The sequence below is a fragment of the Falco rusticolus genome, chromosome 4 (assembly GCF_015220075.1).
Source record: "Falco rusticolus isolate bFalRus1 chromosome 4, bFalRus1.pri, whole genome shotgun sequence".
In the NCBI taxonomy this organism is placed as follows: Eukaryota; Metazoa; Chordata; class Aves; order Falconiformes; family Falconidae; genus Falco; species Falco rusticolus.
In genome coordinates this window covers 64,271,544-64,343,632 of record NC_051190.1, presented here as the reverse complement: position 1 = coordinate 64,343,632, position 72,089 = coordinate 64,271,544, and the positions used below count along the sequence as shown (strand labels likewise).

Here is a 72,089-nt window from a genome sequence, read left to right as displayed (position 1 = left end):
TACACCCACATAGTAATCAATTTTGATACTTTTCTAGTGACATTAGATTGCTTATGCCTATTTCTTTATCTGATTAGTGTGTTTCCATACAGTACTTAATTTCAGTTTTCCTCCATTTAGATTGCCAGTAAAATGAAGTCTTTTAACTCCGTCAGAGGGCTGGGAAGGAGATGGAAATAGCTTGTGTCACTTAGCTATTTTGTGTATTTGTATAAAGCAGCTGAAAAAGGTCAGAAGAAAACACAAAAACACGCATAAGTGAAAAAATCATTAATTTACATCTTCTCGATGTTCAATTCTTCATCACTGCTTGCATTCCTTTGATGTTTTTCTCAGCATGTCTGATCCTCCATTTTCCATTTGCTCCAGCAGAACTAATTGTTTTCTGTGGGTATGGTGTCTGGGTAAAAAAACCTTGGAACTGACTAACAGTTATCCCTTAGAACGTAGAATATGCCACACAGATTGCCACAGTAAAAGAAACTGAGGAAAGGTGCTATAAAAATAGTAGCAAAAGAGAATGCAATTTACAGGTTCAACAAGGCGATTTGCCATAGAAAATTCCTATATTCAGAGTTGTTCAGTTATTATTCTTTTTTAGTTCTCTAATATTTACTTCTTCCTTACCCAAATATGGCTTTAATGACTGCAACATCTACAAATGTTGTCAACTCCTAACATAGCTACAAGTGCTGGGGAAAGCATGCTACTGCGGTATTTTTCCCATTGTTTAGTGACTACTTTCATTTGCAGCAGCAGTGATATGACCGTAGAGATGCTGAGACTAATACAAATGCTAAATCAGGAAAATAATCATTATTCCTAAGGTTCATTACAGCATCTTAGTCAGCACTTTAATTTCTGGATACAAAGCAGTTTAGTGCAACTGGAAAGATACAGAATGCCTTTTCATTTTTCCTCTGTCTCATAAATCAAAGACACTATAAAATTACAGCAGTAATAAAAATACTAATAATGCACTGTGAATCTCTTTAACCAATTATCCCATTTCCTGCCTGGCTATTAAGCTGCACTCAGAATTCTCAGAGAAAACGCATTTGCATTGTACAGTAAAAGGCAAGTTTAAATGCATTACATGACAGCTAGCGTATTAATGTCACTTGTGATCAGCAATACGAATTGCCTATCTGAGAAATTCACGGACAGTCAAGACAATGAGCTGAATTATTCAATGGGGAAGACTTTTGTGTCCTGTAGGACTCAGTTAAGATATGTAAGTGTAGGTTAGAACAGTGACCCATTCTATAACATTGGAGTACTTTGTGACTGCTATTAATAGGGGGTCAAAAACCTACAGTCTAGGATCCCAGTCCCTTTGAGTGTTTAGAAGATGAATTCTGTGTTCAGAAATGAGTCTGTGCTTTTGTTCATTTGTTGTTGTTTAAAAAAAAAAAAAACAAAACAAAAAAAACCCAAACAAACAACCTCCTAGTGAAGATCTATAAAGTGTATTGACATCCAGGGTGGATCTTTTTTAAGGGCTATTTTCACTTGTGTAATATTATGATCATGAATGTGGAGCAGTGCAAACTTGTTAGATTTATTTTTTATATAGGTCTTTTTCTAAAGATTTGACCAATTGTCTGTGTGCATAACCAGCTATATTGCATGGCTATGTTTTAGTTTCACAATTTCTATGCTTAGATGTTTGAAACTTTTCCACCAAATACCAGTACTATGGATAAATATTCTATAGTTAACCTTTTTAAAAAAACACCTTAAAAGAGGTAATGAGTGATGTGCAGGAAATACTTTTTCACATGTAGAAATCCCTCTTTGTGGGAAGGAATGTAATATCAGATAACATGATTGTATACATCAGAAGTCAGGGTCTTGTATACATCAGAAGTCAGGGTCTTAATAGCTGTTTATGAATGCTATTTTGCAACTTCTCAAACAGAAGACTTTTCAAGTCTTCCATGTAATTCCCTCTATAATAAAAACCTGGCTCTACTGAGGTCAAAAGACTTTGAAAATTGATTCCAAGGAATTTGTATGATGTTCCATGTAAATGCTGCTAAATATTATTGCTCAATCAACAACAATGCTGAAAGGCAGTGACCTCATGACTTAGTAATTGGCTTTCCCACTAGTTTGAAGCCAGAGGACTCATGCCCACCCCTCTTTAAAAGACTAGACGTGGGCAACAGATACACTTCGTACCTTCTCTGTGAACTTATTGTGTCCTTGAGACACTAAACATGCACAGACACATGCACATACATACTTTTTTTTCCTGCTCAAAGTAGTAAGAGAATGCTGGGCTTGGTGTGAGAGCATGTGCAGACATAAAAAAGACAGAACATAGTAGGGCATGTTGGAGGTGTTCTGCATAGACAGAGGCAGACTTGCCATACTGATTCTCTGCAGTGTGCTTGTGAGATCAGAGCCTGAAGAAGCTCAGGAGCTAAGTCATCTGACAACATGGTTCATTCATGGAAAACTACCTAAGGAATCCTCACACTCGGTGTATTTGCTGGAGTTCCCTATTCTTTTTCAGAAAAATAATTAACTCTATACAAACATTTAGTTACATTTACTGCAGTTAAGAATCAAAGCTACTTTGATTTTAGGCTAAAATTCTGTCAGTACCAGATAGACATAGGAAGCATAATAACTGAATGACGTCATGTTGTAAAGGAATTGATGCATCATGCTGTCAGCATGACTGAAAAAATCCATTTCCGTTATTATGCATTTTAATACCCTACCAACAAAGATCAACATCTAAAATAAATTTTTATCAGGGTATAAATTTAGATTTTATTTTTGCCCAGCTTTTAATTTCTCCTTATGTAAAAACTATCTTTGAAGTCATTGTGTGTTCTGTTCTACTGAAAGCTTAATTTCTGGCCTCTAAGTAAAGTTTTCCACCTAGTCTGCATTGCATGTCTTTCTGAGAGTGTGCTCTGGTTGCCTTTTTAATGTGTGTAACTAATTCTCTGAAGGGTTCTATGTTTTTGTGTGCATACAGAGAATGTTTGTTTGTCCATGTGTCTGCAAGAAAGGGAAAGACCCAGAGAACAAACAGGATCTGCAGTGCTTTGTGTTTCTGCAACAAAGAACACAGAGTCCTGGATAAAGAAAGAGCCAAATCTCAAAATACGTATAAGCCCAACTTATTCCAGGACAGCTCATGACAGACATACCTGTGAGACTGAGATCACAGTTTTACTCTTGTAATTACAGTAAGAAGGATCAAAAAGACTCTGTTTTGGGAAGTCAGCCCAAATGCATGGACCAAAGGACATGGTGTTCCTAACTACTTCTCCAAATATTTTTCTGTTCTTTTATTATTAAGTGGGTGAAACTGTTTTCATCGGTGCCTGTTCCAAAAATGTATTGTTGGCATTGGAGAATGTGGAACCAAATCTCAACAAGTAATTTGAGAATGCTTCTTTTTGAGAAAACATAGCATAGATTTCCTTTTTCCTTCCAAATATTTTCAGGCTTATGGTAGGTGCTTGACTGGCTGTTTTCAGTAAAGTCATGATTTTTTCTACCAGTACAGGAGATATTCAAGACCTCTGCACCATAAAGTACTCTTCCTAAAACTCTATAACAATGTGAGGATGGTGTAACCTTAATTTATTAGTTTTTCATACCTCACAATGCTATCATTCTATCTGTAACCAGTCTAAATGTTATGTTTCTAATACAGTTCATGAAAGTTTCACCTGTTCTTCTGCAGAGCTGGCCCTGTACTGTTAATTGTAACTGTAGCTACTATATAAAATTTCATAGACCCTGGTGGATTTAGCCTAGTTATTAATTTGCATAGTTTTATGAAACATTTATTGGATTTGTCTCATTTAATGTCTTAGCATATTACTGACAGAGATAGCCTAATTTGAAAATAACAACAAGGGACTTGGAAGCTTTTTGAGGGATTATAAAACTATTTCCCAGTGGACTATTATAGGAATATAGCTTTTCAATGTAGTTGTGGTGTGACATTTTAGAAGTATATGCTATATTGTTAATATCTGAAAGTTATCCACATCTCTTTCTTCTACATGAAGACATTACATGTACACTGTTTCCTCTGTGCTCCCAATTTTGATAATTGTTCGGGGGAAGGGGGGAAGGCACACTGGTCTTTTATTAACAGCCTAAATCAGTGTGAAACACTTCCTTTAACTCCCGTGGAAACACACTCTTCTTCCCTACTTCTATATTGCTACATAGAAAGTCAAACATTATGTACAGTGCATAGCTCAAAACCTAAGATATTCTGCAATGTAAAATTTTCCCCTTGTAATGAATGTCTGTGATGTTTCTACACTATAAATATATCTTAATTAATTTTATAACATTTGGTATTGCATTGCCCAACAGGGAAAAAATGCTAAAATCTGCAAATTCACTATTATATATTTGAAATTAATTTTGTACAACTGAAAATAAAAATAAAAAGAGCTGCACTGTTTGTTCCTCAGCAAGCTGGAAATATAAATTTAACAAACTGAAATATTTCTTAGAGTTTCCTTGTTGCACAATGAAATGGTTTTGATAACCCAAGAGTATCACTTCTATTGTTGCATCTGACATATATAAAATTACCTCCTTTCCCCAACTGTTGTGAAAGAGTATTAAGCACCTGGAGTTCCTGGTGGACACAAAGTTAAATATAAGCCAGCAAAGCACTCTTGCAGCAAAGGCCAGCAGCTTCCTGGGCTGCATTATGCAGAGCATCAAGTGAAGTGATCCTTCCCTGGCACAAGAGAGACATGGACATACTGGAATGAGTTCAGTGAGGGGCCACAAAGGTCTTGAAAGTCTTGGAGCATGTCTCAGATGAGGAGAGGCTGGGAGAGCTGGGACCATTCAGCCTGAAGAGCAGGAGCAGACCATATTTCTGCCTATAAATGCTTACTGGGTAAGGGTAGGGCAGGCTGTCAGACTCACCGCAGAAATGTATAGAGACAGCATAAGACACAATAGGCACAAGCTGGAACAACAGAAATTCTGACTGGATATTTAAAAATTTTGTTTCACCAAGACTATGTTCAAAAGGGTTGCCCACAGAGGTTGTTGAGTCTTCATTCTTAGAGATATCCAAAACTGAACACAAGGCTCTGAGCAACCTGCACCTGCTCTGAGCAGAACTGTACCTGGACCTTTGCCCTGGGAGGTGGTTAGACCAGATGACCAGCAGATGTCCTTCCCAAACTAAATTACTCCAAAACCCTGTGATTTTAATATCTTACAATAGAAGTTAAGAAAGGAAAATTCCAGTTTTGAGCTAAGATTGAACCTATGAGTAAAGGAACAGCACCACGTCACATACTTGGCTTGCATGACAGAAGTTCCTTTTGTCTTAGCCATTTCTCAAACATTCTAATCTTGAGCTTAAAAGGCAAAACCAAGAAAGAAAGCAAATCCACCTCTAACTGGAAAGTCTCAGCAGGACAAAGCCAAGAAATAAACAAAATTACAGCATGTAAACGTTGGAGTTGCTCCTACAACTTCAGTTCCTTTCCTCCTTAACTCCTATGTGCATTCATCACTTGTATTGTTCAAAAGTGGCTCAGATTGGGAAACACAAGTCCCTTTACATGGTGCTCATCACTCAGCCAGAGGCTTTTGTAACCCTGCCATCAGGTTCAGCTGTGTACTTTTTCCACAGAATCCCTTACTTTTTCAGTCAGACATCATTCATCACATCGGTCAGTCTTTGTATTTTTTACTTTTATCATTATTAAGAATATTGTGCCACAGTTGCCATCACTTAATCTTGCTCAGAAAGAATAAAATCCCCCAAAAGAACAAGAAATGTTGCATTAAATTGTACCTGTTGCATATCATTGCATGCACTGTAATGTATTTAATTAATTTTATGCTGTAATGAAGGTATTTTATAGCTCAGCTTTTATCCTTTTGAATCCTTTCACCTTAGACATGAGTACACAGCATGAATGTGTATGTAAATGTGTATGTAGCAGGCATACATACACAAACTTATACTGGAAATAAGTATTGTGACCTCAAATAACTGTTGATACAGGGTTTCTGCGTTCGTGTTTCGTACTATTCTCCAGCAGACATCAGCTTCCTCTAAAGTCTTTTAGATCCAGCTGTTGAAAGGGCTGCCTTTCAGATTAGTTATTACACGAGTAATGACAGATTCTGAAGCCTCCTTTGCAGTAAAAAGATAATATTTCCAACATTACTACTGAAGTATTATAATGTAATCAGGAGAGCTGTTGTGGTTAAATTCTGAAGTTCTCAGAAAAGTATGCAAATCTTATAATTTTCACAGCATGTTCCATTGCACATCCAATTACTTATAGCTCCCTTAATATGAATCTGTTGTTTGTTTCACACAGGTTTTGTTTACACCAGTGATACCCTTTCATCTTTTCAATGAGGCAGTTAATATGAACCAACCAAAACGTACCCAAGTTACAAGCTGGAATGTCCTTTCCATACCCTCCAAAATGCTGTTATTTGCAGAGCAAATGTTTTATTTTAGAATTTGCTGTTTGAGGATTTGATCATGTTCAGTTCCCCGTGAATATTAGGTTGTGACAATATACAGAGTGGATCATTTTCTCAGTCTCTGTAATTCTAGCAGCCGTGCATGTTAGGAACTCATTTGGCATAAAACATCTATAAATTCATCCAGCTTTAAGACTACATTTGAAAGTCACAGGGAGGATTTAGGAACCAAATGATTCTTCAGGAGCCAAGGACAAACAGAAAATAAGTGAATCAGGATTTGCAGTTCTTGGGTGTTATACACAGCACATAATATCTTGACAATCGTATAGTGACACATTGCTACTCTAAATACTCAGCTCTTTTTAGTGTGAAAGGGGCATTGTGATAAATTGCAGTAGATGTCTAGGACTTTATAAATATGAAGAGTATATCATTACTCAGATTCAGATAATCCAGTTGAAGATGGCTGCACTAGTATAATTCTTTTGGAAGGAAAAAAATAATAAATGAAACTTTACTACACTGGAAGCCAGTGAGGATTTTTTTACAGGTTCCAACTCACTTGCATGCTTAATCTTAGTTAATTAAATAAATATTATCCAGAATTTAACAAGGAATATATTGGAAATTAACCCATCATGTAGGTGAGCTCTGTGTCCACTGAAACAGGATTAAGGTCTTAAAAGAAAAAACCTGAATCAACAGAATTTAAATCAGAATGTAGCGTACTATAAGAGGATTTTAAAATTACCAGATTTCACAGAGTACTTCAGGAAATCAAGTTTAAAACAAAAGAAAACAAAAAATCTCCTATCTCCAATTAAGATAAAAAGGCAGATTTTTGTTTGTGCTTTTTTTGTTTCATTTTGGTTATCTGCTAAAGGACTCAAAGATTATGTCTGATAAAACTGCCCTAAATAATTTATTCTGGAATGGTCCCAAGTGTTCTCCCTGGTATGCCAGATCAAGTCCATTAAGAAGTGAAGTGTGACCACCTCCAAATGCATTCTGCTTTACTGATGCGAAAACATTTTATGAAGAGGTAGCTGAATATAAAATAGGCTTTTCTTCTCTTTGATGAGATCTCAAGTAAAAGCTATATACAAAATCATCTGAGTGTGTGGGATTTTTTCATAAGCTGTTTCACTCAGATAAGTTTCATTTCTATAGTGAAGGCAGAAGGAAATCAGTAAGTAACATATTCTGGCTTACTATAGTACAGCATTTTCATTTTTTTGATGCTGAACATTAATAGTATAGAGTAGCAGACTGCACAGCCACGGAAGCCCCATCTTCCTTTTAAACTCTCAAAACAGGAGTTAATTAGCAGGTCAGACTCCAGAGAGTTTTCAAATAGATCTCCTGCTCCAATGTAATCCCAAATGCTGGACTTGCTTGTTTCATTTTTCTGTTGAGCTTTGGGATCTGAGCCAGCAGGAACAAATTTCCACTGGTCATTACCAGCCATGATTTCATTGCCATTGCAGGACTACAGTCATTTTCATCTGAGATGAATTTCCAATGTAAACCAGTCCAATATTCCATGAACTTATTGCTACATTCAAACATGAGTTTACTTGCTTTCCTTATTACCATGTTCTCCGTAAGAGCAAGGGTTGGGTTTTTTTCAGTTTTTATTATTGACTTTTAAATTCAGTATATCATCTGTTAGATGTTACAAGAATCTATAATTAACTTAATTAAAGAAGCTCTGGTTTTGTATTTGTTTCAAATTCATAACAAATTACTCCACATTTTTATTATTTTAAATAAAACTTTAATATCAGCCTTAAAATGTCATTTATTTCTAAGTTTGAATAATATTAATGTGTAAAAATAGTGATCAGTGCCAGCCATATTCAAAATTTGCTACTTTGTCACTATATTTGTTTTCCAACGTACTCTTCAACAGTTTCAGTGTTTGGATCACAATGGGTGGACTCAACTAAGACATAGTAGCTCAACTTTAATAAAGATGATCTCATGGTCTAAGGAAATAGCAGTCAGAAAAGTCTTGAAGGGCTTCATGTTACACACAAGAACCTGTTTCTGCAGTAAATGGTTCTTGTTCTGTAAGAAACCACAAATGCAGAACTGATAGGAACTTTGCATTATCTCAGAGCTCTTTAAAGTGTACCTATGGTGGTGTAGGCATATTCAGTTTCCATTGGGAAGGCTGCAACTGCAAATTCTCATTTACTTCCATTTTCCATACCCAGATCTGTTATAATTTTGTCATGTAGTCATGCTCAGTTGATATATCTGCAGCTATATATAATGAATTTCTTGCTTTCATGCAATAACCCCATAGACATTTTCAATAGTTAAATAAGTTTCTTTTTATTCCCTCCAAAAAATGTCTGGGCTTGATGATATTTTCAGTTATCACTGGGCTCTGATTTGGGGCTGTAGTAGCTGTTACCAGAAACCTACTGACAAAATGGATCTACGAAGTCTAAAACGTGTTGTGTAAAGCGTCTCAGTTTTGGCATGTTTTTGCCAGAACTGAGGAGGGGGATCCAGCTGAGAGCCTTAACAAGTGCTGGTTGCTCTTTACCAGCAGTGACATTTTCCAGAATGGCAACATTAACATACATCTAAAGATATAGGGGAAGTTTCACTTCTTGTCTCTAAAATTTTGGGGGTTGGTCTGTGAAGTCATTTTCTGAAATCTGCGAACTTTTATTTTCTTTATTTTTTCACCCACCCCTGCCACCACCCCTCCTCCCCACCCTCCCACCCCATCCCCCCAGCTAGTTCAGATATGTAAGCTGAAAACTTCCTATAAATAAACTATTGACCAATGCATAGATTGTTAATGATGGGGCAAAAAAATAAAAAATGCTGGGCTGAGGAACACACTGAAACAAATGGGTCAGAAATAAAGCAGAAATGAGTTAAGACATGTGTCTAATTACTCCAGAAAAGCAAAAAGTACACTTGACAATCTTTTTTATTCAAATAAAAGAGTAACTAAAAGCTATAAAATTTTCTATCTTCTCTTTCCTATCTTCTTCTATCTTTCATAAACCATGTTCCAGCATATGTATCTTAACACCTAGTACAGGGTATTTAAAACAAATGATGAAGTGACACAGTTAATACCCCTTAACATGAAATGCAATTGCAACTGCTGCAGAGTGTGAAATTTCCATTGAAACTCTGTTGAGATCATTGTTTTCTTGGAGAGAATGCAATTTCAGTATGTCAACAATATATTATGTCATTGAAAATAGATTAGGTTTTAAGACTTTCATTGTACTGATCATGTTGTCAGATAAAGTGATAATGTTTAAATGCAAGACTACTTTTAATGTACATTAGAAAATAAGTTTAAAGGAAAATAAATAATAAATACTCCATAGTCTGCTATTAACTAAATACTGAAGATATTTTTAAGGCTGTCAATGGGCTATTAACTCAGGCAATTCTTCTAAGAGCAGTTAGTTAAATGTAGCCTGTCCATAAGTATAAGTAAATAATCTGTTGTTATAATAAAGATTTTATATTTCCCTCTTACTCCATTACAATCCATTTTGATTTTTTCCCTATCTTGTTTTTCAACGAGGTAGTCTGTTTTATTGTGAATTTGAAACACATTGAACAGGGTATTTGAAAGATATAGGGGGGGGTTGATGACTTTTGTTTTCCACTTTTATTTGGGTTTAACATACTGCTGACCAGATTCAAAGTTCAGAAAGTGGAATGGTATGATTTCCACTAATTTCAGGGACCTCAGGGATATGCAGGCTGGCTTAAAGCCTCCTGGCACAGAAGCTGGGGCTGTATTCTGATGTTTGGCACAGTTAAAACATACACTATTTTCAGCTGAGCAAAGATCTTCTCTAATTCTATTACTTTGCAGAACTGTGTACTTTTCAGTCCTGTGTTTATTGCAGAATGGGCATGGGGTGTTCTGAAAAGTGACTACAAGTACCAGTTTGTGAAGTTCATACTTCTGTTTACTTTTAACATGTTTAGGAATTTACTCATGTCTGCATATAAAGCCTTCCAGGAACAAAACAATGCTTCCAATGCTACCAAGACATCTGAGGGTAAGAAAAATCTCTTTTGCTTTTCAATCTCTTACAGGAATTTTTGTTTCTCCAAATAAAATCCTGGGGCATTTTGAGATATGTTGTCACTTTGAAATTTCTGCATGCAAGTTATAAATTCTGTGGGCTCTTACTAATGAGAAATTCATCCATTAAATAAATGACTTTTCATAGTACATATAACTATGACACATCAATATTATATTTACTCTTTTTCTGTGTGCATGACTCAACCGGCAAAGTAACCAGGCTTGTGTTTTTTGACATAATATAAAACATTATTGTTGATTTATAAACATTTATGCGATGAGGTTTTCTTAAAATTGCCATTATCTTAGTCATCTTTTGACTGTAAATATATAGAGATTGATCCTATCAGCAAACATATAATGAGGCTGAGAGTTAGATGATCTAGAGGATGTGATTTTTATTTAAATTCACTACTCTGGTTTCTAAGATGAGAACAGTAAAGCCTGGAACATTCCCGTAAGACAGCTCCCTTCTCTAGAAGAGATGTCTGAGTTGAAGTCCATGGTGGGCTACCAGATCCCTTGTCGAATGTCTAACCTCTGTTCGAGAAGTGCTGTTCCTCTGGTAAACATTGAGATTTAGGAGCAGATACCAGCTGCTGCTGCCTGCTTTCTCCTGGAATTCCTGTTCACCAGTAACACTCTGTCCCAATTTTTACTTTTGGTATACTTGTCAGACATCATACACTAGATGGTTACTTCTCCAACAGCAGCTGGGGTAACTGGAACATTCTGCATCTGGCTTAAATTTCATAATGGTAAATTCCCTTAGCACATTTAGGGGGACAATGCCCTTATCGAGGTGACAGCATAGTGTTTTCAAGGTCTGAGATGATTATAAAACCGTTCCCATTGTAATTACTCCAATATTCTGTCAGTTTTACTCTTTTCTTAGGCAGGAGATTCCCAGTGAGTAAAGGTTATCTTAAGTCTGAGTGATTTCAGTGAAACTAGTGATGCAGAAAGATGCTGTTATTTCCTAACATTTGCAGGATCAAAGGTTCCCATTGTATTTTATAGTCTGGATGTGTGAGATTACTTGACCATTGAGATTCAGCCACCATCATGAAAAAAACCCATGGAAGTTATCAGCATCATTTTGAAGATGACTTTCAACGACACAAAGTGTTAGATTTCTTCCTTGGGCATGTAGCTAACAAACATTGCAGAAAGGAGAAATGCAATATATCCAGTTTCGAATAAGATAAAAATCAGAGGCTATCTTGCAAATCTCCTGTAATGTCTTTTCCTCTGTGCCAGGTTTATCTACAAAACCATGGGTAGGAATCTATCACTGATCATGAAAGCTGTAATTAAGTGGTGTCTTCTCACTCCATTCTTTTAAGAGGCGGCAGAGTGTGAATCTATGCTACTTTTATTGCCACTCATTCATTTCCTATACTGAAAGCTGTGTCTGGCAGGCTTTCCAGGGAAAGGGAAAAGGCATTTTTAGACCACTTCCACTACAGCTTCTGTGTGTAGTGGAAAGGAAGGATATTGCACAGCTCTAAATGAGGGTTTGTGGTGAAAGGTTCACAGTGGACTACTCTGCAAACTTAGAGACTTGCAGGGTACAAAGGATCTCATGGGATCATGACAGAAAAAGAGCTGTGAATGAATAAAAGAAAGGGAGGTAAAAATAAAATAAGACACTAGGTCCCTTAAATAAATAATGCAAATCCATCACTTCATTTTTAAGCTAGATGTAAAGATTTTGTGTTTGTTCCAAATGTTTTTCTTACACTGCAAGACAGACATCTTGATGTTATAGCTTGGATATATACACTTAGAACCAGATTCCCTAAAGATTTATATATCCTTTGTCAGAATGGAAATCCTTTCTGCTGCAAATGGGCCAGATCCTAAGAAACTGTCTTTCTTTTTTTCTTTGGCAATCTTACAGGACGTGTCAGAGGAGGAAGGAATGAATTAGCAAAGGAAGGGAGTGGGTGTGGTGGACTAGAGTTCAAATCTAATAATTCTTTATTAGCACAGTGGCCATTAAAGAAATTCTTTCCTATAAATACACTAACTTAACCCCTCTGAAATGATATGCCTGTTGCACAGCTGAGAACAACTAACCAGCTATACAAAATCACAACAGTGATGGGTGACTTTACATAGCTGTGTCAACTTTCATTATAATACAGAAGGCTAAAGCTGCCATTGCCACAGTTAAAGATTGGTTGTAAAATTAGCAAACTTGTCATTTATTCATTTTCTCCCCTATTATTCATATTTAATGGGAGACACTTGACTTTAAGACTTTTTAAAAAAAATAGCTATTCTGAATGACACATTCTCATGTCTTTTCTTCTTAATTTAACTGCCTTTTTGCTCTCCAGTTCACCACAAATACTGAACAACATTAGGGATCTAGTGTAGAAGAATGCTTTTACTGGATTATCTCTAGGTTGCAAGCAAGGTTCTAACAGAATTTATGTTCCCCAGAAGAACAGTAACATGATATTTTTTGAAGAACAGTACTTCTGTTGATCCAAAACATGCAAGAAAATTTAATGACCAGCAAATGCATATTTTCTGGTGTTTTATTCTGTCTATCTCATGCTTCCTAAAGGGTCATCTGATGACCCCCTTTGACGCCAATACGTCTCTCATTCTCAAAGGCAGTTTATGCCTGCCAAATTGACTCAGAAATAGAAAAGCTAAGATTTTCTCTATGGCTGAAAGATTGTAAAGATAGATAAATATGGAGGTTTTAGTTTTTAGTTAGATGTGCAATTTGAAGATCAAGCATGATGCAGAAGACAGAGAGAGCATTACAAAGTTCTGCCTGCAGTCTGATATCCAGACACCTCTGCTCCATACTCTGGTTGCTTCGCACCCTGCTAAACCTCAGACAAGAAAACATGAAGGATTTTCTCTGGCTTTTAGTCTAATTTAGAGAGACTGGTTTATAATTTAGACATCTGCCATTTTTCTTCCTCACGTGGCTTCAACTTGCCCTAGCCTTAATCCTATTTTATTACTGGATCTAGCCATATGTAAGCTGTCTGTATAATCATGCATGTCCATGAACTAGATAGAAGAAGAATCCAGAAGGTGAGAAATCTCTTTCTTCCCTTCCTCATGGCCTGGTGCCTATGACCTTGTACAACCAAATGAGTATCTGTCACTCCTTGATTTCTTTCTTACTGCTCCTCTCCTTTCATGATGGATAACATGTGGGATTATAGGCTTTGGCTTTACACTCCCTGCAGCAAAGCAAAAATCTTAACTGTACTGCTCTGCCCAGCTGGGTACAGGGCATAACAGTCTGGCCCTTTGTGGTTAATAATGGAGCCTGAGCATGAACCAGAGCTTGTCCGCCCATGATTTCACATCATTCCGACAAGTGCTTGCTAACTTTTTATTTGTGGCCTTCTTTGCCTTCTGTCAGTAAATCCTTGTAAACAGATTTTAGTCCAGTATTTACTAATATCTTCATATCATCTTCTATATAGAATGTTGAGCAGTCATCAAAGCTGAGAAGGAGGCAGCAGCTGAGATATGTTGATGATATTTTGGCTGCTTTTCAAGAAAGAACAGATGCTCCAAACACCTTTCTAGAATTCTTAAGCACTAAAATGTCCTTCCATTAAAATTTACAAAGGGAATGGAGAAATAAAGCTTAATGTCTTTTTTTTTTAAACAGGTATGGCTATATATTGCTGATGGTAAGCTCCTAATATGTTCTGGTTAGCAGTTTTGTACATAGGAATCAATATATTGTCTAAACAATAAAATTCATACCCTGATTGGCAAAATAAATGATCTAAAGACATCTTAGCAACCCCCCAACCAACAAACAAAAAATCCTAAACCCTCTGCAATATTAGTTGTTTTGAATAAAGTCCTTTAGCAGAAGCAGAAGTCATTTTTCAGTCTATTATATAAAATGAGAGAATTCTTGCCTGTTTTTTCTGTTGCATTTTGGTTTTGGTTTTGGTTTTGGTTTTTTGGGTGTTTTTTTAATGTATGTTTTATATCCAAGAGCTGAAGAAACATCAGTCTTTACTTTGTGAATGTGAAGGGAATAAGGCCTTTTTAATTTAAGAGAATCTACTAGCTTTAAAAAAAAAAAAAAAAAAAAAAAAAAAAGAGGGCTGAAATCAATCTTATTTAGTAAAGCCTTAAGGAACCACAGAATCCATCTATCTTTCCTTTAACTGCTTGTCTGGTAATCACCAAGTAAGAGTCTGTCTTTCACTTTAGATGGAAATGAAGTTGCAATTAGAAAAGGTGCTTCAATCATTTACTGCTGTCCTTAAACCAAGCATGGGAAAACTATCATAGATAAAAATAAGAACTGACCCCAAATTGACCATAAGGTCAAACTGAACTTGAACAAATTGAGGGTTTTTGTAACATGAGAAGACATACTGAATCACAGGGGGAGGGGGGAAACAATTCTTTCTGTAGTTCTGAAAATGCCAAAAAGTCCTGAAAATCTTCCTGGAAATAGCAGCTTTTGTGAGTTTTCCAACTAGAACCATAGGAAATGTAAAGAAAAAAAAATTAACATGCCTAATTTCACCTAAATGCAGACCCTGGGTGTCTGGATGGGATGATGCCCATTTAGTCTTTTTAACACCCACTCAGGGTCCTGAAGACACTAATGGGCCTTACTGGCCTGGTTCCCAGCTGATGTCCAGCTCTGCCACATCCCTCCTCTTCCTGGTTGTCTCAGAGCCTTGTCTGACTTGGATTCCCATCACAGGCTCCACTTGCACACCTGCCCACAAAGCTGTAGCAGGCATTTTGACACTGAGCACCAACTGGTACCTAGCCCTCCCTGCCTGTTTGCACACTTGCTTTCCCAAATTCCTCAAAGGACTCATGCTGTCAGGCTCTCTGCTGAGGGATGAATAACCTTCAGAGACAAATCTATCTGCACTGCAGCTCATTGAGGAGCTCCAAGAGGGAGCAAGGCAGGCAGGCTGGGAAAAAGGAAGACTTGCATCTGCATGGAGTGAGACAGCGTGGGGGCTTGGTGGGGATAAGCCACCCTGTGCAACGATCTGAGCAATTCTCTGCTTGAGGCAGCAGCTCCTGTGAGGTTGTCTGGTCAGCATCTGTGCAGGAGCAGGAGCAGTCCCTTTTCAGCCCTTTCTAGCTGAAAACATGCTACAACTCACCACTTGCTGTTAGCCCCAGGAACAGACTACACCAGAGCAAAGAAACAGACTTGTAGCTAAGTTTAGTTATCTGCTTATCTACAGTAGTCACCAACCCTGGTCAGCAGAGAGGCGTTTCACATGGAAATAGCTTCTTGTCTTGTTTAACAAACAAAATGCAAATCTTGCTTTACCTTGTCTGTAGTAACTTTCTTCCTCACTAAGAGCTCCCTGTTCTTCTTGTTCCAAAGTTAGATCAGTGACTTCAAAATTCCTACTTCCGTGGTTTACTGGCAGACAGTCTTTAATTTCGAGTTCTTTCAAAAACCTTTCAACACTAAACCCATGTGTATTCATTCAAATTTATGGTTTTGTGTTTAGGAGAATTATTATTATTTCAAACAAGGATCTTTTTTTGTTTATTTATTTTCCTTCTTTTATTCTCAATCTGATTTTACCTCAGGACTAATCATTGAAGTACAAGCACCAGGCTGTAGTTCTTTAAGAAGCAACAGCTGGTGGCTTTCAGAGTTATAACCAGGCTTAGAAATGTGAATATGGAAGGACGCAGTGGTGTAGGTTGTAACAAAGTCTATTGGTTGCCATTTCGATCAATTGTAGTTGAACACAGAAGAAACCCAACTCCTCAAGGGTATGTGTAGCTAAGGAAAACCTGGCAGAGTAGTTTAACTCGAGTAATCTTTCCTTCTTTCTTTTATCCTAGTTTCTTATTTATTTTCTGGCAGGCATCAGCACTCCTGGGAAAAAATTCCTTGTATGTAATAAAAATAAGATTACTTTCATGTAGCTTTTGATTGCCAATGTTTTTCCAGCTTTCAAAGAGCCCTACTTCCATATCCTTTGAAAAGGAGTGTGTTATTGTTATGCAGTTTGGTTTAGCTCCATGATTTGTAGTAAATATGTTTAGTGTTTTCTTTGTTAAAGGAAATATAATAAGTGCATGTCCTTAAGCTACAACATTTCTCAGTTGCTGGTAAAACCTATGCAGAATGAAAGCCACAGGAAAGAGGTGGCATCAGAATTAGTCATGTAGCTTTTTAATATATGAAGAAATACATGGATGATACGCTTTTTGCACCTGAAAGATTCCTAAGAAAGGATGATACACAACTCCGGAACAGTTCATGCTAATAAACTTTTAATTCATGTAAATAATTAACTTACATTTGCCTCATTTAGGAAGTAAATTGCAATTAATTCTATAATAGGGTTTTAGATACCCAAATGTGACAATATGCACATCTGGCTTCCTAAATCCATGCTTTAATGGAGGAAACAGAACCTCTGGCTTGCATAATAGAGTACAGTCATGTTGCTGGCTCATTATTGACCATTCACATAAATGACAATAAAGGCTACTGTTTATCATGCAGTTATGTGATCCAGAGAAAGGTCTTAATATGAAATAATTCATGACTCTGCAACAAGACCATGATTAATTTAGATCAGCTCCATGAGCTAAATGAGAGTTTTTTCTTTAGCTGAGGATACTTCTTTTTTTTAAAAAAAAAAAAAAAAAAAAAGTGCAACTAGGTATAATTCATTAAACTCATAAATATGCATAGTGCTGTAGAGGCATAGATCCATGTGCACCAGTCATACTTCTGCTGCTAAAATCTTTGCAATGATTTTTAGGGGAGAGTAAGACATTTTAAGACATAGTCAATTGTTCTGGGGTAAAAAGAGGTGTAAGAATATAGTTTGTCTGGAATTTTTCAAATTTATTGAGACTGAAAAGGTTACTGAGAAAACTAATTTTGATGTTAAATTCTCAGAACGTCAATCAATGTTGGAAAATGTCTCTAATCCAAGACCCTATTCTAACCATGAATAATAGGTACTAACCTGTACTTAGGTTATTTATCTGACAGGGAAGCCATTTTTTCCCAATGCTGTTTTTAACTCAGAAGAAATCTTAAACTTGGGTGTCTCGGGCTATAAATGCAACTACAGAAATAAAGAAACTAAGTCCCCAAATCCCAGTCTTCAGTTCTTTCTTGTAGCAAGGAACTTCAGAGCTAAATTATTTGGAAGTGAAATATTTTAATCGCCTTCTCATGAGAATTGCATCTGATTGTTTTTATAAATTTCCATCCAGCATACAGTCTATTCACTTGCTGAATAAAAGTTTCAAAGCCACATCCCGTGCTCCAGTAAAGTTCACTGAAAATACAGACTTAACTGTAAGTGACCCAGGAGATTAATGACTATCTCTCCATTCTGCTTGTCCTCTTGAATCTTCACAGAAGCATCTGGCAATTTAATGTGTTAATATTTACCAAATGGAAAAAACTAACAGTCTCTTAAGGCAACTGTACAGCTGGTAGTTGGAAATAGAAATTATTTTGGATCTTCTTGTAACTGGGTCAGTAGACTAAGTTTGTGAGTACTGTGGAACAGAGCTATTGGGTTTATACTTGTTATGAAAAAGTTGTATTGCTTGGCATTTTGAGAAAGTTATTATGAATATTTGTTCCTCTTAACTTTGCTGAGGTAATGGACCTAACTTTCAGAATGTCACCTGTAAGAAATGTTGCAACTGCTGAGTTCTGCATGTGCAGAAGGCTTTTTTCAAAGTGCTGCACCTATTTATCATCCAACTTCCAGGAAAAAGCAGATTAACTTGATATTAGGAATACACAACTGGCTAGCAATAATAAAACTGAAGAAAATGAAACACATATACATTAATTTCTCAATAGCACTGTTATTATTAATAATATAAACCAGGAACAAATTATTGCAGAAGGAAAGTTTCCTAATGACATTCTCTCAGTAAATAGTAATCATAAAATAGTTTAGGTTGGAATCATCAAGTCCAGCCGTTAACCCAGGACTGCCAAGTCCATCACTAAACCATGTCAATAAGCACCACATCTACAGGTTTTTTAAACACCTCCAGGGAAGGCGATTCCACCACCTCCCTGGGCAGCCTGTTCCAATGCGTGACCATCCCTTCAGTGAAGAATTTTTTCCTAATATCGAATCTAAACATCCCCTGGCATAACCTGCGGCCATTGCCTCTTGTCCTGTTGCTTGTTACCTGGGAGAAGAGACCGACCCCACCTGCCTACAGCCTCCTGTCAGGGAGTTGTAGAGGGCAATAATGTCCCCTCTGAGCCTCCTTTTTTCTTGACCAAACCACCCCAGTTCCCTCAGCTGCTCCTCATCAGACTTGTGCTCCAGACACATCACCAGCTCCATTGCCCGTCTCTGGACACGGTCCAGCACCTCTGCGTCCCTCCTGCAGTGAGGGGCCCAGAACTGAACACAGGATTTGAGGTGTGGCCTCATCAGTGCTGAGTGCAGGGGGACAATCACTGCCCTTGTCCTGCTGGGCACATAGTTTCAGATACATTAAGATACATACCAGGATGCTGTTGGCTTTCTTGGCCACCTGGGCACACTGCTGGCTCATGTTCAGCTGGCCGTCAACAAGTCCCCACAGATCCTTTTCCTCCAGGCAGCTTTCCAGCCACCTTTCCCCAAGTCTGTAGCGTTGCGTGGGGTTGTTGTGACCCAAGTGCAGAACTTAGCACTGAACCTTCTTGAACCTCATGCATCTGGCCTTGGCCCACGAGTCCAGCCTGCCCAGATCCCCCTGCAGAGCCTTCCTGCCCTCAAGCAGGTCAGCGTTGTCCCCTGCAACTTGATGTCATCTGCAAACTTCCTGAGGATGCACTCAATCCCTTCATCCAGATTGTTGATAAAGATATCAAACAGGACTGGCCCCAATACTGAGCCCTGGGGAACACCACTTGTGACCGGCCGCCAGCTGGATGGAACTCCATTCCCTACCACTCTTTGGGCTCGGCTGTCCATCCAGCTGTTAACCCAGGGCAGAGCACACCCATCCAAGCCAGGAGCAGCCAGTTTCTCAAGGAGAATGCTGTGGGAGACAGTGTCAAAGGCTTTACTAAGGTCCAGGTAGACAACATCCACAGCCTTTCCCTCAGCCACTAGGTGAGTCGTCTTGTCATAGAAGGAGATCAGGTTCATCAAGCAGCACCTGCTTTTCATAACCCCAGGCTGGCTGGGCCTCATCCCCGTGTTGCCCTGCACATGATGTGGGATGGCACTCAGGATGATCTGCTCCGTAACCTTCCCTGGCACTGAGGTCAGGCTGACGGGCCTGTAGTTCCCCCAATCCTCCTTCCCGCCCTTCTTGTAGATGGGTGTCACACTGGCCAACCTCCAGCCTTCTGGAACCTTCCCACTTTGCCAGGACTGTTGATAAATGATGGAGAGCACCTTGGCAAGCTCCTCTGCCAGCTCCCTCAGTACCCTCAGCTGGGTTCCATCTGGCCCCATAGACTTGTGCAAGTCCAAGTGGAGCAGCAGGTCACTAATCATCTCGCAGACTGTGGGGATTTGTTCTGCTCCTCCTCATCCCTGTTTTCCAGCTCAGGGGGCTGAGTACCCAGAGTGAAGCTGGTCTTACTGTTAAAGACTCTGGCAATGAAAACTTTAAGTACTTCAGTCTTATCCTCGTCCTTTGTGGTAATTTTCCCCACCACATGCAATAAAGATGGCACTCTTATAAATATTAGGAGTTATTTATGATTTTTTTCTACTTTGAGTTCTAAAGGAATCTTTCACTCAATTTTGGCTGGTCTACACTACAGCCTAGGCCACAAAATACACAAAGAACTTCACCCTGGGTAGAAGAATCAACCAATCAATAAAAAAATATGCTAATTTTGATACTGCAAGATCAGTCTGAGACCTAATAAAATGACCAGAATTTTAATAAACACTCTTGATGCTTGAAGGTGCTCAGTTAATATCAATAGTGCTAAAGTTTAACCTCGCTGTTGTAAAGTCATCTAGAATTTCCAGCTGCGGAAAAATTGATAGCATCTTTAAGGTAATTAATAACTTCCCAAAATTATTAAAAGATATCCAAAAAGCCTTTTTAAGCTACATGGAATTTATCATAATGACTAGTATTTTTCCTCAGAGGAAGCCTTTTCTCTGAGATATAAATTATTCCTTTGTTAAATCTTAAAATCTCTGTGGAATGGTGCACATCCTAAGAAAAGTTCTAACTGATGAGTAACATTCAGATCTTTCCCCCTTACATTTAAAAACTACAGATGCTTACAATACCTTTTATTCTCCTATTTTTTATTTATGTGTCAGCACTGTAAACAAAGAATGCCTTCTCTCATACACTCCTGTTTCTTTAAGTAAACGCAAAGTAGGTACTTTGTTTCTCCCAAATTAGCACATTTCTTGTGACATTTTATTTAGCCAGTTTAACAGTCTGACATAAATAAAAAAATGCATAAATAAATATATAAATAGGAAAAGATATTAAAAAATTATCTTTTTGCCATCTCACACCATGGAGGCAGAGTGGAGCTTATTGTTATCTAAACCACTGACTTCTTTCTGGTGCTTATTACGTTTGAAGCACTTTTCCCCCCAGTTTTTCCTAGGTATTCCAAGCTTAGTTGAAACATCATTTCTCTCTGCAGATAAATTTGGAAAGCGCCCAGATTGAACAGCAGAGTGGGTGGACAAATACAACTGAAAATCATTGCCTGATCTGATCCTGGTATTTTAGTTTGCTTCGTGATTAAATTCAGAATGAAGACCTTAAAAGCCAGGCAAGCTGTGGGCAGAAAAAAAGTCTGGTGGAAAGCGTTCACAGTATTAAAAGACTAGCCAGTGGCATATATCTATGGAGTTCAGGTCACATACCAGGGTCTGGTCTACTTTTATATAGGCATAATGTACTTCTGAGCTCATTGTTGTACTTGTCTGAACCCAGAACTACTTCTTGTGAGAACGGAGTAGTGTTCATGTGACACAATTTACTGACATATGTATATGTATATGTAGGGGTGCTAGGTATATGCTTTAAAGGACAAGTCCATTGTATTAAAAGTAATTTCATTTTAAAAACAACAACAATAATAACAATAATAAAAACCCCAACAACCCCTAAAAATCTCAAAACCCGCAGCAGTACTGGACATAAAGAATCCCGCTTCTAGTTGACTATTCTAATCCCTATGCTACAGAGTGGGGGTCGTTCTGCTTTTTCTCTCTGCGTACTGAATTTTGAAATATATTCAGACCTGTAGGAAAAGAACTTAACTGAGAGTGTTGGAGAGCAACCAATAGCCTGAAGCATTGTTTTTTTTAAAAAAATCCTCAAGGGAATGGGTGATCTAATTCCTTTCTCAGGCTGTGGCCAGATCTGAGTCTTGAAATGCTCTGACCGTGAGGTTATCATGGACAAGAGCAGGGTACCACTCACTTTGCCCTGAAGGGAAATGATTAGAGGCAAGCTGGTTTATCTGGATGAAAGAGTTAGCTTCTCATCTCACAGGTCATATACCCCATGGAAGAAAATGTCTGCTCCACACACTTACGGCACCTCAGAGGTGGTTGTGTTAAGACTTCTGTTTGTCCTGGGTCCAGGCTGGTTCCTGCTGAGCTTTCCAGTTGTACTGAGCATCCATGCCACACCTCTCTGTTTTATATAAAAAAAGCTTTCTGTGCCAGCCAGGGTCAGAATACCACTTCATGACCCAGGACTTGATTGGTTACTGCAGAGTCTACGACCTTAACTGAATCCAGCTCTGATGGCTTTCTGTTATAAAAAACTCCCTGAACTTAAGTAGCAAAACAATTCTTTTTCACAATCAAATCTCTAATTTTCTCACTGCACTCAAGGTAAGGGCTCCATGATTGCAGGAAGAGCCTAAAGAGCCCATAGGGGGACTTGCAGTTATTATTGCTGTTATTACTTCCCAGCTGTGTTCATCCAACGCACCTTATAAAAGTCAACCCAACCTTCTGTCAACATTGTGCTGTAACTGCTCTGTTGGTTGTTATGGAACATTTTAATACCTTACTGCAACCAGCCTGCCTTCCTTAAAGTGTTCAGCTGTGTTTCTTGGACTTGTCCTTGTGATTGACACTGTCATTTCTTCATCAGCATAAGGTGTGGTCATTTTTCACAGAAGATCTGGCACACTCTGTGAATCTTAGAGCAAGACTGGACTCCTGTTTTTGTACTTTGATTACAAAAAAGCCCCACAGTTGGACAGCGTTTACACCTTCCAGTACATAAAGCCTTCATGTAAGAACTCTTCTTCTGCCTTTTCAAAATTCAGTATTTTCTGGATCCTTCCATCTGATATCACATGATTTTCTATATATGAAGTTAGTGGATCAAGAAACAAGGTAGACAATATTTTTGCCAAAGAAATCTACAGATTCAGACTGAAGCAATCTGGTATAAACAACACCTAGCATTAGTCACTTCAGTCTTATTAGTTCCTTGTATCTTTATATAATGTACAGATGGGGCTGACCTACAAAATTTGGATTAGACTGGATTTCAAAGTCTTCACATTTTGGAAGGTTGAATTCCAGGTTTTTCTTTAGCTCATGATGTCAATAGCCATCATTGAGTAGTATAGCTGTTGCAAGATTCGGTTTTAAAAGAAAAGATCTTTGGTCCTTATGATTATTTATTATTGTAATTTTAAGCCATTTGTTCTCAGTTTACTGAAACCACATTCTTATAGACCTCTGTAGGAAAATACCATACATTAATATCTATGGACAGATAGACAGTAGTATAATGAAGCTGTGAGGGGTAAAGGAAATAAACCAGTCATGACCACAGTGAAGTTTCCGCACCCTGTAAGGTTTCTTTCAGTTTAAATCCAGAGAGATATTATAACCTATTTATACACATGTAAATGGATTAGAAGTTTGAATGAAACCTCTACTTGGTTAATAATAGACACTTACAACACAGCTTGATTTCTGTTCACAAGCATTGCACATCCTGCAGAGACACTACTTTAACCCCTTAAAGTTTTTAAGGCACTGAGAAAAGAATAGTGGGGTTTGGACTTTCTGGGGTCTATTGACTTTGAACTAAATCTTGTGAAAGAGATACCTCAGAAAATACCATGCTGAATTACACAAAATATACTCATGATATAAACCACACACACACATTGAAACCAGTATTTCATTAGTTCTTTGAAAAAAAAAAAAAAAGTTGACAGGTAGTAAAGTCTTAGAACAAAGAACAGAAGAGATTCAGGAAAGTAGAATAAGAATTTGTTAACTTTCTAAGTGGTCAGGAGGAAAATCTATATGTATAGCAATATATAAAGCCTTCTAAAATGCAGCTGGCATAATATTTCGTTGCATATTCTTCAGAAATAGATGCAGTTTTACTGTAGGATACAGTTAGCTCGTAACAAATAGCAAAATCATTAGGCACAAATGGTTTTATGTAGATTAGATGGCAAACTGCCTTAGACATTACAAACAGCCAAAGGAACCTAAGGCAAAGCAATCATTTACGTTCCCAAATCTGGATGCCATCAAGACCCACCTCTAAGTCTGAGTCATTTCATCTTGAATATTCTGTAAGCCTCTTTAAAAATCTTTCAGACGATTCTTAATCCCTGATGAAATATGTTACTTTCATGTCTGATCTGCATTTCAACAGGCACAATATAGCCATCTTTATTTTTGTCTCTACCTTGATCCTTTCTTCTGCATTGTACTGAAGTTAGAAAAAAAGATAGGTACCATATATTTTGGTGCAATTTTACTCTTTTTTCTTGAATTGTTTCTGTCTCTCCTCACACCCAGACTTGTCCAAGTGGGTAATCACTGCTTTTATATATGCCTCTAAATAGTTTATGATTTATCTTCAAGGAAATTGCAATATTTGTATTGCAATTCTTCAGCATTTCTTTAATTAATTAAACAAGGTGGTATCTTAAAAATCTAAGACAATTATCAGAATTTCTCAATTTTATCAATCCCATAGGATGTGTCTCCTGTTATTACAAATAGTCTTATGCTAGGCACAGGCCAGAAAAAAAACCTGCACCCAGTAATGCCTGCACTGGTCTTTCAGCTTAATTTTGACGTTAGGGTCGATTTATACTAATATATTCAGTCTCAGAAATGTAGGGTGAAGTATGCACCTTTTCCCTTGGGAGAAAGTTTATTTGAGGGATGGAAGAAAAGGGAGGTAAAGACCTTCTGTCACACCATTGATTCCATGATGAAGAAGTGGCCTGCTGGTTACACAGACAATTCAGCCACAGTTTGGCTTTGTTCAGCTTTGTTCAAGACAGTCACACTGTAGGAGTGAGAATTATTGATTGAATTAATACTATAACTTCATTTTGGATAATTAAAGAAAAACACCTCAAACTTACTTATTTTAAACCTTTTAAAAATCAAACTGTGATAATATGAGGTAAACCAGCATTGTTTATATGGAGAGGTCTTTCTAGCTGTCAACCTATTTTTAAGCAGAATAGTTTTAGGTATCAGTAAGATTCAGAAAGTCTCAGACAATCTAAGAAGGCAATAGGATGAAAATCAATTGAGCATTGGGGACTGAATTTATCAGCAGTTCCATGAAGACTCTTCTACCTGACCTACTTTCCCTTTTCTCCTTTTACAGCCATTACACACTGACCCAGTAGTCAGTGGCTCAATTTATCTTATTTTAAGGTAGTTCTATGAAATAAATCAGACTAATCATGTTCAAAAATAAGTTTGTTTATAAGAAAAGCCTTAAGACAAATGTGGTTAGCTGCAGATACGTACATACATTGCTGATGCCTATAGGTCTACTCAGGCTGTAGGCATGAAGATGTCCTGTGGCTTATGCTAGATGAAGACAAAGAATAAAATTATTATTCTTTTCATGACAAATGGTGTCTCTCTCACTGGACATTTTTTATGGATGGACCAGATAAACATGTGCCATGAGTTAATGTGGGCAGATCTGGCCCTTCTGCAATGGAAGAAGTGAAGATTTTACTGACTTGTGGTCCTTCATAGCATCAATTTGCACCATGAAAGTAATCACAGTTGTTTTCAAACAGGTCAGAAATATATCTGTTTCCAGCATCATAACATTTTCTGCATGACATCACACAGTAAAACAATTATTTTCAAATATGAATATCTTTGGTTTGGTTCAACCAAACCTCTGGGGTTTTGGTGTTGGTTTTTTTTCATAGGGCAGGTGGTAATAAGAGATGAGGAAGCAGATGCATTTTTCAGGCCAAAAGAATATTGTTGAAAACAATATGGATATAGTCTGAATTTTCAGTCTGTTGTTCTTAGTAATAGTTTAAGAAATAATATTACAAAATTCTACTGGCCTAGTTTTTTTGTGAGGGGAAAACAGGGAAGTAAAGGAGGTTTTATGTAACCGTAAATGTTCTGTACATAAAATATGTAAAAAAAGTACATTTAAAATGTTACTAAGGCTGGAAAAGCATGACTCAGAATTAGGATATGCCACAGTGATGGTTGCCTGCATAGTCTGTCTGTTCTGTTCATGAACTGTAACTGAATCATTAATATTTGACCATATACTTCTTTTTGATACTGTCCCTGCCTTATTCAACTCATATGAAGAAAGGTGTTTTGTCACTTGTTGCATTGTGTCATGCCCCATACATTGAAGACTATTAAAACCTGTACTAAAGAGGTAATTATTTTTTTCCTTCTTGTGCTCTGATACAATGTGCTTCACTACAGTGTTTGACCATTCTTCATTTTCACAATGGATTTCAGAAGGAGCATCATCATCATAATTTTAAAGATGGGACATTAAAAAGCTAAGGACAGAAACAGCTGATTGGGTTACTGCATGAGAGCAGATGGCCACAAAGGTATTCTGCTCACAGGATAAGACACCAAACTAAGTTTCTGAAGACAGGTTGATTGATGGTCTCACTATAGTCAATGGAGATTCATTTAATACAGTTGGTGGAATGCAGAGAGCTGTTTACCTCACTTTAAAGTAGACGTCCAGAATTCAGTTTAGCTGCCAAACCATACAGATTTAATGCCACCTAAAGTCCCTTAAATCAACAGCTCTCCAGCGGTTCCTCCAAATATCCTGGAGAACCTGAGTCATAGGTGTTGCTCCTGACAGAATCAGCTAGAACAAGGAACTTCACAGGGCAATCAATGCTTACGTGTAGGCAAGCTGAACAAGCTGTCATGTCTGTAACTGGTCACCTGAATTATCCCCTAAACTCTGCTGCTGGGCATTTTCTTCAGTTGTAAGGGGAACTTTGACACCCAGCTCATGCAGCTAAGTAAAGGTAGCTGTCATCAATGAGATGCTGAATCCTGCCATGTGTGTTATCTAAAAACCATGTTAACTGATTATGTGGATGGCAACTGTACTGTTAATGAATTCCAGACTTCCATTAAAAGCTGTAATTTGATTGTATTCTGAGGTCCACAGACTGAAATCTTCCCAGTTCTTCAGTGTGAATGCCCATCACTGACTTGGCTTTGTCCACCAGTCTGGTCAAGTTACTCAGCAGTGTGTAGTGTGACAGCATCCCTCATTTCAGTTGTACTTGTAAGCATATGCATCCCAGGCCCTGCACCTCACGCTGGGTACACACAAGAAGAGTAACATCTAATATCTTACTTCATCCTTTATTCCAAAATCCAGGTTCATCACCAGATTTCCCTTGTCCTGAGCACTGAATATGCAGCTTCTGAGGTTAACATTGGATGTGATCAAGTAATTATGATGAGGCATGCCTGGAGTGTTTAGAAGTACTACCTCAAGGAGTAACCTTCTGTGTTTCCCATACAGTAGCTATGAGAAGTCCATCAGACTAGCAACACACCACTTTTCTAGATCATTAAGGTAGCCTTTTTATTTCTCCCATTCTTGATATCCCAGAAATCAAAGACTAGAAACAAGAACAGCTTTATATGAAAGAATACACTGAAACAGAAGGTGCTTGTCCAGGTGGGTGATACAAAGCCATCAGCCTGCAACACTTGTGCTAAGAATGATTTTATTCTCTGGAGTGGATGAGAGAGTAAAGTGTAGTTATTTTGAACAAGATAGTTCAATGAAGGATTCTGCTGCCTGTACTGGAAGACTTGAACTTTATTTTATGATATCAGTATTATGTAAAAGATGTCTGTTTTGCTGAGTGTAATGGTCACCAAAACTGTATCCTGTAGCACAGCCTTACAGACGGTATTAAAGCAAAAGACAAAACTTTTGCTGAGACTGTGGAAATTCTGCAAAATTACCTATCCCCAAAGCCACTTGTGATTGCAAAGCTTTTATGCTTTTATAGATAGAATCAAGAAAATGAAACATTTACTGAATATGTGACTGGATTAAAGCAATTAAATGAGCATTGCCAGTTTGGAGGGAGTTTAACTGATGCATTAAGAGAATGGTTAGTGAGTATTATACAAAATAATTCAATCCAGAAGCAGTCTTTGATGGAAGCAGAACTGACCCCCAAATCTGCAGTTGATGTTGCAACTTCTAAGGTGCCAGAGAGTTACAGCGCTTCAGGAAGCTTATACAAGTTGGATAGTCTCAGAAAGCACAGCACAGAGAACTGGAAGATTGTGTGCCTCCAGTGAGAAAAACAATCTTCCAATACTAACCATTGGTGGTTCAAGGACAAATTCTGAAGGAACTGCAAGTTAACAGATACATTCAGAAAAATGTCTGGGTCAGTGCAAAAAGTAAAATTTCCACCTCATAAGGGTAATTGTAAAGAGTATCTGATGCACCATCTTGCAAACAACCACTATGAGGCTGCATGAGATACTGTGGCATCTCTAATCTAGCTACTTTAGAAAACAAAAAGAGGAATAATGCTTAGAATGGAGCCTGAAAATGGTTCTGCTGTTTCTGTCCTTTAATAGCAGAATTGTAAAGACCTTGTTTAGGAGAGTACAATGCAGAAAAACCTTACTACTTTTAAGAACGTGTACAGAGGAAATTAGTCTTCTGGATGTTATTCTGCAGAAGTGATAACTGTAAACAGCATACGCTAATATTTTGTTTTGTAATATATTGGTCACGTATTCTTCAATAAACAATGGCTGAAAGAAATTCAGCCGGACTGGCCAAGTATAAAGTGTGCAGGCTACAAAAATAATCATTAACTCTTGCCCAAAGCAAAAATTAACTGAACTTTAAGCAGATGATATCTTTCTGAGATGGTGCTCAGAAGCTTAAAACATGAATGTAGAATATCGTAGTTGCTCTCTCTTCAATCACATTTTTTGCTATGCTTGCCCAATACCTTTGTTTGCAGAACAGAGAAATACAGAAGCAAAACCTCACCACTTTCATATCCCTGATAGCTTTTTACTCAAAGTTAAATGAAGTAAAGGGAACCTGCAGTAGCAGCAGTAACGAAAAAGGTTGTCAGGATATGTGTTGATTCGCATTCTGTTAATTGTGGAATGTATAGTGTGCTGTGCCAGACTAGAAGATACTTGTCTCATTAGTGACTAGCAAGCATTTCTACGCCTTAAACCTATTGGCAAAGGGATACTGGAGACAGTGAGAAGCAGCACCTTACAGCTTTTTCAGCCTAATAGGCTAACATTTAGAACAGCATATCTGCTTGCCCTTTGGCACAAACAATGGCTCTTGGTTTTCATGACATACATTGCTGTGTGTTATTTGGACAGTATATACACATGAGGGAAGTAGTGCTGAACACCTTGAATGTCTGTAAGATGGAGTACAGTTTAATGCAAATGATGAAAATTGTCAATACTTCAACAAACCAACTTTATTTGATGTCACACAGTAAACAAAATGGTGATAGCCCGTGGATGCTCTTGACAGAGCCTAGGTACTCCATCTTCAAAAAAGTCAGGTTAACTTTTCACTTTGCCCCATGGAATAGTTTCAGCAGTTTCACAGTTGAAAGTCCCAATGCCTTTGCACCTGGATCTCTGATCTCTCTCTCTATATATATTTATAATGTCCATAGTGCTCAGGTAAAGAAGCGTAGAGTTCAATTGTCCATAAAGCTGGGAGAAATTAAACCACAGAGCTGATGGCCACTAGGGGAAAAGGGCAAAAATTCTTGCTTGATGTTCCTTCTTTTACTTTTTTTACAAAACTTATCTTGCTTACCAGTATTCATAATGTTACTGTTCACATGGTTATGTTCTTCTCTATAACAGATAGATGATTAATAATGGTGTTGAATGAGTCATGGCTATGAGAAATAACTGTACTGCAGAACATTTTGAGAAGCTACATATCCTTCAGCACTGTCAGCATCACCATCCAGACTGTAATAGGAAGTATGCCAATATCCTATAACAGGTTTCATCTATGAGTGCCAACGATATTACACAAATAATTAGGTGGCAATAATGTCACATTATCATGAAATCAGTGCTTCTTCTCTTCTGTCATTGCCTGTAACCAGTCTTTAACCAGTCTTAGAGCTGCTCTTCAATACTTGGATTTACTTTTTCAGTATGATCCAATCTCTTTCTCCAGCACGTGTCATTCAGACCTTCCCTGATAAGATATGGAGGTCTCATGCATGTAGATCTCCAGATGTATGTGCATGTTGGAGGGCAGGGATGAAGAATCTTGGAAAGGAGACAGAAGATGAAGAGAGAAGTCACATATCACAACATAAAGCAAAATTTCACAATAGAACTTCCATTAAAGGTTGAAATCCTCAATTAATTATTCATCAAGGGAAAAGATTTCAGTAAGATTGTCTGAGAAAACACATTAAGTGTTTAAAGAAAGAAGATCCCCGCCATCACTACCAGCACTGAAAATCTGTCCTTATCCAAAATGCTGAATTTAATCTCAGTATGTTGTGGCATCATGGCACATTTTTTGCTATCAGTGAAAAAGAAAGGATGAAACAGTATTGCATTTTGTACCCCCAAACCAGGAGGAAATGCTGTTTTAGATAGACACTATTAGGTGTCTTTGCACCTGTATCTCTCATCTATTTAAGTTGTTTCGTTGTCAAAAAAAAAAAAACCAAATTTGCAAAGGAGCAGAACATGAGAACTCAACCTAGCCTATGCAAAAACAATCTTATATGGGAGTTATTTTCACCTCTGTACTAAACATTATCCAGATAAGGAATTATGTAGATGGGAATACAGACATAAAATTCACTAGAAAATTAAAGAAATCAAATAATAAATAATTTTCCAGTAAGGCCTGAAATTGGGAGAATTGTAGTACCCTTTATTACACCATGAGCAGTGATGCCATGTTCCAATAATTAAAAAGGACAAAAATAAGTGAGGCAGGCAGAATCACAGGTTTATTGTTTAAATAGAAATGGTTGATATCTTCTTGACATGAAAACATTGCTGCTTAATTATCCCACCAAAAGCTCTTCCTACTTATGATAGACCTATTTTTATTCAGCTATTTTTACAAGACTGGTTCTGTGTTCTGAACAATTCTGTCAATCAGTTCAAAATATTTTCATTCCTGCATCTTTTTTTGACCATAGGAAACATCTTACCTACATTACTTAAATGTTTCATAACTGTCCTTTGACATGCTTCAGTAATGATCATCAGATAAATTAAGTAATGTATACCAAGCACTTGTACGTAATGTATTGCTATGAAACTAGTCACTAATAAAAGAATGACAATGATTTCCAGAGAGATATCCTACAGGTGTAATAGCTCTACATTCCCTGGATACCGGGGTTTATCTCAGACCTCCTATATCAATGGAAAGAATTTACTCCCAAAGGCTTTGACTGGTAGGGAATACCAATTATTTTAGACACTGTCTTTTGTTATTTAAGACTCTGAATGAACATGGATGAAAATAAACAGTGCACCAGGACTGTTTTGCTGACTGGAACAACTGCAGAGAAAACATCTGGCATCTCAGGCCAGGATTCTGGAGGCAGGATTTCACAATGTCAGGGCAACACAGATGTTTGAATGAGCAGCCCTTTCAGTGAGACAGACTATTATTTTGATGATATACTGTGATATTACTTAACAACCATGGTCAGGAAGCAATATATCTCACAGCACTAGAAGCTGTACAAACATAGAGCAAATAGAATTTCCCTGGTAGCGCTGAAAATTTTAGAAAATCAAGCAGGACAACAATTGAACAGAGTGGAAAATAAGAAAATTGTGGTGGTTTGACTCTGGCTGAATGCCAGGTGACCACCAAAGCTGCTCTGTCACTCCCCTCCTCAACTGGACAGGGGAGAGAAAACATAACAAAAGGCTCATGGGTTGAGCTAAGGACAGGGTCACTCGGCAGTTACTGTTATGGGCAAAACAGACAACTTGGGGAAATTAGTTTGTTTCATTACCATTCAAATTAGAAAAATCGCATTCCCCCCACCCCTCTCTTCTTCCCGGGTTTAACTTAATTCCCAATCTCTCTCCCTCTTCCAGCACAGCAGTGCAGGGACAGGGAATGGGGCTGGGGTCAGTCCCTCACAGCTGTCCCTGCTGCTCCTTCCTCTGCAGGGGCAGGACTCCTCACACTCTGCCCTGCTCTGGCGTGGGGTCCTCCAGGGACCGCAGGTGGGGATCTGCCCCACCATAGGCTCCCTGGGCTGAGGGCACAGCTGCCTCACCGTGTGCCACGCCAGGGGCTGCCAGGGAACCTCTCTTCTGAGCTGGGGGGCTGCAGGGCTCCTGCTTTCACACAGTCTCACTCCTCTTTTCCACTGGTGCAGACATTTTTGGGTTTTTTCCCTCCTTAATATGCTATCCCAGAGGTGCTACCACCATCACTGATGGGCTCAGCCTTGGGCAGCAGTGCGTCCCGCTTGGAGCCGGCTGGCATTGGCTCCATTGGACATGGGGGAAGCTTCTGGCATCTTACAGAAGCCACCCCTATAGCCCCCCTGCTACCAAAACCTTGCCATGCAAACCCACTACAAGTATAGTGAATGTTTTGCTCACTTGCTAATATCAGTCATCACTAGCCCTGGCACGATTAAAGGCAAATATTCTGGTGTTATGACAGAGTACAATTTCTAGGAAAGGATTAAAAGGATGGTAGTGGAAAGACTATGCAGATGATTTCAAAGAGTTTTTTAATACTATGAGTGTCAACACCAGCAAAGCCTGAAGGTGGCTGTTTGCAAATCTAACAAGCTGGTGAATGAGGCTAGCACCTCCTCTTAAAAATTAAGGACAGTAAGTGAACGTAACTGTAGTGAATATGGCAGTTTTAAAATTCTGGATTATTCACATTAATTTTGAAATTCAAAGAATCAGTCATTAACACATATTCCTACACTGCAGTTAAGTCTATTTTTGAGAAGTCTGAATTAAAAACTCAGTGGTTCTACATACAGAGTAGATTAAATTCAAAGCTATATATTAATATTCCAGAAGATGGACACACAGCAATATCATGAAAAATAGGATTATTTCACACAGAGCTAGCCACGAATAAAAAGCCCTTCCGAGTACAATATGAGCAGGCATGCTGTTAGGATGCCAGTTGGCTTCATCATATGGAGATATTGCTGCCTTTAGTGTCTGTTTCTCCACAGACTGACACAATAAACCGAGGATCCAAAAAGCTAAGGGCTTCTTAACTGCTCATTGACACAAAATAGTGGTCTCCAAGTACTCTTTCGAATGTCATTACACTCTATCATGTCAGTGATCCATGGATAATAAGAGCATCTAATGTAAATCACTGGGGGGTCTTCTGCTAGCTTGTTAGGTTCTCATATAAATTTAATAACAGATTTATTTTATTTCCCTTTTGAGAAATTAAAATTGCTTGAAATGCTTTACATATAGCTACACAAGCGAAATGGTCTCCCATGTTTCACAGTGATGTGTTCATCCTTACCTTTCTGTTCTCCAGCCTTTTCCCTTCTGTTTCTCCTCTTTAGATCAGAAGAGAGCATGTTTCACCCTTATTTTATGTTCCACCAACATAATGTAGCTCAGCTTACAGGGTTCTTGTTTTTTCTACCTATATTTTCAGTCCCTCCTTCATCTACTCTTGGCTGACCCTGACTGGCAGTTCTGGCACTGGAAGGGTTCAACGAGCAGGGCTAAGCCCCCTGTGCGTGGGAGATTTACCGCTGCTCTGCTGGCTGCAAACCCTGTGTGCAACAGCTTCTGTGAGAGTCTTCCCACCTGCAGGACTTCTCACTGGAGCACCTTTCTTGACACTCAGCAATGATGCGAACACATTTCTTTACACAGCCTTTCGATGTTGCTCACAGCTTTTGAGATATCCTTCGTCTACCATAATAAGTTCTATATCCCAGTAGTTTCGTGTGGAGGGCATGTTGGTGCAAGCCTTATAATTGTGTCCATTACAAAAAAAATGCTGTTATTTTTCTTCTAGTAATATTGGGAATTCTGAGTGCCAATGTAAAGATCAGGTAAGATTACTTGGTGTGTACCAGAAATAACACATTAAGGCCTTCAATTTGGGCAACCATCTGCACTGAACTTTCATATTGCACCTATAGAAAGGTATTTTTCTGTTCCATTTCATATCCACTCAGTCCAGCTCATTACCGTTGTAAGTTCTTTGTCTTCTGTATGGACTTTTTTTCAGGGTTTACAGCTGACTTTGAAACATTTGATTTTGGATCAGCTGCCTTTTTGGAGAAAACCTTCTCTATCACCCCCATAGCAATTAAACTCTGCATCTGCCCCTGACATATTGTATTTAACTAGGTAAAATCAGCTGACTGCCAGCTGTTCTTCCAACACTGCAGAAATCTGGATGTTTCAAAAAAGCTTTAATGTTTATTTGTTCTGCAAATTGCTGAATGATACTTTTATGGAAGTTATTAAAAATACATTGAGGTTGAATGTAAATGGACATTATCATTCCTGAACAATTCAGATTACTATTATTTTGAAAAAAGTGACAATGTTTAGATTTTAAAAAATAATAATATCAAGCAGATTATATTTTTCCTTTTCACTTGATTTAATTGGATAATTGGCATTAGAGGGATCTAAGACAATTTAAACAAAATTATTTTCTTTCCAATTTTTATTTTTAAGGAAAAGATCTCTGTTTCACAGAATATCAGTATGTATAACTATATTATGGCCTTACTAGGAATAGCCATAATAATAGAATCTATGTGTCCTTATAGGTTAAAACTGTTGTGACCTGATGACTTGCACGATTGGAACAATCAATGTACTCAGAGAGCTTGTGAGGTTTTATATTACTACTAGGAAAATTAATTTCCTTTATGTTGGTTTCTGTATGTGTACTTAGATTCATCAGTTGAGAACAATTTTCATTGTTGACATCAATCCACTGTATAAATCATTGTGACACTGTGATAACCTGTTTGATTCTTTTGTTGGGTGTGTAGCATGAAATCCATCTCTGGATTGAAATGTCGACTGATGACTGGTGCCCAGTGTAAGCCTGATGTTTAGGATTCTCCAGTGGGCACCCATGAGAGGTGAATGCGATCAGAAGGAATTAATTCTATCGTAAACGATGTCTATAATTTTGTAAGTTAATGACTCTGAAGGTTTTTAACTCCTAGTGTGTTATAGCTTAGATCAGTAGATAAGCCTGTCCAAATTATAGACAACTGCAGTTAGAGGAGATGCATCCCATCTTAAATTATCCTTTCTTTCTTTTTTTTTTTCCCCCTTTTTTTTGTTTTTTAATTTACTCTAAACCAATATCTCTCAGGTGCTCTCTGAATTTTCAGATCTGGCTTTTTCAGATCAAAATCAACGTTTTCTAAAACCACAGTGTGTTTCCTTGCATATCATAGTTGGGGTTTTTTTTGTCTTAATTTTTCCTTTTGCTTCCTCAGAGCACCTGTAAATATCTGTTAGTGGAGCTATCATCAGAGCTAATGAAGTTCAGGAGCTTGCTCCCAAATTACATAGTCTGATCTTATTAAATCAAATGACAGATATGCTTTCTACTTTTCTTTTGCCTTTTCCCTTAGATCAGGCAGATGGGAGCAGCAGTTTCCTAGGCAAGTTCTTCAGGAACAATATAACAGTAAAGAAACAGACACACGTTAGTGTCCATAGTGAAATCTAGTGTATCACCTGACTCATCTTTATTAACTTCTGCTGAAGAGAGTCACAGCCATACCTATTAACATACTCATGGTTCCAATTAAATATTTCACTCAACTATTGATGGTACTCCATTCCTTTATCATGGCTTTATAAGCACAATCTGCCCGCAGAAGGTTTTATTTGGTTTTATGTTTAGTGCCCTACTTTTAGTATTTTTTTTCTCTAAAAATAGCAAAATATAATCAATATTTTGAAGAATACATGGAAGCATTCATTTTTTCTGAATTTGTGTGAGTCTGGTAAAATGTGAGTTTAGGGGAAATGAAAATCAGAGGTCTTTACCAAATAACCCTACTTGTTCTTATGTTTATGCATCATTCTTTTGTTGTTCATCATTCTAATAAATAATCTGTGTGTGTAGGAGTGTAGTGCAGTAGTATTTTAAAAGCAAAATAGGCAAAGATAAAACTGACAGCACCTTGTTTTATTTCTCTCTCTTTGTGTTTCATCAGATCGTTGTCTGGTTTATATCTGTGATATTTCTCTGACTGAAGAGGAACTATGGAAATGCTAGATTCAGTTCTGGCTCCATAGTTTCACAATGTGATCTCAGCAAAACCAATGTTGCCTCATAAATGTAAATATACTCATGATCGGAAAACCCTTTTGTTCCACACGTTGTACACTTAGTTTATGGATAAAATTTAAAACTTAATGATAAAAATACTTTTCAACTTGGTTCAGTCACATGTAGTCAATCGTCTGACATTCTATGCTCATCAGAAAAAGGTGAGGAGGCTGTGTTTTACTGAGGGATTAAATGGATTTATAAGTCCTTAGCTAGTTCAAGACTTCCCTGCTATTCACGAAAACATAGTTAATCCTACAGTGGAGCTGAATGAGCTTTTAAAAGCTGACAAAAATATCCTGGGCTGGCTGGATGATATTTTTGTTGGAGCCTTATAAGGCAACTGGAACCAACAGTTTGTCAAAAGTGTAATTGCATGATGAAGAGAGGGTGAGAGTTTCAATGCTGCTTTCTTCCCAGATTAAATGGTCACTAGTAAAACATTGGCTTTTTTTCCCCTTTGAATTTAATAAAGCCATTGTTTTAGTGGTCATCAGTCCTTTTGAGACACTGGCTCCAGACTGAACTCCTTGGGGATAATCCCAGCTGTCAGATGCAAATCACAACGATTATCATCACTCCATGTTCAAATGGAGATCATGCTGGGGGTGTGCTAATTCCAAGGGAGAGTTAGATCTGGATTATTGCAGCAGTGGTAAATACAACAGATGAAAAATTTCTTATGTCTTATGTTTTCTCCTCCTTTTCTTAAGCTAAAACCTTTAAATGCAAGTTTTCTCTTCAAAGCATAATAAGCAATAAACTTTAAATAGGGGAATTCCTTTTCAGCTATCATGAAATACAGAATCACCGTTCTTTCTACAGAAAAAAAAATATTTATTGAGAAAAATAATTTGCTCATATATATACCTTGAGCTTAAGACCTGTACAGTCACAGAACTACTGAAGATGGAAGGCACCTTCTGAGACCACCTAGTCCAACTCCCTGCCCAGAGCATGGTCAACCACCACAGCCTTTTGGTTTTTCTGGTTTTCACAATTTTTTATTTCTCCTGTACACCCAGGACCACCGCTAGTCTGAAACATGCAAACTTATAAGCACTCTAGGTAACTGAAAAACATTACTATGAGCATATCCCATTACAGCAAAACTCCCCTATTCTAACATTTTTCTGTCTGAACACACTGGAAGCTTAGGAAAAGAGTAAAGTTTTTTTCTCTAAAGAGCAATGTCTTGCATATATAGCAAGCATGTTAGCCGTAAATAGTATTTGATACTATCAGGTTTTCTCTTTTGTTAGTGTGTGAGATGATACAACGTTATCAAATTGTTAATAAAACTGATTATTTATGTGGCTACAAAGAGGAAAGGTATGCTATTAAATTTTGCATAGCTACATAACTGTCTGGGAAAATAAACCAGACTTACCAGGATTACAAATAACTTACACAAAGAACTATTTAACTGTATTGAGGAATCTCTATACAGGAAAAAGTCCTGCTAAGTCTGGGAAAAACAATTACCTGCTAAATCTCTCAAATCCAAAAAAGCATAAATGCCATAAAACAAAATTCTTTCAAATCACATAATCCATTAATATGCCAAAACCCCAAAACATAAAACAGATGGGAATGGGAACCGGGACCTGTCCCCTTCACAGGCTTATGAGCCAGTGCAAACCCCACGTCAGAGGCAGGCACAGCCTTTCGGTTCCACATGTGAACATTAGTCTAAACAGTATATAATTATTGACTTCTGGTACCAAACCTTCCCGCTCCTTTTCAAGCATGGAACAAAAACTTATAGAGAGGTTTGTGAGCACTGACTGCTTTCTACAGGGTCAGAAGGAGACAGTCATTACAGGAAGCTGAAGCTGCTCTGATTTGTCCACTAACATAGGTGTCTACAGTATGACAGAGCCTGTGTCAATCAGACTTTCTACATTTAGCATACACATGTGTATGCTAAAACATTTCCAAGGTTTTGTTTTACAGACAGGCAGAGGTAGGGTGCAGTCATCTGCGTATGAATGTGCAGCCACACAGACAGAAGAAGTTGCCAAGAATGTGGTGTGAAAAGATACCCCGAGTCACACTTTTATTTTTATTTATTTAGAAGAGAGGCTTGTTGGGTTTGTCTAGGACGATTCAACTTGCTTTCAGAACTAGAAAGCATGACTGATCAGAGGGTGAAGGGAGCAGCTGTCTGGAGTGTAACAGAAAGTGGCAGAAGGAGAGATGACAGCAGATCCCTGCCTGAGGTCGCTACCCCTGGCAGAATTCAGCCAAGAGGTTCCTGAACTGATGGAGCGCTCCTGCATTGTGCCTAAGCTGCTTCAAAACGCTTAATGTTACTGGAGCAATTTGCTCACCCAGGCCATGGGTTCTTTGGAAATACAGTAGTCTCCTTTCTGAAAGAACAACACAGTGCTCATCAACAGCTGCACTTCGGCAGTGATGATGGTACAGTCATCGACAACTCTTTTTGCTGTCTGATGCCCAAAATTCATACAGAACATTCATTCTCAGAAAACAATCTTTAGGTGATGTGGATCAGTGCAGTGAATTTTGAAGTAGATAGAGCTAGCCAAAACTAGGAAGCAGAAAACAATAACACCACCACCATAATAAAATATGAATATAGATAAAATTTAGCATTATTATTATTAAAGATAGAAAGTCAGCTCAGAGTAGGGCAAAAGTTTGTGCTTCTTTAAATTAGAAAAGTCTTGCAATAAAGCTGCACCCAAAGAGGTTTAGACTGGACATAAGGAAGCATTTCTTTACTGAGAGGGTGGAACAGGGTTCCTCAAGAGGTGGTCGATGCCCCAGACCTGTCAATGTTTAAGAGTTGTTTGGACAATGCCCTTAACAACATGCTTTGACTTTTGGTCAGCTCTGAACTGGTCATGCAGTTGGACTAGATGATCTCGGTAGGTCACTTTCCACAGAAATATTCTATTCTACAGTATTCTACTCTATTCTATTCCAAGACTCAAGGATTCCAGAAGCCTTGTTTTCCCTTGTTTCAATATTTTATATTGCCTTCTAATTTTACTTTATGAAGATAATACTAATCTTACAGACTATAGACTGGCATATGGGCTGTAAAATTAGAATTGGAGAAGATATGCAAGTTTTTGCTTTCCATAGGTATAGAATTCCATAGGTAAATAGAATTATTTTGGATATAACCCCATTTTTTTTTAAAAAAAATGTTACTCAGTAAATGATATTATAAGAAATTAACTTGGTTAGTAATCTATGCCATAAAATTGGGTAGTCAGTTGTTGATCTTGTTCTGAATCTAAAGACTTAAATGCAAAAAAAACCCAAACCAAAAACAAACCGAACAAAGTTAAAAGTAAGATATTTTCCCTCTCTAATCTGCTATAACTTCATTTATAAATGGTTATTTAATTTTTATCTCTTAATTATAAACGGTACTTTATGTTGTGGGGTTTTTGATGTATGAGAACCAGAAAATGGATCAGTATTTGAAAAAATAACTGGAAAAAATATTATGAAAAGAAATAACCTGATGTTCAAAAGATATATTTCTCTGTAATATTTTATCATATAATTTGCAAAGCAAAACATGATATTTCATTAGAAATGTCATTCTGCCAGAATACTGGTGCATAGTACAGTTGAAATTATTATGAAATCCAAGCTTTCCATAAAGGAACATTTCACTTAGGTACATCGACTTATGTTAAGAACTTCTGGTTTCCTGTAACAGCAGGTCCAGAACTTCTCCAGAAGCTTTACAGAAATGATTTTTTATTTCCTTACCCAAAACTTATCACTGGACTGTGTCTCCCTTTGGAGTAGCATAATCCAAATCTACTTCAGGAAAATCCTTGTCTTCTTAGTTTGATCAGTTTAAAGCAATGTACTTAACTGATTGGTTTCCATGTTGGTCTGGCATTGAATCAGGTACTAATGGTGTTTCTTAACATTAAAACTATCACTTCAGAAATGAGGTTGATAATGGTATTTGTATTGGCCCATGGGAATTATTAAAGCAATGAGTTTTCTTGCAAGGATTCCCACTCTGATGATACAAATTCATTTCCACTACAGAAAAGTGTTATCTCTAAAACCGAAGAAAAATACAGTTAATCACAGATATGCTTGATATTCTAGTGAATCCCCCATGACATAAAAGGTCCAGATCAGGAAAAAATATCTAGTGAGGTTTTTTATTTTATTTTTTTTAATTGCAGACATTTTATCAAACTACGAAAATTCTTTTTGATCTTACTTCTGATGCCAGAAATGAACTTGTGAAGGACTTGTCCTACTAGGAAACTGAAAATTCATAACTCACTGTCTAAGCATTGATGCAGAGGTTGAGACTGAAATTAAAACTGTTCCTGAAGACAGATTGACATTCAGGGCCAAGTTTATACCATCTCTTACAATTGATGGGAAAATTTAACTGGATGGGCTCAGCTGGACAACTTGAAAAATTATTTCATATCCTGAGCTCAAATGATTAATAAATATTTGATTCTTTGCAATAAATCACAGGCTTATCAGGCAAAAAAATGAACAGCCATTTCTGTGATCTAACACTGCATCAATAAAGAATTTTATATATATATATTGAAGAAAAGGTGAACACAAAAAGATGTAAATGTTGGACATATCACTGAATCTTTGAAGTGATAGGATAGAGCCATATCACTTACCATACCCATGGGATGTATTTTAGAAGTAATAATGTTACATATCCTGCTTCTTCATGCAACATGATGCATGCCTTGTCATAGTATAGGACTTATAAAGATAACGAGGAAAAAAATCTTGGTCATTCAGTACAAAATGCACATTCCCATAATCAGATATTATCAGCTGCATGAAGTTCCATATTTATTTTTGTAACAGGAATTTCAATTTCATGAGATTACAGGAACTTTTAAGAGTATTGGGGAACATGGGGGTATTCATTTGCTCTGTTATTTACAGTAGCTGCTTTTGATTCATAATCTGCTATGACTGCCTCTGAATAAATGTGAAAATGATCATTCTAGCATGCGCGGAACATGTGATTGAATTCAGAACAGAGTCCAATCCTGCTCTACAAGGTCCTGTAAAGATTCCATTGGTTTCATTAGGCTGAATAAAATAAATCTCCTTTACAAGTACACTGTATTTGTAGACCTGAAGCCAACATTATTATCATAAAACTACTGCTTTCTCCTCCATACAAGTCCTTTATAAGATATATTTCTATTGTAATGTCTATAAAAATAAAAATGCAGTCTTCTAGAACAAAAAGCACTTTTATCAAAGGGAGGAGGAACACAGCTCTGCCTTAGGGAGAGACAGCAACCCATATGCAGTATGTTGCAACCTTGAGTAAAACACACATCTGAACAACATCATGGGCAGTGAGTCAGAATTTCATTTTTACTCCTTTGCCCTTGTTGTAGTAGACTAATAGATTTGCCAAATAAGTCTCTCTGGCTATAAATATTATATATACATATATATATATATATAATTTTTTTTAGATAGCTATTTAGGTGAACTGTAAAACTATGTTACAGCGCAGTCAATGGAATACATTAACTCACAAAAAGAAAACTTCAGGCAAAGTTATCAGCTTATGGCATGTATACATGTACATACGTGTGCCCTCCATCTTCAGAATAGCTTTGGTTTGTCCCCTGTCATCCCTGGTGTTTTGCTGAGAGGTGATGACTCCATTAGTTTAGTCTGATGATTCATATTTTTTATTTTTGCGTAAAAATGGTTACAAGGGCTTTTGCCAGTTCAAAGTAAGACTAAGAATTATGCTGAGGAGCTGCAGAAGACAGTAACACAGCCTGAAATGTGAGCCCTCTGTTTGGAAATTGAGTTTCAGTTGCAGTAAACCCTTCCAGATTCTTTGCCCCTTACATAACATGGTAAATCCTGTCATCTGTTTTCTGATAGCATCTACTTGTAAGGCTGGAATGAGCAGTGCAAACATTCCTGAAATCTCTCCTGTTTGTTATACTGCTGGGCTTGCAAGCAATCACAGCTACATACCTGAGGAAAGGATACACTGCTTTGAATGTTTACAATATATCACTGCAGCAGCTAGAAACGGACTGCAGCAGCTAGAAACGGACTACACCAGCTGAGCGGAAGAGAAAATAGATTGGTAAAAGTTTCTTTTTTTTCCCTCCATTTCTAATAAGTCTCCATGTTCAATAAAGTTTGCTCTCTTTTTCTTTAAGTAAACTTTTCCCAACAACCCTATCATATCTTGTTCTGAACTGTTCCTGAAGTTTCCCTGCTACAGCACTTAAGATATCTAAAAATTCTAGTTTACCTATTTAAACTCCCTAGCTTCTCTGAGAAATGCTGATATGCAACAGCTGAATATGAAAGCTTATTCATAAATACCCTCAAAGTATATAGATGTAAGTTAGTGCAGCATTTCTGAGCAAGGCAGCTCATGTCAGTTAGCTTACCTCAGTGGAGAGGAACTGATATTTTTTTTCTAGTAATGCTTTTCTGTTGAAATGAAAAAAGCAACAGCAAGCCCCCCCAAAAAAGAAAAAAAACCCAAGAAAACAGGACCCCCCTGAAATTATTCAATTACAAATAGTCTGTTTTCACCTCTATCACTGTTTCTCAGCTTTCAATTTTCAGATTTTCTTTCCAAGTTACAACTTTGATGAAAGCAGAGGTTTCATCAAAGAAAAAATTCAGATAAAAGCTTTCAGGCAGTTTTGTTTGTGACCACAATGAAGTATTAAAAATATGTATATATATTCTACAAATATAAAGCAGGCATAGTTTGTACAGGCTTCTTGCATCCATATCATGGAAGAGACATTAGTTGACTTAACTGTCTACAATCACATCGTAAGACCTAGAGCACATGCACTAAACTGGTGTCCCGCTCTTGACCATACATATATTCTGAGTATATTTATGCCAGCCTTCTCAGGCTGGGAAGAATTCAGTTTAACTGTTATGCAGTGAAGAAGGGAAAATCATACTTAATGAAAGAATTAAAAGTCACAGAATCCACTTACTATTGCAGATGAGTCAACATTTAATTTCTTTTTTCTTATTTTTTCCCCTCGGTATGTATCCAGCTAAACAAGACCTCACCTGTGCTACTGGAGACAGACCAGCCCACTGCAAGCTGAGGCCGCCGATTGCTGGAGGAAAGTAGTGATGGATGGATTCTTCATCACCCTATGAATGAAGTAATAAAACTAAGTGGAATTTCTGCTTGTGAAATTTCTTTGGTCTCCTAGCTGTCACCTTAATGAGTCAATAATTTTCCAATTTTCAAGTAAACCAATATTACTATTTCATTTTGGACACTATCAAAAAAGCAGTATGATATGTCATTTGAAGGTAAATAACCTTGCTATTTGCTACAATCTTATTCAGTTTTTTGAACGATACCTATCTTCAGATCAAGGTTTGAAAGTCCACAGAGCTTCTTTGAAAAGTTATGCTGGCAAAGATAATGATAGAGATATTTTCTCATCATTAATTGCTACAAAAGTCAGTTTTTTGACTGTGCAGCGTAGCTTTCTGGAGTCAGTGAAGACATACGTGGAGAAGTACATATAAGTGCCTGAACCAGAAAGCTGAAACCACGTGTGCATTATGCCAGCTTGCAAAGCCTGCTCATTCTGTCAACAAGTGGAAGTGATGGAGGTAGCTGAGTGTTGTGAAATTGCTTGGAGGGGAGAATTACAGATCTAATATTCTAATCAGTGTTGGACATCCAAGACATCCAACATTTGTAGGTGTTATTCTGTTATGTTTGGGTAAGAACTTTGATGTTGGACTGGATCCTGCATGCAACTTTTCAGACAAGCTCTTCTGTTTATGCCCTCTAAATAATATACCAGAGGCAGATTCCTACTGAATTTCCCAGTATTTCTTAAGTCTTTGGCTGGGTGGTCATGATTCTAGGCCTAGAAATCTTAGAAAATCTTAACAATCTTTTAAAATGCTTAACTTTCTCTGTATAATGTGTGAAGGGCTAAATGCCTATCCTGTCTTCCTTTAACCATTTGAATATGACTAGTAGATTGTCTGCAGCTGCTTTTCTCTTTCATTTGTACAATAACATATAACAGCTTTGCAGAAAAAAAAAAGATAAAAGAAAAAATGAGTAGTCTTGGATAACCACAGGTTTCTGCATGAATAAACACACTGCGTTGGTCTGTGTGCAGTGGTGATACAGTAAGAAAATTCATAGGATTCCACTGTTTGATGCTTTACTTTTTCATTGAATGTTTTAGTATTTTGCTACTGTTAAACTATGTAGAATATACAGGAATACTACTAATCTCTAGGATTGCTAAAGAAAGGCTTTTATTTAGTTTTTATGGCACATAGTTAGAATAATCTATATGCTTTTCTGACTGTGATTTTTGAAGTTTGATTTGGAGAGTGGATGAAAGGCATCATAGTTTGTATTGGTGTAAGCTAAGGACAGAATTTGTCCTCTAAGGGTTTATGAGGCTTGTTATGAAAACAGAAAGTATCTGGAGTATAAATCCTTACAGCAGGAGAAAACAATATAAGTATGATATGTGATGACAGTTTTGTATCAATTATGAAACCATCCTAAGATATACTTTAACACTTACTAGGTAATTTTTTCACTACTGCACTAATTAAGAAATATTTCAGCTGACTTTTTCAATAGGCCATAAAAGAGGGTGAATAGGCAAAAACCAACCAGATGAAGCTACCACACAAGCATATAGGAAAAGAGATTAAAATTGGTAAAATTATGAGAACAGAATCAAATGAGAGCTGAAATCATTGGACCTTTCAGTGTTACTGCTGTTACTCTTTCTAAACAAGACAGTTTCATAGAAAAACTTCCCCCACCACCACCCCCGGCTTACTTCAAGTTCTTTGTGTATTTTCCTCTCAATATTGGTAATTGATGGCAGGATAGGTTGAAGAGTGATTTTAGAAAGGACAAAATTAAGCAATTTATCACCATGCAGCTGGAAATAAAGGGGATAGAGAGTAGCCAAGATATATGGCAGGGTAAAAGTTAACAAGGCTGCCTTCCAGTATGTCTCTGGTAAAGAAACAGTGATAGGAAAAGTAACTCTCTGGGAGACAGCTGAGCTAAGAGGCCCAGTAGCACAGTTATATCTCTGCCAACATACGCCTTTACGGACACTTGGGATGCTCTTCCATACGACCCATAAAGGAAAGAAAATTCAGATTGGAACTATAAATAATGAAAACCAAACAGGACACATTTGAGAAAAAGAGATACATATTTTCCATAGGAAGGAGGATGGTCAAGGACATCTTCCAGCTATGTGGAAGTAGCAGAGCTGAGAGCTCAGCTGCAGGCAACCTGAAGCACCAGGACAGATCCTGGTGCTCTTCTTCAGTAGCCACTGACACATTCTTCAAGGTGATTACCACTTTGATGCAAGTTCAGTCTCCCTGTCACCCCTTTGTGTCTCAGCCACTGTTTTCCTTCCTCATTCCTTCATTTATCCTACACACACACACACAGGTGGGGGGCGGGGGGGGGGGGGGAAGGTAAGAGATTTTTTTCCTTTCTGACATCAAAGACAAACATGAAGCTGTGACTGTTAGAGGGACATGCAATAGTTAGAGTAACGTAGGAAATAGTACAACTTACTGTATAACCCCAAACAGATTTCAGGAGTGATCCCTTTTGGGCACAGTGCTTTGGAAGCCCAGACCAGTGCTGTGCTAGGAGAGATTGTCTTGGTGTTCTTTGTGTCTGAAAATCCTGGCCACATGACATTTTCTGTCCACAGACCGTTCCGCTTTGACTCTCTTGGAAGATTTCTGCTTGCCTTTTAACTTGACTTCCATGTTAGGTGAAGGTATTCAAGCATGTTTTTCATCCCACAAGCTGTCAATTCTTTCCAAGAAATGTCTTCCATCTTCCTGGAGCTGGTGACTCCTCACTGTGATGTGGCACATACTCAGCTCTGCTCCTAATGATGTCTGCTGAGTGCACAGGTAACAAGTTTTAGCAGCAGGAAGATTCAAAGGAAAGGAGTCAAGTCACTTGAGGCTTTTAAAGACCCTACAGTTTCTTATTCTTTTGAAATTGCTAAGACTGACCATGATCCTAACTTTTGTGACCATGAGACTGTTATAATCCTTTAAAGATTGGCATGAAACAACTAGGTTCAGTGAAAATTATTTGGTATTCGGATCACCTTTGTGTTTTGAACTTCTGGGCCACAACACCAGATTGACATATTTTTTGATCATTCAGGTTACCTGAGTCTCTGCTATTATTTTGACAGGCTTTGTAAATAGAAATGTAAGAGTTGGACTGAGTGCAGTCAAGGTAAATTTAGTGTTCAGGTGATACCTCTGTGAAGAACTCCTGAACAATTAATTCCTTTGCCTTGCAAATGGCATTTTCCTGATTTTAGTTCATTCCCTCTTCCAGCCTTTTTACTTCTGGCTTCTTGTATTGATCAAATTTTAGCTATTCCATTATAAGTCCTCTTTTTAACCTTTCTTGTGTTAAAAGCGTTCCTTTCTTCTTGGATTACAGTATAATTCTGCTTTACTGAGGTCTTACCTTGTTGATGAATTTGGAATCAGAATTGCTTTTATATGTTCCTATGTAATCCAGTCTACCAAAATGATTGCCAAAAATTTTCCTAGTTTTGACCTAATTTTTGCACACATTTTAAACACTTGCAATTCACTTTTTTAACCAGCAGTGGAGAGGAAGATGCAGGTGCACACAATATATAATAGGCTTTGGTTTGATAAACTAACAGTTATCTTAACCTTGCTTTTACTTGTTGCCCTTTTATAAAATGCAGGCAAAAGAAAATGAGTGACAGACATGATCTGCATTGCTCAAAGACTATTCAGTAAGCCTGTTTCCAAAAAAGTAAATATCACATATGGTTGTTACTGCAGCCCTGTGATATATATAAAGAGATAAATCACTCATTTCTGTGGAAATTAAAAATATAGAGATCTTCTGTGCACATAAATTATCATAAATAAATATTTTTACAAAAGTAAGAGCAAGCGCATATTTTTCCTATCTGTAGGACATTCCTCAAATTCTACTCATTCATTTGATGTATTTGGTGACCTTTTCTATAGTACATCCTCAGTTTTCAGGTTAGAATAGTAAACTTCTTGTTTTATATTTATATTTAAGTATCTGTACTAAAGGAGATTGTTCTAACAAGTTTCATAAACTGATCTCACTCACACAGGTAAAAATCTGGTGTAAATCCATTCATTCAGCATCTGTTCATCCTTTTTCTTCTTATTTTAATAAGAGAAATATCCACTCTTTGCAAAAGTGGTCTCAGAAAATTAAAAAGACAGCAAAAAGCTATAACCTGTTGCCCGAGCACAACATCTGCTTTTCTGAAACTACAAGGCAAATGAAGTGCTTGCAATAATTTTTTTGACATTCCTTCCATAAGTCATGCTCTGTGTTGATTACGGAAGTGCATGGCACCATTTGTCAGAAGAGGCGATTATTTCTCAGAAACCCTGTGTTACAGAGACACAAAAAGCTGTGGTTCCGAAGAGATGTACACCAACAAATGCTTATATTTGTTCATATCTGGAGTCATTGCTCATGTTTGTGTAACAAAAAAGGCAATATCCTGAAGACTTCATGATTATGTTGAATTCTTTCTCCTGTAACTGTCCAATTAGCATTGTAATGCTACTGAGGGAGATATTAGTGCCGGCAAGATGCTGGAGACACCTAGCTTTGTCTCCCTCTCTCAAAGAACAGATAAAGCCATCTTTCATTGGGTCTAATGCTTGATAGATGTGGGAATTTAGCTGGTGAGTAGCTGTTTCACACAAAACCTCATGAAGAGAGACAATAGAATCATGAAATGGAAAAGATGCTTCTCCATCATGAAGCAAAGCCACTGGCAAATATGTGCACCAAATTGCCTCTTGCCTCCCAAAAGTGCTGTGATAAACCCAGTTAGATTTCCTTGCCTCAGAATGAAAGGGTTTGTTTGGATTTAATTACAGTGAGAGTTAGAAACTTTTAATTTTAATTTAAAAATACATTTGTGGATATTTTTAGGTCAGTTTGATCACACAGCGAAGTTTTCATGTTATGTATTTCTTATGTCTATATGTGTTCCTTTATAGTTTACAGCAGTGATTATATTTTATTACTTTGAAAGTATTTTGTTATTTTCAACTTTATATTTTATATAGTTGAACATCAAATTGCTGTTATTATTCCAGTCCCAAGTTCAAGTTCATCCGTTTCTTTCTGAATGCTATTCTTAGTATTTCTGCACTGATGATGTCTCAGTTTTGTGTCATTTTCAGCTTAGACTTTTTTCCCCCTTTTTTTCTTTATAGCCACTTAAAATAATAAATGAGGTGAGTTTTGAGTGAGATTCTGGAATTTCACAACTAATTGCCTTCCAGTCTGACATCTTTTCCATCAATCTTGCCCATTACCTATCCTAATATACAGTCACTCCATAATATTCCTGTACCCCATCTTTTTTTTTTTTTTTTTTTTTTTTCTGTTTGATCTCCCATATAGCATTACACAAAATGCTACACTAAAATCCAGGTAGGTGAAATATGAATTCCTTTTGTTTATAAACATAATTGTCTTAAAGAAAGTTATAAGATTAGTTTTTATAGGTTATTCTTAGATAAACTGAGGTTTTGTTTCATTCTGTTGCATACTGCTGAAATTTATATTCTGTCCACACTGTGGTATGGAGTGATCTGAAAGCCTTCCTTGTCTGCTAAGGAAAAAAAAGAAAAAAAGGGAATACTCCCTTAGTCTCCTAAAAAAGAGTTTGAGTAAGAGAGAGACTCCAGGAATAAGAATTAAATTTATGAAGTTTCAAGACTAAAATAAATATTAAAATTTATTGAAAAAATCCAATCTCCATTTTTCTTAACTGGTCAAATACCTTTATCTTGTTTATTGAATTACATGTGAGAATTGCATAGAAGTGAAGGAAAAAGGGAGACAAAGTCAACAATGATGATAAATTCAAGATGAATAATTGCAAGTAGACTCTACAAAAACAGAAGTGGAAGAAATAAGCCATAAACTTAAAGGAATAAATTTTGAACCACCACAGAATTTTGCAAGCACCAACTTACCCGGCTGAAGTGATGGTAGCAAATACAATAAACAGATCCATATAATAATCAGTAATGTCATAAGCTTCTAAGTAATATTCTTCAGGATGCTTGTTATTCTTTGAATTTTCTTCCATTAAAGAATGACCATGAAGAGGAACAAACCAAATGAGACAGTTTCCTCTGAGAGCCCATTCAGAAACAATTACTGACCTCTCTAAGTAAAGCTTTTATACATTTTGTAGGAGCTCTGTGTGCAGCACCTGCATCTACCAACTCTATGTGACCTCAGCCTTCTCCACTGAGGAACAATCCAGCACAGTGCAATGCTTTCTTGAAGGTTATTAGAGTTAACAAAGCCCTTAGTGCTTAAGGAGACAGAAGGAGGATGTTTCCCTTTGATCAGCTTAAGGCCTCATATGGTGCCTTGTGTGGACCATCTGTAAAGGGATGCAGCTTGTTTTGCATAAACAAACAGGACACCCAGGAACTGAGGCTGCAAATTGTCTAGGTGTTTTACCCTCAGCTCTCAGTTGTCTGCCCATATGGATTTAATTTATACTTACAAAGTAAACTTTAAAAGATTTCAGTGTGTTTGCCTTAAAATTAGCTTGATGCTACTCAAATAACATTTGGAATAATGTTTGGAAATAACAGTATCTGCAATATACTATTTATAGAGTCTCCTGGAACCACTATTGTGTAAAACATAATTAAAGAGTTTCTAAAATGCACAGTACAGTCTAGGTCAGGTAAATACATAATCAGGGAGTTATTAATGGAGCTGCAATTAATTAATATGCCTCCATAGGAGCCATTAAAGCTGATTAATGTTATGGCACACAAAGTGAATTTGTAGCTAACAAATCAATGACCCAGTAGATGGTATTGTGTCCTTTGGAGACATTACACTATACCATATCAAAACCTCATTAGAGAATTTTTGATTTACTGATCGTCAGCCCCAGTAGTCATTAGCTGGCCCAGGCTGATGATGCATGTGCATAGAAGAAAGTTAAGATAGTACTCCATCAGGGGATAGATCTCCTCCCAGTTACACTGCTGTAAATCAAGGGTAAATCCATTGGAATCAATGAACATATATAGTTTGGGAGGAGGGAAAGCCAAAAACCAAAAATCAAAGAAATACTCCAAGAGGATAGTCAAATAATTGAGGGTTTAAAAAATTCATTTATTATGCTTATTCGATAACTTTTTTCTAATGAACTATGTAAAATGTTTGATATTCTTTTTAACTTAGAAAGGGAACCCACTCAGGAATCATATGATATGGAGGCAGTGAAAAGATTATATATTTTCATGCCTTATACATTTGGATTTCATCTGAGGTTTAGATTGGGATGTGAATTTTCAGTCTGCAATTGCAGCATCCCTGGAATGCATTTTACTTGAGACTGTTGATACATAATCCCAGCCCTTGCTCTTTCTAGGTATAGATTATGTCTGGAAATTCACTATTTCTTCTTAAAGATAACTTTCTCTGGTTTTCCTTAACTTCAGTGGAGCTACACCTGAGAAAATTTTGTCCTAAATGGTTTAATAGGAAAGAAATGTTCACAAAAGCAGCAAACAAGAGTCCTTTGAGCATGGTGCAGAACAAATATTGCAATCTTTGACAAACGCTGAGCCCAAGTCTTTGTCTGTCTAAAATCACAGACTTGCTGTGGGAGGTCACTTGTCTAGAGAGCAGTGCTGTGCTCAGAGTGCAGGAGGGGAATGGCTCCTGGAGACAGGATTTGCTGGGAGTCACTTTCTTTGTAGATTTTGTTACTGCAATCCCTTTCAGACTGACTAAGATTTATTGACCAGATCTTTGTATTCTTTTCTTTTTGAGGCAAGTATTATTATCTGACAGTCTTGCTTAGAAATGTAGATAAGATTTAATTTAATTTACTTTTGATGTATTGTAGGTGGTGTGTATATTCTCTTTTACACATTTATTTTTACAATAGACAGAGCTAAGAAGCAGAGGATTTACTATGTATTGTACAGATTTGTTACCCACCTCAGAATTTCTGTAGTCATGGGTTTTAAAAGAAGTTTGATTGATGTAGAATAAAGGTATTGCAATGTTAGTTTAGGTTAGGAAAACTAAATCCACCTTTTGAGATAGTTCAAAGTTAAAAGGAAACACCTCCACTTCTTTCCTTTTCTTATTTAAACAGAAAGAGAATGGCAGTGATATTGGGGCTAGTTATTTTAAAGATCATGAACAAGTAAGAGTGTTATGTAAATGCATATGTCAATATGTATTTCAGACCCATAGAACTCAAATTATTTGAAAAATAGGTTTTAAACATGTCCCATTAGCTACATTGTACTCCTGCAATTGAATTTAATTCCTTGCTTCCTTTAAATGTTTTTACCCCTACTGTCCTCAGCTGAACAGTTGATTCTGGCTGATGAGATAAGCTCACAGTACTTCAGTTCTTGACTAATAGTTGGTTAAAAGCTAGCGGTGTGTCCAAAATTTAATCATAGTTCATCATGCTGTGGAATAAATCTATCTGCCTGACAATGATATTCTTTTAATGTTTCGTTTATCTTAAAAGTTAGAAAGATCCAGGGTCACTGGAATCAGGAGGGACCACTTTCTGCTTTGGATAAGGTCGCATAAAATATTTCAGGTGTGTTGTTGCTAGATGTGGCAGAATCAGGAGACACTCCCTAGTGTCAGGGAAATCTGCATTTTTCTCAGCCCTTGTTCTTCTCTTTCACCATATTCATAACACTTTCCTTTACCTTAGATGCTTGAAAATTTGAGTTTATTCATACAAACTAAAGATTTATCATTATGGGTAGATAATCTTTACTGAGATTCAATATTTATAGTGGGCCAAAATTCCTAACAGGTCAGTGCCATTGAATTTCATGGAGCAGTGTCAGTTCACAGCAAAATATTTGAACTTAGGATATCCAAAGAAAATATTGAAAATAGCTGTCTAGCTGTCCAGGTTTTCAAAGCATAGCAGTGAAATAAAAGTATTGTATATATTTATATATGTATGAGCGCCAGTGTAAAAGAAAACAAAATTAAAACCAGAAATTATGATTTTCCATAAAAATTAAAGTTTTTTAATAAACTGCAAAACATACAAAGTGGAATCGTCATCTTTGGAGATGCTTCTTTACTTTTCCAACAGGCTATGGTTCTGTTCATCAGAAGTGGAAACCAGGACGACTGACTGTGCATGTACTCTTACCTGCAAGTGATGAAAAACATTTCCCCATACATTAACTTCATATGTTGGCTTTTTTTTTTCTATATAATTACTGTACTTCTAAATAATTATGCTTTTTTTAATGTGTATGTTTTTATTTGTATTACATTACTTTAGATTAATATTCAATCCTGGTCACAGAGTTCTAATGGAACTGAGCTAAGGAAGTGAATTCTTTTTTCTTGTATTTCCTAAATGTACACAACATTAGCATTCTGATTTTACACCTTCTTGTTACTCTTTTTTTTTTTTTCTTTTTCTTTTTTGATTTGCATTGTGAAGTATTTTCAGTGTGCATGAACTAGATTCCCTTTGGATCCAGTTTTTCAGAGTGTAGGAACTGGAAGTTGTGCTCCAGGAGCACACTTAATGGACTCTAGACACACACGCAAAATTATTCTGCTCATAGGACCAGATGTGAATTAATCCAAACTTAACAACCCTGAAATGTCTACAGTTTTTTTAATGGCCCTCAGCACAAACTGTTCTGCTCTGCATATCTATCCCCTTTCGGTCTATACTCCTTACTGACATAAAAAACAGTTGTGCTTTTTTCCTGCTCTATTTGTAGAGTATAAGAGGTTTGGGACAGATATTTTTCTATGCTGTGTAAAATGTGAAATGGTGGTCTGACGTTAACTGATGTAAATTAAAATAACTGTAAAGGGAGAAAAAGTAGGCTTGAATATTATTTCTCTTCTTTTGGATCTACACTGATCATAATGTAAAGACATCCAATTCAGATCATTTCAAATCCAAAATGCTATTAAACATGCAGGCTCGATTAACACAGTGTCAGGATTAGTATGAAGAGCTCAGAATGGATCTTTGATGCTCCACAGAATTGACTATAAGGGTATTCCAAGAGACGAGGGTGTGGAGCACCAGGTCCAAGAACTGGGAGTATCTGTCCGTTTTAATACAGAAGCCTTCCCATTTAGGAATGCAACACAGTGTTATGCAGTGGCTGTCTGAAATAGCTGAAAGCAAGCCAAGCTGTGCTTCCTCGCACAGCATGACTCTGTGCCAAGCTGGAATTCTCACCACCCTTGTTTGACCCACTAACAACATTTCCACAACCCTCAGGTGTACACTGGATTCAGGGAACAATCATTCAACCTATACAAATGCAAATATGTAAACAAACCATTATTCTTAATATTTAGGCTCCCTCCAGTATTGACCAACTACAGCTGTATCTTCTCGGTGTCATCTAACTGTTCTCTCCTGACAAATCTACAGTATCAGCTATATTTTTCCCTTTAGCACACTTTGTATAACACAGCTAATAAATTCACTTCCTGTGAGATGGATCATATTTTAAAAGTGTCAAAAATAATTTCACAGTCATAATTATGGTACTTTGGCAATGTCAGACAAGCACAACACATGATTTACCGAAAATACGAGATGGAAGACACTTAATTTATTTTTGTTTTTGCTAAGTCAAATTGGCCACTAGAACTTCAGGTAAGCTGAATTTGGAGGGTTTTGAAGGCTTTTATAAGGACTGCTGAACTTAACAATCACATCAAATTCACTTTTTTTGTTGTCATTTTTTTAAATTTTGACAGGCATGCTAACCATCTGGGATTTCACTTTTTTGTGCATGCAGTGCAGCTGGAATAACATTCCCTAAGAAGTTGGTTTAATTTTGTTTGCTCATAATTAAACCTTTGTACATAAACAGATTTGCTTTTTCAGTGAGATTCTACTGTTAGTCTTCTCTTGAGCTGTGTCAAAGGATGATGAAAAAGACACCAGGTGACTTGACCCCAGTCACACACAACAGGGACTTTACTGGCTTTTAGCTGTTTGCTTTTTCCTATAACTACAAGATGATTCTTGAGACCTTTCTCCCACCTTATCACCCCTGCCCCTCCCCCTCCCCCCCACCTTTACAATCATCTTTGTGATTTAATATGAAGGATAAATAAAAACGATTTGTTTTACTATATGTTCACATACCATAGGGGACTGACCAGCTTAAGTTATTTGTGCTGGTTATTTACTAGAACTGAAGAAGAAATATTGTAAATTCTTTGTCTTTCACCCAACCCTATGATTAATTTTATGTGAGGAATACACATGTTTATTTTCTTGCTTCTGTTTCATGGTTCAGAGCAGCTCAGATGTGCTGGCAACAATAAGAAAAAATCCTGTAATTTCACTTGTATCAAGCTGTTTGCTTTAAAGTCATTGATATGTTTGGCCCAAACCTTCCTCTAGTACAGATAAAGACAACCAGATTTACATCAGATGAGAACTTGCAGACTGAGAAGTTGTTTTTAGTAATAAAATTACTTACATATACACATACACCATCACTTGAAAACTACTTTTTTATATTTTCTTTTAACATGCTTTTTTTTTTCTCTCCTCCAAATGTACTTTCCACAAGGTTCACAAAAGAAATGTAGTGCATAAGATGGAAAACATAATGCATTATTAATAAAACTTGAAAGCAACAGCTTAAAAGGTAATCTTTAAGTAAACTGTAAATCCCTCCAATATGTCCTGTGAGTTATGTAAGCATCCTGAGACAGACGGAGGATACAAATTAGAGAGAAGTAAGGAGAGAAAAATCAGCAAAAAACATCATGAATTGGAAATCTATTCCTTTGTTTCTTTCGGCGAAGTAGAAATTATGTTCTCAGCAAATACAGCAAAAAGAGCACAGAGGACTTTAAATTCTCATTTAAGTCATAGTAATGCAAATCAGGAACAATTCTGTGAAGCTCAGTAGAATAACACTATTGGGAGTGAAATGAAAAGCAAGCTCCAAAACTCAGCTCTTGAATTCAGTTGCAACAGCACAGACCAGCTACTGAGAACTACTCTGAAGGGAAGTGCATCTGAATCCTTTAGTCCACTTATTAAAATATTGATAGCAAATTGGTTCTATAAATACAAACAAAATGGGAGGAATGCTGAATGGCAATATCTAGTCTACCATCCTTCCCATTCTTCCCCTTTCTTCCTTCAGCAGTACTGCAGAACCTCCCAATATTCATCGTATTTATCTATGACACAAAAGCACTGGAATTTCTCAGGTAGAGGCAAAATATAGTTATGGCACATGTCACAGGAGAAGTTTTTGAGCTTCAAAGAAGCTTCTTGAAAAGAGGGAAAGGGTATTTAAGTAGGTCTAGTGACTGAACTACCTACTTACTCAGTTGTATTGAGTAAAATGAGTAAAGCACATGTACAACACAGATGCAGTCTTAGCAACTTGCAGAAGACTGTACATGACTTCCAGGAGCAAAGTTCTGTTTCTCCCATCTGGCAGACTGATACTCCAAGGCCAATGGCTTGTACTTTGATACCACAAAATGCCATGTCGTTCTGTCAGGATTAATTCACTTCACATATTGTGCTGCAGCACAATTTGCGGTTCTGAGTTTATGAGTAAGAAACAGACATGATTTTAAGAAATTCTCTCTGCTGCCATAGAAATTCAGTTTTCGCACACAAAAAAAAACCCAAAAAGAATGAAACGTACAAAAATGCAAAGACAAACCACACCAACCCAAACAAAACAAAAATCCCAGAAGGTTTATCTCACAGTGGAGCTGTTCTATATCCTCCATGACTTCCTGAGGGTACTGAGGGAGCTGGCAGAGGAGCTTGCCAAGGTGCTCTCCATCATTTATCAACAGTCCTGGCAAAGTGGGAAGGTTCCAGAAGGCTGGAGGTTGGCCAGTGTGACACCCATCTACAAGAAGGGCGGGAAGGAGGATCGGGGGAACTACAGGCCCGTCAGCCTGACCTCAGTGCCAGGGAAGGTTACGGAGCAGATCATCCTGAGTGCCATCCCACATCATGTGCAGGGCAACACGGGGATGAGGCCCAGCCAGCCTGGGGTTATGAAAAGCAGGTGCTGCTTGATGAACCTGATCTCCTTCTATGACAAGATGACTCACCTAGTGGCTGAGGGAAAGGCTGTGGATGTTGTCTACCTGGACCTTAGTAAAGCCTTTGACACTGTCTCCCACAGCATTCTCCTTGAGAAACTGGCTGCTCCTGGCTTGGATGGGTGTGCTCTGCCCTGGGTTAACAGCTGGATGGACAGCCGAGCCCAAAGAGTGGTAGGGAATGGAGTTACACCCAGCTGGCGGCCGGTCACAAGTGGTGTTCCCCAGGGCTCAGTATTGGGGCCAGTCCTGTTTGATATCTTTATCAACAATCTGGATGAAGGGATTGAGTGCATCCTCAGGAAGTTTGCAGATGACATCAAGTTGCAGGGGACAACGCTGACCTGCTTGAGGGCAGGAAGGCTCTGCAGGGGGATCTGGGCAGGCTGGACTCGTGGGCCAAGGCCAGATGCATGAGGTTCAAGAAGGTTCAGTGCTAAGTTCTGCACTTGGGTCACAACAACCCCACACAACGCTACAGACTTGGGGAAAGGTGGCTGGAAAGCTGCCTGGAGGAAAAGGATCTGTGGGGACTTGTTGACGGCCAGCTGAACATGAGCCAGCAGTGTGCCCAGGTGGCCAAGAAAGCCAACAGCATCCTGGTATGTATCTTAATGTATCTGAAACAATGTGCCCAGCAGGACAAGGGCAGTGATTGTCCCCCTGCACTCAGCACTGATGAGGCCACACCTCAAATCCTGTGTTCAGTTCTGGGCCCCTCACTGCAGGAGGGACGCAGAGGTGCTGGACCGTGTCCAGAGATGAGCAAAAAGCTGGTGAAGGGTTCAGAAAACAAGTCTGATGATGAGGGGCTGAGGAACTGGGTTATTTAGCCTGGAGAAAAGGAGGCTCAGAGGGGACCTTGTTGCTCTCTACAACTCCCTGACAGGAGGCTGTAGGCAGGTGGGGTCGGTCTCTTCTCCCAGGTACCAAGCAACAGAACAAGAAGCAATGGCCTCAAGTTGTGCCAGGGGAGGTTTAGATTCGATATCAGACAAAATTTCTTCACTGAAAGTAACAGGCTGCCCAGGGATGTGGTGGAATCACCATCCTTGGAGGTGTTCAAAAACCATGTAGATGTGGTGCTTAGGGACACAGTTTAGTGATGGACTTAGAAGTCTTGAGTTAAGGGTTGGACTTGATCTCAAAGGCCTTTTCCAATCTAAATGATTCTATGATTCTAATTTTGTGTCTTTGCCATTCTCCTCAACCAGTAACAGAAATCCTGAATAGATGGCAGGCCTTATGATGATTTACAAAACTGCCCAAAGAAACATAGGTTTACTTGATAAATCATAACATTAGGTTTTCAGAATACAATTTTCTTAATTTAGCATTGTTTAGAACAGTAATTAATCTGTCCTGACCTGCAGAGTACACAATTTCCTGCCTGCTACACCTTGGAGTTGTTTAGAAAATTCTCACTAGTCTATAAGTTTACTAAAGTTTTGGGCGACAGTAGTTTTGCTCCACTGCCGTTACATACTGGTTGCATCTTGAAAGCTTTAAAGAAGCTAATGAGTCTTGGTTTTTTAATTTTCAAAACTGAAAATTAGAAATAACAAAAACATTTCAAAGTACAACCAGCATCTATGTGTTGGGTGGTTTTCTGTTTGAATAAATATATAGATTTTCAGATCTTATTTTACTGCTAGTTAATTTTATATACAATCATAGTTCTTTTATGAAGACTAGCTTGCCATTTCTCAATTCTCTTTCACTGGAATATATTGCTATAACCACAGTTGGTAGAAAATATTTACCTGATCTACTAATTGGCCATATTTTACTAATATCAGGGCCTGAAATTTCATTTTACTTATGAACCAAGCAAGCATACACATGGCAGTAATGTAAGAAAGGTGGAACTTAATTGCTTTTAACATCTATTCTGAATAACAGTACTTAGCACTCATAAGAAGCCCGTGAATGATATCCAACATTACATTTCAGCCCTCACCAAAACCAAACATAAAACCAAATAAAAACTCTGAAGACAATGGTTTGAACCAAGAATAAAAATGTTACTCAGCAACTTTATTTTTTTTCTTTTGTTTCTCTCTTTGAATCCTTTATTTCTGTAACACGATGCCAGAACCCTGACACAAACACCTGGGCAAACAGTAGTTACCTAACCCCTTGGAATAAGGCAAATGTTTTCCAATTAAATTTGGTGTTTCTTAATACTGTTCCAATTAAACAACAGAGGTACTTTGTACTGTCTTAGGGCTAACAGTCCACTGGGAGCATCAGTATAGATATCTATTAAATAAAATGTAAAGATTTTATCTGTTTGATTAATAGGAAAATACTATTGTAAAATGGTTAACAGGTAATAGATTAATCTGAAAATTTACTTGCCACTTTCCAGCCACTTCACTAAAATATTCTCTTTCAATGTAAATAAAGGATGCACTGTATTGCAGTGGTGATGTACTGCAATCACATCTTTGTTCACACTTTTACCAAGATGTATTAATTATGTCAGCTGGGTGAGAGGGATATGGAGGGATAAGAGTGAGGATGAGCAGTAGACAAATTCCAGTGTACCCATCCAGGATTCCTCCTAAAACCCTCGGGCATCAACTGCACTGCTCTTGCTAGCAAGAAGAACAATGCTGGCTGCAGCCTGAGTGGGAAGCCAGGTCACCCTCCGTGGGCAGACACATGGTGGGAATTACAATGCAAAAGCATATCTGGCTGCTTGTTGCAAAACAAGTGATCCATGTCAGGTCCCCTTGCAGGGCCTGCCTAACACCTCTTAAAGGCTGCTTAATGCAGATACCACTCCACCTATTACTGCCCATCCCATACCCTAACTAGCAGTTCTAGCATGAAATGCTTTGCCATCCTTTGAACATTTTGAGACTTTGAAACTTTTTTCCTTCTTGGAATAGAAACATCAACAATTTTGATAAATATTGGGCTTTTTTCCTTAAAATCACCAAAAAAAAAAAAAAAAAGCAGGGAATTTTTACTTTAAAAATTGCAAAATGTAACATATAAAAATTAAAATCATTGTTGTTGCTATTGTTTTCCTAAAAATAAAAAATAAATTGAAACAGAATATTTCACATATCCAGATTAGGGTTTATGGTAAAGTGTTTTCTCTTTGTCTGTAGTCAGTCGAGGGAACAGCATCTTGAGTAAAGGATTCATCCCCATTTTAAACAGTTGGGGTAATCTTCTCTTTGAAATGCCTAATTTTGTTTCCATTGTCTATAACCAGGGATTTGATGACTAGGTTGGATTAAAAAAAATAAATAAAATCTTCTGAAGGTTGAGAAAACTAATAAAACTAAGGAAACTAATTCCATATTTCTCTTTGATGGCAAAATTTAGGTAAAAAGTGGGGCTAAAACTTCCAAAGTATAATTGTAAAAAGCAAACAAAAAAAATGCACTCGCTCTAAAATTAGTTGGTTAAGAAAGAGAATTGTTTTATCAGAAAATGTCTTACTGAAAAGTTGCCTGGTAATATTTTGGAAGTTCCCTGTTGAGCTCTAGGAAGCCAACTGGGAGAGGAGGCTGAAACCTTAAAAACAAGGCAGAAGACAAACTAATGTTTTCTTAGTCTATTTTTATCAAGTCAGAAGGAGAAAAATTTGAAGAAGCTTTATAGAATAGAAGGAATCTTGCTCCTTAAGATGAGAAAGAATAAACTATGAGGGTCACTATGATTCTGTGTTGGTTTAAGTTTCTTGTCCTTTAGGTATAAATGAAAGGTAATGGCTTAAAATTATGCTCATAGACTACATGTATGCACTATGCACATTCTGCCCATTTGGTCATCTGCTCTTCTGTTTCATTTGGCTAATGGACTCTTGGAGGGAATATTTAAGCTAAAATTGAGAAAGGCAGCATTAGCCCAAATTGCAAAACATGGTGGGTAGATGAAGACTTGGGTTAAGGTGCCTAAAGTCACCAAAAGTCCAGAAAGTCTTCAGGAGTCTGAGCAGCCAGATCTTGGGGAAGGCCCAGAATCACAACACAGTCTATACAAAAGAACTTGACCAATTAATTCTGTCTTAAAAACCACCATTACCACCATCAAATATGTGGGAAAATGGCAGGAAAACCAAACAGCAGTAAAAACAAGGGCTGATATTTTTAAGGAAGTAATATCTATGGTATTAATATGATCAATTAGAATATTGTTACTAAATAACTCCTGTGTTATTTTCAAGTAAGTCTCTGCCCGGTATTTCAATAATCCACTTTCTCTGAATACACCATGCAGAAGGACAACAATCCAGTCTTGCTATGCCAGGGAAGGACCTGTTAATCTCAAGTTTAACATCTTTGCCATCAAACAGCTTCCTCTTGCATTTTTTGTCCTTGATTAATCAAATTCAGGTCAGAACACCATTTAAACACAAATATCCAGTGCTATAAGATACAGGTGAGGTGTGTTTATATCAATACTTTTGGAAAGAAAGGATGCCCATCAAAATCTTTGTGAATCCTTGGCATTACAGCTGGGATCAAACTTGTGACATCTGAGTAGAGCTTAGGGCAAGAGCCCTCTTTCCTAACTGCTACACATGGGATGATTTGTAATGCCCCTTAATGCAATGTCGCTACCTTTTTCTACATGGTTTGCACCAAAGCCAGCTGACCTGGTTGCTTATGCCTCCAAAACCAGCCTTTGATTGACTATAAATAAAATACTATAAACTACAGTTTACAGCACAACTATATGTTGTCTTAGCTAGCCTGGACTACGGAATTTTTGGCAACTTTGCACTTCCTGGCTCTGTTAGTTTCATTAATTATTAAAAGCCTTACCACCTTCTCACTAGCTTCCCACAAAGCTATTCATTATTCTGTTTCTGAACTGCTGAATAAAAGTGGAATTTTACAAAACTGCTCAAGGTACAAGGATAAAAATTACAAATCAAATGGGATTTGGGCACCTGTGTGTCTGGAGTTCTTACTTAACAGGAACTATTTTTAACTAATTGTTATAAACAATTTAAGAAAATTGAGATTCTGAAGAGACTTTATTCTTGTTTTCTCCAGTAATGAGAATATATTCAGAACTGATGACATCTAGAAAGACTTGTCCAATAAATTTTGGTACCTTTTCTCATTGCCTGTGATCCAAATTTAATATATAGTTTATATTTTTATAATATTTATAGTTTATATAATAATATAGTTTAAAATAGGATTTCATCAATACCTGCTGCTCATGGGAATGAAATATAGTATTAAACTTTTGCAGTTTCTAAGTTAAATACCCACTGTTTTGCATAAGGCATTAATATGCAGTTTGGCTCAATCTATTGCATTCTGTTCTGCATATATTATGATATTCTCTTTAAATTTGATTTAAACACACAGTTTAGTTCTCCTCTTGAAAGTGCAACCATAGACACTCTAGGGGTGAGGAAGGAAGATGATGTGACTCTAGTAAAGGTGGAAGCAGATTTTAAGTTAGTTGTACATTATAGGAAAAATAAAACTACAGAGATCTAAGAAAGTAGCAACAGCAGTTTCAAAAAATAAAATTAATAGTAATTCAGGGTAAAATAAAAAAAAAAAAAGAGAGTTTCCTTTAACTAGTGAGAACATTTCATTCTGTTATGGTTTTGGGTTTTTTTTTTGTGAATGATCATCTGTTACATTTCTTTTGCCAGAATACACCAATTACATTTCTAGAAAAAAGTTTGTTTCCTGGGATATTTTATTACTTAACTTGACAACTGGGATATTAAAATATCTAATAAATATTAAAATTCATAATAAGTACCCTCTAAATAGATAATTTATTGCTACATAGCCTCAAGGATCTTTGCCTTCCACTTATTTCTCTCAGATAAGCTAAACAGTGTCTTTCAGGGCAAGTTAGAATCTCCCAGAAAGATTGCCATGAGTTAACATGAGGCTCATTCCCTTAATTATTCTTTTCAAGTTCTTAAGCAAATGAACTTATATGACCATAATCAGCTGAGAATAAAACCACAGGAAAGCCATTCAAAGGAAGTCTCTGAAATAGAACAGATATGGTATAACTTATTATCCTGTTTTAATATGGAAAGAAAAGTATACTAATGAGTGTACTTGCTCACTTAGAAAGTTTATATCGAGTAGTTAAAGGAAAATTATATTTTTATTCAAGGCACCATGTCCAAAAAGCACAAAATTTTCTGAATATTGCTATTTGATAAAACCATGATAACTGAAAAGCTATTGTTTCATCTTCTGAATTACAACCCATCTATGATTTAAATTTTATGTCAAATGCAGTGTCTAGAACAAATAATCTACCCTACTTTCCTCCTTTCAAGTGTTTTTTCCTGAGCATTTTAGATTTTTCCTGAGTTTAATAACTAATAATTTCCTCTCAAACTATACATCCTTTGTCAGTTCTGTGCAGATGATAGTTACTAGTGATTGTAAACTCAGAGGAAGTCACTGCGCAAATCAAAAGAGTTACTAGTGATTGTAAGCTCAGAGGAAGTCACTGCACAAATCGAAAGTTTCAGAGCTCTCTCTGACATTTTTCACTTAACTGTTTGCCAGCTTAACTATGCTAGATCAGCCTTATGATGTATTTGGAAATTATCTGTTACTTCTACAAAGAAGGTTTAATAGTTCTTTGAATAGATAAATGTTTCTGCAAATCCTAATTTTTTTCCTGAATTAAATTCTCACTTCATAATTCTCTCTTTGATCCATAGACCTCAGAATTAGATAATTTCTTTGCAAATTGCAATAGGCTATTCCTTCCTGAAAGTATTTTTAGGACTGTATGTTTTCTTTTCTTTTTTAAAGAAACATTTATTTTTTTGCTTACTTTTAAAGCTGAAATATTTTTGCACGCATTCCCACACAATATGCTAAGATTTTTTTTTATAAAAATGTTTAGAAAAAATGTTTATATTCTAAGTTATGAACCATTGTAACTGCTGAAAATTAGTAGTTGTAAATTAAGGCTTTTAACAGCTTTGCACTTCTCAGATTCCCATCTAACATGATTTAGAGTGTTAAACTATGTCATAGCAGATAGCAATACATAAGATATTCAGCCCTAGATTTCTATTTTCATCTTCAGGTTTCCTTAAAGTATAACCCTTTGCTTTATAAACAACTGCTCCCTTTTATCCATATCCTCCTTTAAGAGATGTTACCCACCTTCAGTTTGCAAATATGTGGGTTTTACTACAGAACTGCCTGGAATAGCAACTGTGTTATTGAATATTGCCATCTTAACAACATACATTTGGACTAGTATTTACAAACCTGCTCTTAACTTAGACGTCATTGTCTTCTTGTAGCGATTGTCTTAATCTGCCCTGTCAGCCTGTAGTACATTTCTTATTAAGCCCTGTGCATGGATATTACAGCTCAGTTTCCCCATTCAGCATCCTAAGTACATCGTATGAAATTACCATAATGTATCCGAGAAGAAAGCCGGATTACACAATGAGCTGTTCTGTCGCTTTGTTTGTTAATGGCTTGTTTTCCACAGGCAAACTTTCTCCATTATGAAGAGCCCACTTAATTCTTTTGAAAACCACCACTACAAACCCAGATCCACTACCCTCCTGATTTTGGTAGGAAGCCACCACTTCTGCAAAAATCTGCAACACTACTGTTCTGTCTTGTGATTTAATGGTTCTCTAGTTGAATGGCTGTTGTGGCTGCAGACAAATCCTACTGTTCACGCATAGTGAGTCTGTCCCAAATGTATTGGACTCCGTGCAAATATTGCAATTGATCTAAACACACAGAGCTGTTTATTGAGTTTGTGGCTCATGCCTAGAACAATAGAGCTTAAGCAATAGGTCAGACACAGAACACAATATTTCTGCTTCTGAATCCGCCAAAATTACATGGTCTGCAAAACATGCTAGTGTGACATGTTCAAACCTCATTGACCTTGCTCTGGTGATTGTATGGAACTGTAAAGCAGTAAACACAACTCATGTAGTCCAAAAAGACTATGTGGATTAGCAATTTCTTTGAAGTTGATTTAAATATTATCTAGACATATTGCAATAGTATCAGGCTATTTCTTTCTTCTGCTCAGTAATTTCCAGTTTTCTTGCCAGGAGAGACTGACCGATCTACTTTTCACCTAGGAACAATATTTCTTGGACAACAAGGTGGAAAAATTGAGGCCAGACCCACTGGTTTACTGATTTTGGAGGAAGAACAAAACTTTTCTTTCAATTAGCCAAGCACTCTGTCTTTGATTGTCTGAGTAGTGATATTTTCTATCATTACTATGACTTGCAATACTGCCAGTGAAGTCAGTAGGAGTTAAGCATGCACAGTATTTCTCTAGTGATTAAGAATAACGTATGAATGAAATTACCACTCCCAATATTTTATGAGATCACTTTATGAACCCAAAGTGAAATGGAGAACTGTTTATACAGTCCAGACTAGAGTAAAGTAGCTATCAATTATAATTAGAGATTTCCCTGTAAACTAATAAAAAAGTTCTGCATACTAACTGTAGTGCACTCTGATTTAAAACAAATGTTGATTTCAGTCAAATGTAATGGAAATTATGGAAGCCTAACTGGCCAAAAGGAAAAGCTAGCTATTGTTCAATGATTTCAATAAAGTCTATTTTTCTTTTCTGTTAGGAAAGCAAAGCCAATGCTTATAATAAAGTTAGTGGGTAAATCAGTCAGAATTTTTAATGACGACTGAGTCCCATCAGAAAAAAACTACTTCCAGAATTGGAAACTCTGGTTAAAATGCTATTTTGCCCCTGTCTTCCTTTTTCTTCTTGAAGAGGTAAATTGCCAGACTCTTTACAGTGACTTGCTAAAATCCATTTCTCACCTTTTCCACCCTGAAAGTATTGAAGATCAAGTGTTTAAGGACTCCTCCCAAACTAAGGGTGTGTTAAGGCTGCTTTTGCATTGCTCTAGTGAGGGCAAAAGGGAAGAAAGGGACCATAGACTGTGTTATATGAGCCTGTATTCATTCCCTTTAATAAGTTATTAAGTGTGGCTTAACCAAGGATAAAATAGGCACCATCCCACCCAGCTCCCTAGTAAGCACCAGTGACTGTCCCCAGATGGATTATGATTCAAAAAGATGGACTCGGGGTTTTGATCCCCAGATGCTTGACATCACAAGCAAAATATGAACTCAAAGCTCTACACACAAGTGAGTTATAACCACAAGAATCTGGAATAAATTTGGGAAATAAATCCCAAACTTTTTTTAACTTGTCATATCCCATGAGGGTAAGTGGGTAAAAATGCTGACAGGTGCTTTTAAACCTGAAAGATTGACATAAGCCTCCTTTGATTTGCACAGCCAGAGAATCCATGAAAAATTCTTGTCCTGATGAAGTACTTTTACCACTGGCTTTGAGGGGAGAAAATTTTTTGTCCTCTGCTTCATTGAACATGTGTATTTAATCATGTAGTGATGAGAATACATCATGGAACTATCCTTATATGGCAAATTCTTAGCCATGGGCTCTTCCTGAATAGTCATTCTAAAGTTCTAGGCTTCTGAAAAAGTCAGCATTTTCATTTTTAACTTGCTTTATTTTAGGAGCAATGAAGTAAATCACTGCTGCTGTCACTGCAGCCATTTGTCTGATCCTGCTTCTCTTGGCCCTTTGTCCATGATTCATTTGGACATGGGACACGTTTGTTGTAAAAGGCAGCTGAACAATTATGAGACAAAGGTGTGGTGGAAGGTGTTCCAGCGTTAAGCAATGTTCAGCATTTTGCATTTTGTTTAAAACATTCACTGGCGGTAGTACACTTGCATTTCATAGATTTCTGTGAGCAAACCCTCCCCTAATCTGAAAGGTTTAAATTTACAAATCTGAATGAACTCTGTGAACTTTTCCCCCCCACATATTATTTTGAAAAAAAAAATAAAATCTTTCTGATAAGGCTACTTATTGTAAGCAGGTGATTGCTGTGTTACCAGATGCACAATTCTGGTTTATGCTTACTGTAAGCATTAAAAAAATAAAACAAAGGGAAACTTCTATAACAGCTGAACATCTACTAGTTCCTAAATTATTCTGAAACTTCAAATGTGTTTAATGCTTCCTTAGGTGACTGGGACCTCCATGTTTTTCAGTGTCTGTACACTGTGCTAGATTCTGTTAAGCCTTTAGGAAATTTGGTTACTTCTCTTAGATGAAGTATAAATGAAAACTCAGCTCTTGAAGATATTTTGTTAAGTTATTCTTCTACAAAATAAAAATAGTAAAAAAGGCAAAAATCTAGGTGTGTGGCAGAAACATTGAGATGCAAAGCCTGTTGAATCAGTACAATTGAGTTAATTCAAGTGAAGTGTAGTAATTAAAATGTGGAGGGGCTTTTGAATACCAAACACAACAGGAAGCTCTTTACTCTTGGATGTACTATTGCAGCTGGAAGATATCTTTGTATTTCTAAAATAACCTTAAATAACTGTTCTTTCTGCTTATTACTTATGAACAATACTTGAGAAAATAGGTTATTAAAGTGTATAGTATAGATTACCAGAGCAATCTATTCTGAGAGTTAAAGTCAATTAGCTCATTGACTGAAGAGGAAGATTCAAAATCTCCATTTAATAACTTGCTGTGGTTAGTCACTCTGTGGATTTTTAAAACAAACAAACTCAACTCTCCTTTTATTAAGTATGTGCATGGATTTATTCAATAACTTGAAAATAGATTAAAGTAGGGAGATCTTAGAAATTAATCTAAAAGAAATTTGTATATCAGAAGTCCAAAGTGTGCTATATGGAAAATGGAATCTCTCGGCAGGATTCAGAAGTACAAATCCCAAGGTCTTCTAGAGAAGTGTAGTCTGTGTCTGTTAGCAACCAAAAAAATAGCAGATGTCTAGCTAAATTCGGGAAGAGGGGAAAAATGCTGATTATTGCATTTAGATAACTAACCAGTTATTTAGTGTTTAAAGGATAGATATAAGCCTATATATTTTAGTTGTTGGTTGTGTTTCATAAATTCCTCTTCATATCATTAATTTATCCTCCTCAAAAAAAGCATTTCTTAGGAGGAAGTTATCAAGCAAATTTCAAGTTGCTCATGGTGAAATGTAAGAGCCCAGACTGCTGCATTGATAACAAGAATTATATTTTTAGTTTTTGTAAGTATGTTGACCATATGTCCTTGAATTTAATTTACCAAAGCTAACACTCTTGAGGTTGTTAAATAATATATAGAGGCATCATTGTAGAATTTTGCATTTGGTGACTTATTGAATCATTTTTTATTAATACAGGGCTTTTAATCAAATATTTAAAGCCTCACTACAGTATACTACTGCTTTAGTAAAAAAGAAATAAATTATTGCAATCAATATATATCATACCAATAATCACAACACATTGTGTTGTTAATTCATACTCACGGGCACTTCTGTCATTATTCCACTGAAAGGTAAGTGATTTCTAAATAGTATTAACACTGGAAGTGATGAAAGATAGATGGACATGAATTTCAGTTTCTCATCTTCATAACAGAGTAAAGGAAAAACTTGTAATATTTTCTTTTCCCTAGAAGTCCCAGAGAAAAAAATAGATATTGTATTCTTAAATAAGTATAAATTGACATTGTTCAGTTTTGGTTAGTGTCTTGTTTTGTACATCTTACATCAACACTCTTACAGGCTCGCTTAAATACTTGTCAAATGTTAAGCACTCCACATTCAGACTGATTGTGGAATTATCTGAATTTTCAGGAATCATGAAAGCTGGTTTGGGTAGCTGCAGAAACAGAAAGAGGATCAAAACTGGTTTGTGAACATAAAGAATTTGTAATCTGAGCATATATCCCTTTATGCAAAGACTTTCTGGTTTGGTTTGAAAGAAAAGCCAGCCCTACTTCTCAGCTTTACTATGGAAAGACTTTAGTCTTTTCTCAGATAGTAAAACTTTCTATGGGAGGTATAAATTCCTATATCCAAAGTTAAGCAAAAGCTTAGAGGATAGAAGGGTGCTCTGAATAAACACTAAGAATAACTGATCATATAAAAAACAAAGAAAAGACAATTAATTACTTATTTACTGAGAATATCAAGCATGTTTTGAATGTAAAAATTTGACAAATTTTTGTTTTACTCAGCATTATTCTGTTTTTTAACCATGTAGATTCACTTTAAACATAATGGCAATGATAAATCTAAATATTGTACAGCTGCAACTGTTCAAGTCACACAGATGCCTGAACTTTCATTTCTAAAATATTCTGCAAGTAAACACAATGGTTGTATGCTATACATTATTGAACCAGCATGCCTGTTGGTTTGGCTACATATTATAATGATGCTAGTGTGAATTTTCTCAAGAACGCTTAGCAACAACAACAACAACAAAAAAACCCTCTTCTTTTTGTACAGAGGTTCGCTTAGGACTATAGTTTCCATGGAAACTCCTAGAAATAGCAATTTCATTCCAACCTTTACAAACCCAGTGTGAGCCTTTTTCATCTAGACTTTTCACTTTAATATACTCTTAGGTTCTAACTACTTAGAATGACAGAAATCATATTTATGTGTGTTATTGTTTATTAAAATAATCTCTTTGCTTTTAGGCTGAAATAAAAAAAATATAATTCTATCATTTCTTTTTATTGCCAAAGAATATGAAGCAACATGATTTAAAAGAATATTGTTTAAATTAACCGTCACTATAAACAGCTTTGATTGCAAAAGTTTTGTACTGCATTTTAGCTCACTATTTGATAGGATGTGAGTCACACAGAAAAATTATATACCTAACTCTTAAAGCTATTAAAATAGCTGCAGCTGGGAGGTGTAACTCCATCATGAATGAATGAGATAGTAAAAAAAATTACCCTCTGCAAGGAAGCTTCTCAATGAAAAACCTGGTAAACAAGTCTGAGAAAAAAGGAAACAGATGCTAAGCGATAAGAATGTGCTTGTTCTGACAGGGAACACCACCAGTGTGGTTGTGTGATGGGCTGAATGTGTGTGTCTGTGGGGGGAACTTATTCAGCTGTTTCCTTGCTACACTCAACAGTGAATCAGTAAAACACGATTTTGCTTTTCGGCTAGGAAACGACACTTTGATTCTGTGTTATAAAGGAAATGTCCCTTTTGTTCTCTTATGTAAATTCCTCTTTAGGATTTCAAGATGGCTGTGGTGCAGCCAGGATTTGAAGAAATAATTTTTCAAGGCTCAGAAGATGTGTGTTACAAAAATAACTGAGTGGTCGCCAAGGATGAGACCAAACTGTGGAGCTTAATTAACTTTCTGGGCTAGCCAGGTGTTTGGGACTACTCACAAAGAGGTCCTGCAGAAAACCTAGTATCTAGAAACCATAGACAGACTCTCATGAAGCTATGTCAACTTGAAATAACAGTGTTTTTACTTGTATCTAGAGTTATCATGAAGCTAACTGTAAAATACATAAATGTAAAAATGTAAAATACTTTCTGACAACATTTGCTGTAAACATGCAAAATGACTTCTTATATATAAAGGTGTCTTTACCTGGACATGACAAATCTGAAACTAGGATCATTCTTTAGTGGCTGGAACTGGTCAATGCCAGTGAGCTAGAGCTGTGAGAAGTCTTTGCTACTGATGACTTTGAGAGTAAAGCAACTGAGAAAATTCTGTCTCTGTTCTGGTCTACAGGCTAGAGAGAACATGTTATGTTTAACATAGTCATATGAGTTATGTCAAACGGCAAAACAATTTCCCATTATGTAGTCTATGTAAATCATGAAGTAGTTAATGAGAGAAGCTATATGAATATTAATCAGACTGATGTTACCTTTACTCAGATAAAAAATTGGGTACTTTTTTAATGGGCAATTTCAACTTTGCTATGACTGACAGGGTTGAACTTGGATGAAGTGGGAAGGACCTGTGTGGCATATCCATACATTGTAATGCACAAAGATGTATCTTAAATCTTCATGTAACATATATAGTTCTACTGCAGAAGACAAGGACCACAGTAGATTTCCATTTTCCTGGCTGGAAAACACATTGGAAGCCTAGGGTCTATTTTGATAGAACAGATCGAGTACTCCTTCTGAATAAAAAAAAGTTAACTTTTTTCATTTTAGCAAATGCTATTATCTTGCCCAGTGAACTCTCTTGATGCTGTGTATTATCCACTGCTTTAGATCCGTCTTAGAGGAAATACTACCAAGAATTTTATATTAATGGTAAAAGTCTGGCAAAACTGGACATTCTTATGGTTGTTGAATTCTTCATTCTGTATTCTATTGGCATCACTCAGAGAATGCAGCTGTTTCACAGGCAACAAACAAAAGAGCAGAAAGACATGGTAGTTTGAAAAGGGGATGTGAATGGTTCATTATGTAATATCAGAAATGTATAGTAGTGAGTATCTGCAAAAAGTCATTATGTGTTAACTGTGGGTATGTGTGTAATGGCTTATTTTACGTAGGTAACGAGATCTTTTTGGGTGGTGTACAAATTACATTTACAGATCATTCTGCAGATAGTAGGGAATTAAAAGATTTTTTTCTTTCCTTAGGTCATGCACAATCATAGTATTTTGAATATGCATTATGCCTTCTTAAGAGACTTTTTGTTCTTCATTAGGATTCTTTAAATACAGAACAGCTACTCTTTTTATTAGATCCCAGGAATGCTGCATCGTGTCTAAACCGAATGGTACCAATTGATTCCCACCTTCTACGCTGAATTTAGCAGTAAGACCAAAAATATTGTTTAGTCCATGCTTGGGTTTCCTTGTCAGAGTGTTCAAAGTAAAGCGTCTGCAGTGTGAAAAATCAGGAGTACAGAAATGGAAGGAAATACTAGGAACTGTTAGGGGAAACACTACAAAGTCAGATAAAGCTTTTTATTGTTTTAAAAGATACATGTGGATCTTTGACTCCCTTACGAATACATCGTCTGGCTCAGCTGAGCTTCTGTAGAGAACCGTAACTCACAGACGGTAAAGACCGGCAGTGAGTCAATAAAATTTCTTTCTTGCAGTTGTAAAACAAATATTCCAGATTTAGGATTAAGGTGCCATGTCACAGTTAAATATTCTTGAATCTTATGCTTCATTCCGCACACCTTTCCTTCTTCTGAGGCTTGGGGATGGAGATAGCTGTTACAATTGTGATACTCTGAGAAAGACTCATTTAATATCTACCATTTTTTCTCTTTTTGCCTTTTACTGCTTCTTGAGCAATGCAATATGCATCTGTTAACAGCAACACATCTGCAGTAAAGTGAGGGTAGTATCTCTCTTTCAAACACATTTGAGTATAATTTGATTAAGATGACCCAAAATTTCAGCCTGCTTTCCTCTCTGATGTTTTCCTGTACAGCTGTAAGTTAGGGTGTTTCTTTGTCATTATTTTATTTGATCAAAGAAAGAATCTTACTTGCATTTCTGTAATAAATTTTGAGTCCCTGAGGTAAAAATTCAATCTCTTGCATTGACAAGGCCGTGGAGAAAAGACTACAGGGAAAATAACATCTGTTGAATATTTCTTGGACAGGGTTCATTTTGGAATGAAGTGTTAAAGTCCTCCCTCAACATTGTTAGTTTTTGCACTTAAGGCAAAAGACCATACAGTGACTTTAACTCAGAACTAGAGTAAGGATTAAAACAGCACTGAACTGCATAGTCCATAGGTGATTGATTCCTCTTCTTGCATTGATATTCAGCACAAGGAAGGGTGCCAAACATTCCTCAGTCATCTTCCATCAGAAAGAAAGAGAATAAGAGCTTCTTTTA

General features: G+C 37.0%; 1 long non-coding RNA gene across 1 annotated transcript; it reads right to left on the bottom strand.

Annotated features, from left to right (window-relative positions):
* Positions 1-29,295: 29,295 nt before the first annotated feature.
* LOC119145848 lies at positions 29,296-49,519 on the bottom strand. Its single transcript, XR_005103548.1, has 4 exons — positions 49,253-49,519; positions 45,771-46,105; positions 43,238-43,324; positions 29,296-30,111 (listed from the first exon to the last, which is right to left on the bottom strand). It is a non-coding gene; the product is annotated as an uncharacterized LOC119145848 (long non-coding RNA).
* Positions 49,520-72,089: the final 22,570 nt, after the last annotated feature.